The 59171-nt window shown below is 39.7% G+C and overlaps 4 protein-coding genes across 4 annotated transcripts; 3 read left to right on the forward strand and 1 right to left on the reverse strand.

Moving 5' to 3' along the window:
• Window positions 1-2602: 2602 nt before the first annotated feature.
• Window positions 2603-6423, forward strand: LOC144630146 (uncharacterized). Its single transcript, XM_078488436.1, has 2 exons — window positions 2603-3229; window positions 6303-6423. The coding sequence occupies exon 1, from the start codon at window positions 2606-2608 to the stop codon at window positions 3197-3199; it is 594 nt and encodes a 197-aa protein (XP_078344562.1). The 5' UTR covers window positions 2603-2605; the 3' UTR covers window positions 3200-3229; window positions 6303-6423.
• Window positions 6424-22646: 16223 nt separating this feature from the next.
• On the forward strand, window positions 22647-24248 carry LOC144630147 (uncharacterized). Its single transcript, XM_078488437.1, has one exon. The coding sequence runs from the start codon at window positions 22780-22782 to the stop codon at window positions 23404-23406; it is 627 nt and encodes a 208-aa protein (XP_078344563.1). The 5' UTR covers window positions 22647-22779; the 3' UTR covers window positions 23407-24248.
• A 1021-nt stretch (window positions 24249-25269) lies between these two features.
• On the reverse strand, window positions 25270-27576 carry LOC144630069 (small ribosomal subunit protein uS14-like). Its single transcript, XM_078488348.1, has 2 exons — window positions 27469-27576; window positions 25270-25855 (listed from the first exon to the last, which is right to left on the reverse strand). Exons 1-2 carry the CDS (start codon window positions 27563-27565, stop codon window positions 25491-25493), a joined length of 462 nt encoding a protein of 153 aa, XP_078344474.1. The 5' UTR covers window positions 27566-27576; the 3' UTR covers window positions 25270-25490.
• Window positions 27577-27652: 76 nt separating this feature from the next.
• On the forward strand, window positions 27653-51636 carry LOC144630567 (ankyrin repeat and IBR domain-containing protein 1-like). The gene is made up of 25 exons (XM_078488932.1): window positions 27653-28425; window positions 32514-32570; window positions 33097-33222; window positions 34149-34205; window positions 34727-34807; window positions 35070-35109; window positions 35856-35939; window positions 36557-36630; window positions 36979-37073; window positions 37314-37395; window positions 40095-40157; window positions 40426-40598; window positions 40907-41007; window positions 41258-41339; window positions 41994-42042; window positions 43114-43187; window positions 43861-43921; window positions 44504-44590; window positions 45005-45074; window positions 45495-45646; window positions 46498-46688; window positions 46778-46820; window positions 47462-47714; window positions 48862-49128; window positions 50711-51636. The coding sequence occupies exons 1-25, from the start codon at window positions 28042-28044 to the stop codon at window positions 50887-50889; spliced, it is 2925 nt and encodes a 974-aa protein (XP_078345058.1). The 5' UTR covers window positions 27653-28041; the 3' UTR covers window positions 50890-51636.
• Window positions 51637-59171: the final 7535 nt, after the last annotated feature.

Below are 59171 nucleotides of genomic sequence, written 5' to 3' on the forward strand. Positions count from 1 at the left end.
ATGTCCAAAACTATATTCACATATTATACATTACAAATGTTATTTTCAGAAATAACATCCGGAAATGCTGGGTACGTAGTGCAACATAACAGCGCTAAAAACTGATTAACTATACCTTGATATACATTTTTGTTGTTTTTAAGCAAATTCGATATATCGAGGTTTTCGATAAAACGAACATATTTCACCAGTCCCTTGGCACTTCGTTAAATCTAGGTTCCATTGTTAACTAGTTATCACATTCAGTCTCACAAATTGATAGTTACGACCAGTTACCGGTAGGGGCAAACAGTTGGGTTTTTTAACAAATTCATGTTCTATTTACAATATTAATTTATTTTCAGTGTCCACAATTAGCACAGCAGTGCTAGATAAATTGACACTTAAATAGAAGTTAATTTTTATATATATATATATATAATAATATATTTATTTACGAACTGTAGTATGGCCGAAATTTGTTTCGCGTTCCAAAACATTTGAACATCTCCAAGAGTATATATTACTTAGACAACTAGAACGTAGAGAAAGTTATTAAAAAATATCCGCTCCAGAGAGCTGGGATGCTATATATACACACCTCAATAATGTTATAAGTCAGTTTAAAAGAGCATTATTCCGGGCATTTTAATTAATATAAACCTTCTGCTCTGCATAGATAGGAAACGTTTGGAAAATAAAGAATAATATATACGAAAGATTAAATTTGGAAAATGTTTAAAGTCTTTTAAGCCCTGCCATGCCGACACGCACGGAAGGAGTTTAGATTTTGAATTAATTAAAAACACTGAAAATCCAAAGCTGTCAACTGAAAGCTCCCAACTTACATAATTTTTAGTTTGGATTTGTATAATTTTCTATCAAATACTGGACACTCCATGGAATTTTGAAAAAATAAAGACGTCAGAGTTCTATCTAGAGGTGTTCAGGGGTAGAAGCTTCCCCCCCCCAAAACAGCCCAGCTTCCCCCCCAAAAAAATTTGTGATAATTTATACAGTACATAGATAAATCAATATATCATTCAGGTCAGTGTACATGCAGTTGCAATGCTATCTAGAAATTTTCCATCGCTACGAAGATAAGTTAAGAACTGAAACATTGCCGCTGTTTATCTCTTTTATTCACTTCTTTGTAGTGTATAAATAGCGCAATAGGAACTCTTCGTCTCAGCCGAGCTAACATTCAGTGAACATTGTCAAAACCTAATCATGTGATGACCAAAAAACAATATAAAATTACGGTGAAAATATATCAAGGTTGTGTCTCAAAATACACCAGATTGCATCTCAGCACATATCCATTTATATCCGGACCCCCCTAGAAGCTCGTGGCCTTCGGCCACTCGCAACTTCTCCCCCAAACGAAAAATCCTAGATAGAACCCTGGACGTGTTAAATATAATGCAAATTGAACTTGACCAGTGAATTTAGCTTGATAATGCATGTAACTAGATTGAGTCCAAACAAGGTTGGTCCAAATTGGTTTCCCGTTTTAACTAGAAAACGAGAATTCGTCAAATTTTGACTTCTGCTTCCTTTTTTCCGAGAAAACGGAAATGGGAGCAATGTTTTTTTTCCCGTTTTCTCATGGAATGCGTTTCATATTTTAATTTGAACGCATTCTGGAGATTACGTCATTGTTAATACGCACGTATCAGTTACCGCTTCCTGTTAAAATAACTGTCGACAAAATTAATTTATATAAAATTATTTTAATTTATACTATTTTAAAGGGACTGTGTCAAGGCAGAGTTTAGTTTATGTTATTGTGTTTTGCCAAATACTCGCTATGAAGCTTAATGTTTGCAAAGAAATTACATCTATGGATCAAAGTGACAAAACCATCGCTTTATGACAACCACATGTGTCTCCCGGGCGCTAATTTTAAGTTATACTTCAAAATACTCGTCTCAATTTAACAATGCATTGTCTCTTTATTCACTCCTAAATCTCAAAACATACAGTGAATTAAAAGCAATAAAGGCAAAATAACGGTAACGAAGCCAACTATAACCGCTGACTCCGCCGCAGGCTCTCGTCTTTTTCATTCACTCCTCGCAAGATGGCTGACGAAGAGGGCTCTGCGGAGTTAATCCAACCCAATCCTAAGGATCACGTAAGTGACAGTCGTTCACCTTCCTCCGAATCACTGGTTCAGGCTATCGTTGCCGACCAGTCGGTTTTTTCCGCGCTTTCACAAGCGATTTTGTCTGCTATTAAGCAAGACTTACCTAACCACGAGACAGCTCAATCGAAAACTGACAAAGCCGCAGCGCCTGTGGGCCAGTCGGCCGAACACTCCACCGGAGAGTCTATGGACCAAACGGTGAGAGCACATAAGAGGCAACTACCTATCGACGTCATTGTTGTCGATGAAAACAATCCGACGAAACACCCTCGCATTGAAGATGCCTCTGATGACGGTGATTTAGATGGGCTCTTATCACCCAACTCGCGATGGGAGCCAAGCGAAGAACTCGACGCCCTGCTTAGCGTCATACAAAAACCATTACAACGATTCGAGCGCAGATCAATCCTAAAAGAATTTCCCAGACCATCATCTGTGGCGGCCTTCACGCCCAACCTGGATAATTACCTAATATCCATGATTCCAGGAGTAAAGATCCCTGATAACTCTCTGAGAGATATCCAGGACAAAACCCTAGATGTTCTAGGACCTCTTTGTACGTTATATGAAAACTTCACAATGATGTACGAGTCCCTGGATGAAGGAGCAATCACCGTAGAGAAATCCACAGTTATGGGCATGCTCAACTGTGTGAAGAAAGCAGTTATGCTAGTCGGTGATACCTCAGCCCAGATGTCTGCAAAGCGTCGCGAACAGGTGTTAACCAAACTCAACCCAGTCCTATCCTCTCTGGGGAAAGAGGATTTTCCAGACGCTGGCAAACAACTGTTTGGAGATGGTTTTGAGTCTCGACTCAAACTTCGATCAGAAACTGCCAACACAGTACAACAGGCCAAAAAAGCTGGTACTAAACAGTTTTTTCGTGGTACTGCCCCCCGGAGATTCCAAGGGCGATTCCGGGGTGGCAGAGGCCAATATCGGGGACCATACCAAGGTTTCTACCGCCCAGCATCGGGAATGCAGTCACCAACCCCGTCATTCCGGGGCCGAGGCAGATCTCACAACTTCACCCCCCGGGGACAGTTTCAATCAAACCATCAACAACAGTAATCCCGGCTCGACCAAGCCACCTCCCGCCAGGTATGTTCGAAAATATATTGAGTTCCGCCAACCTACCGTTAGCAGGCCGGTTAAAACATTTCTTGCCTGCATGGGAACAGATCACAAGAGACCCATGGGTTCTTCAGGTTGTCATGGGATACCAAATACAGTTTATAGACAACCCTGTCCAGAATCGACCGCCTGCACTAATCCCCAATTCGCAGGCACACCAAATCATAATAGATCAGGAAGTTCAAGAACTTCTATCAAAAGGGGCAGTTCATTATATTCAACCCAGTCCTTACCAAGAGCCAGGGTTCATAAGCTCCCTGTTTGTAGTGCCCAAAAAGGGGGGAGGCCACAGGCCGGTCATAAATCTAAAGCCCCTGAACTGTTTCATCCCATACGAACATTTCAAAATGGAGTCCATTCACATGTTGAAGGATCTTCTAAGAAAAGGGGATTATATGGTAAAGATAGACCTGAAAGATGCATATCTGACAGTTCCAATTTGGAAGAACCACCAGAAATACCTTCGGTTCATGTGGAGGGATTCCCTTCTAGAGTTTGCATGTCTACCCTTTGGCCTAGCAAGTGCTCCGAGAGTATTCACCAAACTACTAAAACCAGTACTTTCGATACTAAGGCAGAGAGGAATTCGACTCATAGCATATCTAGACGATATCCTCCTTATAGCCCCTTCAAAACAACTGGTTCTTCAGCATGCGGCTTCGACCCTAAACCTCCTGGAAGGACTAGGTTTCACGGTGAACTATCTAAAGTCCGTACTGGTACCTTCCCAGCTAATGGAGTTCTTAGGGTCCCTTGTAGATTCAGTCAATCTAAGCCTAAGCCTCCCCAGGGACAAGATAAGGAAGATTCAGTCAAACTGTCAACTGCTATTAGACAACCCAGTAACTTCTGTAAGGGAATTGTCAAAATTCCTGGGCCTCCTATCCTCCTCTATACAGGCAGTCTTTCCAGCACCCCTCCATTATCGCTACCTACAGCAAGCAAAGAATGCAGTGCTGAAAACTCACAGATCATACGAAGCCCCCGTTCTTCTAGACTCGGAGGCCCTTCAGGAGGTACGGTGGTGGAAAGACAACCTGATAGCATGGAATGGGAAAGCCCTATTCCAACAATCAACAGATTTGGTGATAGAGACCGATGCATCACGTCAGGGCTGGGGGGCTTACTGCCAGGGCGTCTCAACGGGAGGCAGATGGGCCCCAGGAGAGACTATATATCACATAAATTGCCTAGAACTCCTAGCGGGTTCGCTAGCTGTGAAATCTTTTACCAAGAACAGGGCAAAAGCTCAGGTACTGCTACTGATGGACAACATTACTGCAGTAACCTACATAAACAAGATGGGGGGAACACACTCCCTTTCCGTGTCCCACCTAGCCAAAGACCTCTGGGATTGGTGTCTCAACCACAACCTGTTAGTGAGGGCTCAATACATTCCTGGAGTACAGAATGTAGAGGCCGACTGAGAATCCAGAGTATTCCTGGATGCCAGCGATTGGAAACTGAATCCAACAGTTTTCGATTGCCTATATCAGATTTGGGGTCCCCTGAACATCGACCTCTTTGCCTCGCGCCTGACATTCCAACTGGACCAGTTTGTGAGCTGGAGACCAGACCCACTAGCAGTACACATAGATGCATTCACACTAGACTGGGCTACATTTCGGGGCTATGCCTTTCCCCCATTTGCTCTGATAGGTCGTTGCCTTCACCAAATACAGAGCCAACAAGTGACACACATGGTACTAATAGCACCAGTCTGGCCAGCACAACCTTGGTATCCCCTTCTCTTGGACCTATGCATAGACTTTCCTCTCCTCTTGCCAGTCCAAGCAGACCTCTTGACCCAGAGGGACAGAACCCACCCTCTCAATCAGTTACAACTAGCTGGGTGGCTTCTGTCAACAGAAGTTATCAAACGACAGAGATTTCTGAACAAAGTAGAGAAATCCTCTTGGCAGCATGGAGAAAAAGCACAACTAGTGCCTACTCCTCTGCATGGACTAAATGGCGTGGCTGGTGTGATCAACGGGTTGATATCAATTCCCTTTCACCATCTCTAACCAATGTCCTGGACTTTTTTGCATCCCAGTTTCAAGAAGGCAAAGAGTACAGAACAATAAATGTTTATCGATCTGCACTCTCTGCGGTGTTACCTTTGATTGATGGTCACAAGGTGGGATCCCATCCGTTAGTTTGCCAAATGTTAAAAGGGGTGTTTCAACTTCGCCCACCCCAACCTCGCTATGCAACAACAGGGCAGGTTTCAGAAGTTGTGCAATACATTTCATCTTTGGGTCCTAACAGTCAACTGTCCACAAAGGTTTTGTCATACAAATTAGTCGGTTTACTTGCTCTTACTGCTCCGGACAGAGCTTCGGGTTTAGCAGCTCGCGACTTACGTTTCAGGTTCTTTTATCCTGAGGGTGTACAATTTAAACTACCAGAGCTAACTAAAACTGTCAGACCTGGTCAAGAGCTCAAAACCTGTTTTCATGCCAGTTTCCCTGAAAATGAACATCTGTGTGTGTGCAAGTGCCTTCAGGAATAGGAGTCCAGAACCCTACAATGGAGGCCAACTGACCTTTCTAAGCCTAATAAGTTGTTTTTGTCTCACATACGCCCACACAAACCAGTTTCCTCTGCTTCACTAGCCAGGTGGATTAGGGAGCTATTACAGCTAGCAGGCATTGACACTACTACCTTTAAGGGTCATTCAATCCGTGGGGCAGTTACCACGGAAGCGGCCAAACAGGGTTTCTCTATTCCAGAAATTCTGCAGTTTGCAGACTGGTCTCAAGAGAGCACCTTTATCAAATTTTACTACAGGCCTCACTTTAACCCTGCCACGGGGAGAGCAATCCTATCAAGTGCCACACAGAATTAATCGGTACAGCTTTGAACATGCATTGTTAAATTGAGACGAGTATTTTGAAGTATAATTGGGGATTATGCAAGGCTGTTTACAGCTGATGTATAATCTAGATTATACGAGAAATAGGAGGCGAGATTTAACAATGCAGCCCCTCCCTTCCCTTCCCTTCATTATGCATTTCATTATTGATTATTTTCTTTACAGGCTATCAAGCGTTGCGTTCATTCAAAAGACGAGAGCCTGCGGCGGAGTCAGCGGTTATAGTTGGCTTCGTTACCGTTATTTTGCCTTTATTGCTTTTAATTCACTGTATGTTTTGAGATTTAGGAGTGAATAAAGAGACAATGCATTGTTAAATCTCGCCTCCTATTTCTCGTATAATCTAGATTATACATCAGCTGTAAACAGCCTTGCATAATCCCCAATTACAAGCAAACGAGATTAACATTGAAAACTATTCAGCCTAACAGTATTTCAAAAATCCATATCGCAATCCGTTTCAATCTTCTTTACGTTGTATTTGCTGTGCTATTGAAATGTTCCTTCACTGTTTTAAATGGTTATTTTTGCTGATTTCCCGGAATTTGGTGGCCATTTACTTCTTTCAATTTTTGTTATCTTTAATTTGTATTGTCAGATCAACTTTAAACGCACAGCTTCAATGAGTATCTAACTCTTTACAGGGCAATACTCGAGGAGGATAGTTATGCCCAAGAAAAATACGAAATTTAACGATCTTTTACGAACAATGACGGCAGAAGGCACAGATTTTGAAATATCCAAGCATAACAGGCGTCGAGTGTAAATTTCGCTTCTTGAGCCCACACTTTTGCCTTTTTTTGTCTTTAAATTCCCCACACTCTTCCAAACAACCTCAGAAAACATTCCCAAAATCAACCGCGGCACTCCGCCGCTGCTCAGCTGGAACGAGTGCTTTAATTGGCTAGACACGGCCAGACGTAAACAATTTTTTTGTGCTTATGCGGTGTTTCGTTTTCACACGAACGCAAGCATAGTAAAAGGAAAAATTTTGATCCTTGTGCTTGTGCTTGCGTTGAGGCCATTTTCACGGTGAAATAAGAGCTGTCATGCTTGCGCTTGTGCTTGCGGCGCTAGTGAAAACTTGCACGCGCGCGTCCCAATGTATTGCATAGTTCCTTAACCTTCTTTATTTTGCCGCGAGCTCAATCTAACAAGAAAATCCGTGTACAAATCTGAAAACTTGTTCGAAGCTGTGTCAAGCAAGTCAAGTGCTCATTAAAATTTACAAGTGTAGTTTAATCAGAGTTTTTAATACGTGAGCGAATCGAAATGGTTTTGAAATTTCCCAAGCGGCACATAATTATTGCAAAAAATAGTTTCGAAAATTTTTGATAATAATTAATTTGAGTAAAATGTTGGAAATTTAAGAGAGCACAATGAAATAGAGTCGTTAAGAAATTTCTGAACCCATATCCGAGTTAAAGTGGTCTTCAGGAAGCACTGTCGGCTTTACAAAGAAAATTTTTAAAACCACCCTGGAATAAAATATCAGCAATTTTTTGAACAGCATTGAATAAAATATCGGAAATTTCTGAAACAACGTGTGATCATGTGTAAATACAGTTTCGAAGATTTCCGATGCCGCATTTAACAGAACATTCAATACAAGACAACAAAAACTAACAGTTAGTCTTTCTTTCTTTACCGCTGTATATACTGCATTAACCACTCTAGTTTCGGAGTTCTAACACTAGTTTTCGAGCTTAAATTCTTTTTATCACGGTCTCGGAGTTGAAAATTTTTTGTAAATTTCGTTGTTAGTTTGGATTTTAGTTTGTCTTTATGAACTAAAATTTTTATCTTTTGAGTCTCAGTATTGACTGCTTAATTTGAAACGTGTGTGTGTGTGTGTTTGTGTCTTGGGGGTCGGGGGGGGGGGGGGGGTCCTCGTACACTTAGCCAAGCGCCACTCCCAGGAGGGAAGCGCATACCCGTACTTATATTTCCCAAACGATCAGACGATCCTGCTTCATGGTGGTTTTTGGGTAGTCTGCTCGTTGTCGGTGGGCAGAAAATGTACGCTCTGAAGTCGCTGATGCCACAGGCTATGCCAAATACAATCCTAACAGCTTGCGGACCTCTCCTAGTAGCGTTTTTGGGAGAGAAGTTTCGTTGAAAGCCATACACCATATTATTTCGCCAAGCACGATCCTGATTAAACGATTTGTAAAACGATCACGTGACTGAATATCTTGATAACCAATTTAATGCTGCGCTAACGATTCTTTCAGCACTGAAATGTGGTAGGGGTAAGGCTGAGCCCTCAAAATTTTATTTGGGGGCTACACCCCCCCCCCCCCCTTGCTCCGCCGCCTATATAAACTTAGACGTTGTGAGAGAGATGAGTGGGCTCTACACTGAATGATTAATATACACCCTATGACATCCTCTCTTGACATTCTTAAGTGGTATCCGGTCAAGTTCACTGACAGACGTAACTATTTTAAAACTGAAACCTGAAAAATGTAATCCTTTTTAGTTGGTACTTTAGTACCAGGGATCAAACACTTACTATAACTATCCGAGAAGGATGGCAGAAAATACTGGAGAAGAACAAGCATCCAGATCGTTCAAGTGTGAGAGAAAACACTTGTTATCCATTCTAACAGTATGTGCGTTCGTCTGCGTTTCCTCTGGCGTAGCTGTTCTAGCTCTGATTTTTGTTTTGTTTTGTCCAACCTGCCGCTCGCCTAACTCACTTTCCGTCTGGATGTATGGCACCGCTGCTGTGTTACTGTTTCTTTTAGCAGTATTGATATTTTTGATAATAGCACGCTACAAACGAAGGCAAAACGACTTAACCAGCAGCTCAACTCCTCAAGATGTCTTCTCTTCGATTCCCGCTGAAGATTCGGAAGACTCTGCCTGTCCGTTGCTGTTGCCGTGTAGTCATGCTCCTCGTCGGTTCTCGTTCGTCGAAGTCTCTTCAATACATTTACCTGATTATTTTACGGCTGTTCAAAGCACGGAGAGTCTTTATTCATCTGATGTTCCCGATATACCGCCACCTTGTTACGAGGAAGTCGTTGAAATGACGATATCAGCTGCTACTGCAAGCGAAGAAGAGACGCATTCTCCAGTACAACTGGGAAATACCGCAGATTCAGGACTGCATAACGCTCATCTCTGTTATCTGTAAGCTAAAGGCATGTTCATCGATACTCCACGAAGACTGACAAAAATGAAAATGACATGAAATTATCACAGGTTTACATTTTTGAAGCGATGTGCTTTTCTCCCCTACTCTTTTGGACTTAATTATGACTGATCAATCACCTTTATAAGTTTTATTTAATTAAGACTGTTACAATCATACTTGTAAGTGTATTGTTGTGACTCTATATTTGCTCAAAAAACCTTATTATTATCATCATGCATGTTATTATGTGTTATTTTGGTCGTCACTCAAAGCTTAGGGTAAAGCATTGCGTTGGGGATTCCGGAGACGCTAAACTGCATAAAAGCGTTTTGTGTTCTTTTGTTTCACTTGGAGAAGATTTGTATCACAAGGCATATAAAAAAGCTTGACTCGTCCCCAGTCGTCTCTCTATCACTAGCGACTTACAGATTTGACTACGAGAACGAGATCGAGTACGGGTACGAGTACGACTTCGGGTACGAGTTCGACACAGTTGTATCCCCGAACTATAACTCTTCCCTGTTGCTGACTTACACATAAATTAACGTTAGGGATAAGATTGGGGTGATAAGTGAGTTATAGAAGGCACACGAATTTGGTTTGAAAACTCGTACTCGTACTCAATCTCGTACTCGTAGTCCAATCTGAAGGTCGCTGTTATTAATATTAACGAGAGAAGCGCGGCTGAGGGGTGCGCGAGGGGTGGTGGGAAGGAGAAAAGGGGAGGGACTCTCTCCTTCCTTATCTTTCTTCCCATCACCCCTCTCGCTCTCTTCGGCCTCGTTTTAATAGTGACAGAGGGACGACTGGGGACGAGTCAGTAAAGAAGACGCTAACCCAATGGCTTCTTTAGTATATTGTTATAAAACACTCCGGTTGTTTGAGAACACACAAATAGTATTTCATACACGTTCCACCACTGGGCTCGTGCTTTGTACATCAGAGCCCCTTTATGGGTAATTTCGAAGAATCGAAGACGCGACGATTACCTATACGAAAAACGAAGAACCTCCAGATTGATGCGAAGATTTAAGCTTCGAGCATGTGGGGTTCGTATAAAAGTAAACTGGAAAAGAAATTAAATGTCATAAATAACATCAAACACTGAAAGAACAGAACAACGTCGGCAACAAATCCAAAAAATCGTAAATTTTCCTTGTTATTGATTCAGCAACTGTTTGCTTTTCATGAATTTAAAACAGTTATTTAAGGAATTTGGGAAGTGAGATATTTTTTTCGGCTGTGAATTAAACGCACGCATTTTAATCCATAAAACGAAAATTTGAAGAGGAAAATGCGTCGAAAACGTAGTCTGCAGGTACCCATAGAGAAGCTCAAATTTCTTTGGTGTGCCCAAATGCCTATCATGTTTAACAGAGTGAGCTACCAATTATTATATAAAACAAATTTGCTCAAAGGAAATGCGAGTTAAGGCAAATTTTGGATCAAGTATTCCAACAAAGTAGTGATTTCACTCTCGTGTGCCCGTCCCAATGTCAAAATTAGCTGATATTCTTGTTTACTGTAAGGTTTAAAGGTTATATTATGTGTGTGTGTTTTTTTCTTCTCAGTGAAGTCTCATAGATTAGAGCTTTTTCAAGGAGACTTCACTGGAGCTAATTCATTAGTCCTCAAATATGGCTCTTTGAATCCATTCTTTTCCAATTCGATGGATTTAACGTTCAATTTGTGGTCTATTTTGGGTTGAAGTGAGCTTCAGAGGAGCGTTAGGGCGAACAGAACATATTCTTGTCCACAATCTGTCTTGATTTAATAAAAGGTGGCTACAGTCTGGCTGTCAAGAAAATTGAATGGGGTTGAGATTTTTTTTTTTTTTTTTTTTTTTTTTAAGGACATGGGAGATTATTTGGCTTACTTTCAGTGGAAATGAAGTGCTTTCAATTTTATACTCATGGCTTTTATCCCTTCTACCTACCTACCCCCCCCCCCTTCCATTTACTTTTGGTTAGTTTACCCAGGCTCCAACTCGCCATATCTACCGAACTTTGAATTCTAATGGCGCGCGCTGACTTGTAGAACAGAGGTGATCTAGTTTTTCATTTTGCTGTCTAAAGGAAGTTTGCCGGAGGACATCATTAAGTCCTATGAAGGTGGAAGTCTAACGATTTGCAAGTTTTGCGTCGGCTGTTATTGTACCTTAGAACAAAGCTTTAACGGGTTGAACTCTTGACTCGGTACAGTTTTGCTAGGTACAAATAGCGTTGCGCTTGCTTTAGACGGCAAAGGTCTTCAGCCACATCAACTAGGACTCGGAACTAGACTTTAGGGCTGATTTGAAGGCGGTCATGGCGATATTCGGCTTGAACTCTTCCTTGGCTGGAGACTTAGAAAAATTCTGTTGTAATGTCCGGGGGTATTGGTTCCCTTTATAACGATTTTTTCCACATCCGGGGTATTACATTGTGAATAAGATGGAAAGGTTGCAAAGAGCACAGCTGATGGTCGAAAGGAAATCACTTCAAACCCTTATGTGAGTAGAATTCTCTTCATTTGATGATTATTTTGCCGTTTGGCTAAGCTAGCAATCAGAGCGGCCTGTGATTCGATAGTCAGCAGCAATTCGATATGCGGGGTTTCCGGCCGTGAATTGACATGAACTATGACCGAATGGTCTCGCTGAGTCATGAATTATTTAGTTATTTTAATCCCGAATTCGTTGAAAATGAAGCGATCGTCGATGTAAAATGCTTACTGATAGTTCATTTTAGACCATGCATGGATTTAGAAAGCTTCAGTCCATCTCTCGCTCCGGCGCTTTAAAAATTTGTTTTCATTTGATGTTATTTCATGTTGTAAACAAGTTAATTAAATTGGTAGAATTCATGATTTGAACAAAATGCCGTAAATGCAGTCTTTTTGGTTCATAAAGAGATTTATTAGAGTAATTTACGTTGAACATGAGCTATAACTAGTCGATTCATTCAAAGCTTCTTGCAAAAATATGTCTTTAGAACTAGAGCTGTGTCAAAATCTTTAGACACCTTTTATTAAATCAAGACAGACATACGATACAACATTGCGCGCAATCTCTGTCGATCTTGTGCAACCTTGATCCCAGGGTCTCCATCCTTTCCCTCTCTTGTCGTTGAGGAGAGGACTGATTTCCTGTTTCCTCAACAAACGGCAGGGGAGGAAAAGGAGTGAAGGCCTGGGATTGAGGTCGGACCTTGAAGAAGTAAAATCGCCCCTGTGCGAAAGAAATTCAACTTGTGTTGCAAGCTCGTCCCCAGAGGCCGCGATCCGTCTGATCTGCGCCAGGGATCGGGACCTCTGATCTGGGCTAATCTGAAAGCCTGCCACAAAAGCGTATGAATCTGATTGCCTGTTGAAAACTTGTTCGTTTCAACACAATCTCCGGCGCAAGCACACAATCGAACCGAAACCAGGATTTCCTCATTTCCTGGTACCTGGTTCCGGTTTTGGATTAGCCAAGAGCCGTTGAGTTTCCCGACCGCTGGTCAAGGGGAACGCAGGCTCTGGAAACGAGATTGCTTGTGTTGACTGTACACTGTTTCCTTTACTCGCAGCCGGCAACCTCCGCCGGTCCTCCGCTGCTTGCATATCACGCTCGCTCGCTCGCTCGCTCGCTCAATGGCTATTTTCGCGTTCGCGCCAAGGAATTTTAGAGCAAAAGATGGACTGCTCGCAGTCTTTTAGATTCTTTAATTCCACTGAGCCAGTTTCAAAAACATAGGCACGCTATGCGTGCAGGAGTTATTTTTTCAATTGATGGGGTGGCTTGGAGTAAGACTGGGTGATTGTCCTGTTGGGATGGTTTGTCATGGGTTGAGCTATTTGGTGGCTCACTGACTACATAGCCCCTTACGACGACTAAAGGCTGGTTCTCATATGATCCCCCCGATCGTTTCTATCGCATCGATCGTTTGCAAATACTGAGACGATCGTAGGCGATCGAAGCGATTGGAAGCGATCGGGGGCTCTCATGACTCTCATATGATCGTCCCGATCGCCTGGTATGAGCAAAGACCTACGAAAAACAATCATTTCAGCCCTAGATCCAACACAGTGGCAGCCTTCAATGAAAGAGCAAACCTCGGGACCTCCTATCTTCTCAGTTATTGCAGGCGAAGAAGGGAAAGAGAAGGTAGAAGGATAGAATACGGGCGATCCAAGCGATCGTAATCGCCCCAATCGCCGCAGACGTTAGCGATCGTCTGTGTAAGTTTCAAAAATTGCTTCTTGGCGCGCATACGACGAAAAATATGTTACAGTAGCAAAATGATTCTGAAAAAAAAATCAGAAAAATCGTTTGTTTCTAGGAAACAAAATTAGCGTCCGCAACAAATATGTAGGCTCAAACGAGGAAACATTTAGGCAAACATTGTTCCTTCGTTTGCAGGGGCCTCAACTGTACAGCTGCCTGATTTGAGGTGCTCGCGAGCACTCCTGACTTATAGGCACGTGAAGCGCGTGCAGACTTAATTCTTTCAAACTCTGGTGTCGCGTCAGTACTTATAACGACCAAGCTGACGGAGGCGGCAGCGTTACTCAGTTTGGGCTCTTTTCCAAAAAATGTTATATTCACATTTGGATTTGCCTTTATTTAGTGTATTCTATTACAACTATTTTGTTGCTAAAAAACACACTATCCTTTTTGTCACTCCCTAAAATTTTAGCCTGTGAATTCCTATGGACACTGAAAGTTTTTTGCTGTTTTACACTGTTCTATATAGCCTCTTGAAATAAAGCTATCTTACGTTCACTTGCAAGTCCTACAGGGAATGGTGAAGTTTTTTAATACTTCTCACTTAGCTTGTTTTTCCGTCCTTCATCCCTAAATTTCAAGTTTCTCTCAAGGTGAAATTTCAAGCGCTGCTAAACTTGTAATAACACTCTCTGTAGCGTTTGTCTTTTCACCATGTTGTATTGAATTTTCTTCTTTCTCGTGAAAACTCTCACCCACAGTATGTGAAAAATGGGCTCTTAGCCACAATTCTATTTTTTCCGAGGATCTTAAAGTCCTGGCTGACAAATCTTGCTTGATATAAGGTGCAAGCCATCCTTGCTGCTGAAGGTTATTCCTTTCTTCGGTTAACGGCCTAGCAGTTCCACTGAAACCTGCTCTTAGCCACAGTTCAACTTTTTCCGAACATCTTAGAGGCTTGTACAGATTATGCTCGATTTTAGTTACTTGCTGAAAACTCTCTGCTGTTTCCGTTGGAAGCATTTCGGTATCACCGACTATTGTGGCTTCGTCCGATGTTTCCAAATTTTGAGGATCGCTCATTGTAAAGCAATCAAGGTCAGTATTATTTTTATATGTTAACCCTGCAAGATATTGCTTTCAAATGTTTTTCTCGTCGAAGAACAAGATGGCGCGTCATTAACGAAAACCGTTACTATTCAAACTACAAGAAGCGATTCGCTACATGTGCGAGCGTAGTAAGTACTTGCGACTTTATAGCGCAAGGTTTGCAGAAGACCTGGCCACGTCTTTTTCGCACTGACGCGTAAAGCAAACAACTTGCAACCAAAATGGCGGCAGTAGCCTGATCAAATCACCAAGAGGAATAAACGGCAGGTCTTCCAGTAAAAATTCTCTCTCAGAGGAGGAAAGTCGAAGAAAAGAAAGATATCGCCGTGTCTGGGTTAAGTACAGACATGAAATGGCTGATGGTTTGGCCGCGCCATTGCGCGCATGAAGACACAAGTTATTGCACGCAATGTTCAAGAAACAGTAAGCAGTTCTAGTTCTGCTACATTGCGTACAAGATCTACAGTTTCGCTATATTGCGTCCTGTGTTAATTACAGTTGGTAAACTCCAGTTGCTAAGCTCTATGAAGAATGTGTCTCCTCTTCGCTTGCAGTATTAGCTGATATTGTCATTTCAACGACTTCGTCGTAACACGGTGGCGGTGTATCGGGAACATCAGACGAATAAAGACTCTCCGTGCTTTGAACAGCCGTGAAATAATCAGGTAAATGTATTGAAGAGACTTCGACAAACGAGAACCGACGAGGAGCATGACTACACGGCAACAGCAACGGACAGGCAGAATCTTCTGAATCTTCTGCGGGAATCGAAGACAAGACATCTTGAGGAGTTGAGCTGCTAGTTAAGTCGTTTTGCCTTCTGTAGCGTGCTATAATTAACAATATTAACACTGCTAAAAGAAACAATAACACAGAAGCAGTGCTATAAATCCTGACGGAAAGTAAGTTAGGTGAGCGGCAGGTTGGACAAAACAAAACAAAAATCAGAGCTATGGCAGCTACACCAGAGGCAACGCAGACGAACGCACATACTGTTAGAACGGATAAATAGTGCCTTCTCTCACACTTGAACGATCTGGAGGTTTGTTGTTCTGTAGTATTTTCTGTCATTTTCTTCAGATAGTTAGTAAGTGCTTGATCCCTGGTACTGAAGTACCAACTAAAAATAATTACACCGGTTTCAGTCTGAAATAATTATTTTCTGTCTAGTTTGTGATTCTGACCGGAAGCTTCTGAGAGAAGTGAAGAGTCGTCGTCTCTTGAGTGTTGTATATTGATCATTCAGCGTAGCGCCCACTCGTTTCTCCTACCACGTCTAAAATAAGAACAAAAAATGGACACAGATTGTTATTTCGGTTCATAAAGACAAACCAAAACAACGCAATTCAAGGAAATGTTTTCAACTACGAGATCATGATGAAAAAAAAAAGAAATTTTGTAATGCGCATATTAAGTGTTTTGTTTTATGACACAGCATTTTAAGGTACAACAAGTACTGGCCCATCACTGAAAACAATTTGCAAATTGGCAAATTGTCAGCGCTTGTCAAGCGTGACACTAGCCTAGATTTCAGGAACTAAGAAGAATGACAATAAACAAGTTACCTTTAGACTACTTGTGCAGCGTGATATAGCGTGGCTGCCCAACTTATTATGACGTCATAGTCTGGCTAACATAACCGCATGGCGGGGTGATATTGGTATTGTCGGTTGTACCAAACAAAGCAGTTATTCTGTTGTTGTTTTTTTTTTTGTTTTATTTTTTTTTACGGCCGGAATTAAGTTATATCCTACCAATGGGTATTTCTGCTACTCCTTTTTTCAGCTTTCCGGTAAATAACTTATTTATTGTCATTCCTCGTCGTTCCTGAAATCTGGGCTTGTGTCACGCTCGACAAGCTCAGACAATTTGCCAACTTGCAAATTGTTTTCAGTGATGCGTCAGTACTTGTTGTACGCTAAAATGCTGTGTCATAAAACAAAAACACTTAATATACACATTACAAAATTTCTTTTTTTTTTTCATCATTGTCTCGTAGTTGAAAAATTTTTCTTTGAATTACGTTGTTTGGGTGTCTTCGGTTTGCCTTTATGAACCGAAATAACAATCTGTGTCCATTCTTTGTTCTTATTTTAGACGTGGTAGGAGAGATGAGTGGCCTCTACGCTGAATGATCAATATACAACACTCAAGAGAGGATGACAAAACACTTTTCTCAGAAGCTTCCGGCAAGGATCACAGACAACACAAAAAATAATTATTTCAAACTGAAACTGCTGTAATCATTTTTAGTTGGTACTTTAGTATCGTGGACCAAGCACTTACTAACTATCCGAAGAAAATGACAGAAAATACTACAGAACAACAAAGCTCCAGATCGTTCAAGAGTGAGATAAGGCAATGTTTTTCCGTTCTAGCAGTATGTGTGTTCGTCTGCGTCGCCTCTTGTGTAGCTATTGTAGCGGTGATTTTTGTTTTGCCTTACTCACTTTCCGTCAGGATTTATGGGACTGCTGCCGTTTTACTGTTTCTTTTAGCAGTGTTGATATTTTTAATAATAGCACGCTATAGACGAAGGCAAAACGACTTAACCAGCAGCTCAACTCCTCAAGATGTCTTATCTTCGATTCCCGCTGAAGATTCGGAAGATTCTGCCTGTCCGTTGCTGTTGCCTTGTAGTCATGTTCCTCGTCGTTTTTCGTTCGTCGAAGTCTCTTCAATACATTTACCTGATTATTTTACGGCTGTTCAAAGCACGGAGAGCCTTTATTCATGTGATATTCCCGATATGCCGCCACCGTGTTACGACGAAGTCGTTGAAATGACGATATCAGCTGCTACTGCAAGCGAAGAGGAGATGCATTCGTCCTGGAGCCTAGCAACTGGAGCTTACCAACTGTAATGAACAGACGATCCAAGTTGCGCGCGAATTGCAGTGCGCTAGCGAAACTGCAGATCTTGTACGCAATGTTGCAGAACTAGAACCGCTTACTGCTTCTTGGACTTGTGTGATCAATGAGCGCAACGGCGTTGTAAAACCATGAGCCACTTCACGTCTTCTACTTAACCCAAACATGGCTAAATATTTCTTTTCTTCGACTTTCCTCCTCTGAGAGAAAAGTTTTTAAAGACCTGCCGTTTATTCCTCTTGGTGATTTGATATGGCTACCGCCGCCATTTTGGATGCGAGTTGTTTCCTTTCCGCGTCGCGCAAAAATGACGTGGCCAGGTCTTCTGCAAACCTTGCGCGAAAAAAGTCGCGAGTAAGCTTCGCTCGCGCATAAGATAGCGAATCGCTTCTTGTAGTTTGAATACTAACGGTTTCCGTTAATAACGCGCCATCTTGTTCTTTGACGAGAAAAACATTTGAAAGCCGTTTCTTGCAGGGTGAACATATAAAAATAATACTGACCTAAACTGCTTTACAATGAGCGATCTTCAGAATTCGGAAACATCTGACGAAGCCACAATAGTCGGTGATACCGAAATGCTTCCAACGGAAACAGCAGAGAGTTTTCAGCAAGTACCTAACATCGAGCATAATCTGTACAAGCCTCTGAGATGTTCGGAAAAAGTTGAACTGTGGCTGAGAGCAGGTTTCAGTGGAACCGCTAGGCCGTTAACCAAAGAAAGGAGAAATCTTCAGCAGCAAGGATGGCTTGCACCTTATATCGAGCAAGATTTGTCAGCCAGGACTTTAAGATCCTCGGAAAAAGTAGAATTGTGGCTAAGAGCCCATTTTTCAGAGACTGCAGGCGAGAGTTTTCACGAGAAGGATGGAAATTCAATTCAACATGGTGAAAAAACAAACGCTACAGAGAGTGTTATTACAAGTTTAGCAGCACTGGAGATTTCGCCTTGAGAGGAACTCGAAATTAAGGGATAAAGGACTGAAAAACCAGCAAAGTGGTCAGGGGTATTAAAAATCTTTACCATTCCCTGTAGGACTTGCAAGTGAACTTAACATAACTTTATTTCAAGAGAATTTATGGAACAGTATAAAACGGCGGTGTCTAAAGGAATTCACAGGCTAATATTTTAGAAGGTAACAAAAAGAATCGTGTTTATTCAGTTTTTTTAACAACAAAATAGTTGTAATCGAATACACTAAATAAAGGCGATTCCGAATGTGAATTTAACATTGTTTTGGAAAAGAGCACAAACTGAGTAACGCTACCGCCTCCGTCAGCTTGGTCGTTAAGGCCCGGTAATACGGGCAACATTTTTTGTTCAACTTGTCTCGCAACATTGTTGCATTGCAAGTTGAACGAGTTGTTGCCCGTATTACTACCGCGCGCTCAACTTGTCTCACAACAAATTTCGATGTTGTAAGTTGCAGCAAAATGTTGCACAAAGTAGAACTGAGTTCTACTTTTTGCAACAATTTTTTTCAACTTGCAACACCGAAATTTGTTGCGAGACAAGTTGAGCGCGCGGTAGTAATACTGGCAACAACTCGTTCAACTTGCAATGCAACAATGTTGCGAGATAAGTTGAACAAAAATGTTGCCCGTATTACCGGGCCTTAAGTCAGGAAAGAGCGCGCGAGCTCCTTAAATCAGGCAGCTATGCAGTGAAGGTTCCGCAAACGAAGGAATAATGTTTGCCTAAATGTTTCCCCATTTGCGCGTACACTTAAAATTTGTCGTGGACGCTAATTTTGTTTCCTAGAAACAAACAATTTTCCTGATTTTTTTTCAGAAACATTTTGCCACTGTAACAAATGTTTCGTCGTTTGCGCGCCAAGGAAGCAATCTTTGAAACTATTTTGCCGCAACAATGTTGCCTTGTCTGTGGGAAAGTAAACAGACTTCTCTCATTTAATTCATCCCTTGCGCGAAAAATGTCTGATGACGTAGCTAGCTCTACACAATCCGTGAAGCGTCTCCGATTGGCTGATATTTGCGTGCGAAAATTCATAAAGGTCGGGACACACTAGGCGACAAGTCGCTGCAACACGTCGCGGCGACAAGTTGCTGCGACATGTCGCCTCGTGTGACATGGTGCATTCGTGCGACAATCTATGTTGCTGCGACAGAATTTTGTCGCTGCGATGTGTCGCACGAATTCAAACCAGTGTGAATTCGTGCGACACATCGCAGCGACAAAATGAGCGATTGTAGCATTGTCGCAGCGTGTGTACACGTCTGCGACAAGTCGCTGCGACAAAATATGAATTAACCAATGAGAGAGCGTCATGTATTTTTGCCACATTGAATTGGAAAACTAGTCACATTCCCACTCTCAAAATTTGCTGTGTGTGCAACGAACAAGCGCTTTGTAACAGCGACTTGTTTTGAAGTAATACACACGGAGCAACTTGTCGCAGAGACCTGTCGCTGCGACTTGTCGCCTAGTGTGTCCCGACCTTAACGCTCCTCTAAGCTCCTCTTTTGGCGCCCGCGCTACTCGCAGCGCGCAGCCCCGCGGCTCGTTGTCAAGGAACTTAAGAGCAAAAGACAAACCTGACAGACTGCTCGCAGTCTGTTCGATTATTTAGTTTGGCTTCACCTAATGTTTCACTGAAACTAAACTAACTCTTCCATCGTCACTTAGTTTGCTTAGCCAATGGTTTTTACCTACCCGAAGTATTAAACCGTTTATAAGGAAACAAAAAGACTATATTTTTAACTTTTTAAATCAGTCTTGCGTTTGTTTTGAAGTCTGTTTCAGTTTGTTTATGTTCAGTGCGGCGTGATACAGCACGCGTGACAGCGCAAATTATTATTGACGTCATAGTTGTTACGTCATAGGCTGGCTTTGCATAACGCATGGTGTGATGATATTGGTATTCTGTGTCATTGTCTGTTTTACAAAACAAAGCGGTTATTCAGCAGAATTAAGTTGTATTATATCACTGGGTATTTTAACTACTTCTACTTTCAGCTTTCCTGTAAATGAATTGTTTATTAAACGATATACATTGTGTCTCGTTGAGAAAATCTGGGCTTTTAAAAGCGTGCGACCATGCAAAAAAATCGAGAAGATTGTCACGCTTGATTTGCAGTTGTTTTGATGCATCACAGTTGTTGTACCCTAAAATGCTGTGTCATAAAACAAAACACTTTAAAATTTGCGCACGATTCATAAACTAAACCTAGCAGGGGCCAGGGTTTGTGGGTATATTAATCACTAGATTTGATACATATAAATAAATACATGTAAGATATTTGAATCTAGGTGGCCATGCATGTCCATTAAAAAACAGCAACAAACAAACAGTAATCTCAACTAAGTAACCTAAAGAACTTGGCCCTTTCATATTGTTTTTTACATTACTGAGGGCCAGGCAATTTGAAACTATGTTACGTTCATTAACTCGGTTATTTTCGAGATTATTTCACCTCACGGAAGTCCTGCGTTTGTTCAATCAAGGAAGTAGTGGGGTGTTTTTGCTTCGATAAACAGATTCCACAACGCAATCCTAGATAGTAGATAAGAGCCTTATTTAAAATTTAGGAGATTATTCATTTATTACATGTAATCGATAGCTTGTTTGTTCTGTCAACTACGTCCAGGAATTTTTAAATCTTTCTTAGAAGATTCTTCCCGAAGTTGAAGATAAAAACTTAATTCCTAGAAGAAAACTCCAGATCTTATGGGTACCCATCTTTTTACACAATCTCCATATTTAAATTTAAACACGTTCTGAGATGAATTTGATTTTTTGATGTAACGGAGATTTCAGAAAAATTTTTCCTGTAGATCTTTTCACACAATCTCCATATTTGAATTTAAACACATACTGAGTTTAATTTTTTTTTTGATGCAATGGAAATTTCGGGAAAAATTTTTAGCACCGAGGTAAACATCAAAAATCTTCTACGGTTTAATACACAGATTTTTCGTAATCCTCGAGAGAATTTTATTCATTAAATGGTTGCAAAATCAAGTCTGTTGTTGGCTATCTCTAAATGTTCCTGTTTCGTGTTATAATTTATTTATCGGTTGGTTTTATTATGGGTTTTTTTTCCTTTCTTAGGTTTACCTGCAATTTAGACTGAGATAATTTTCTAGGTGGCAAAACAGGGCTTGATAATAAATCTTAAACTCAATCTTCGCTTGCCTAATTGAATTTGCCATTAAAAGACATTAAAACACTCCCGAGAATTTCATTTTCCCACACGGAAATACAAATTATTATTCTCATTTTTTTTTTCATTTTTTTTTTTTTATTTTTTTTTTATTTTTTTTTTTTTTTTTTTTGGGGGGGGCCCCTTTTTTTTTTTTTTTATTTTTTTTTTATAACCCTTTTTATAAAATTTTTTTTTTTTTTTTTTAACATTTTAATTGACCTTTAATTCACTGCCAAGGCTGAATCTTTTCTGACAGGAAGTTCTGACTGTCCCTAAAAATCACAGGAAGTGAAGAAAGCACACCTTTAAATACTTATTATAATTACCGCCTGTTTTGAAAGTTTTTAACGATGGGTAGAAAGTTGTTTTTCTAAAAAACGGTAATAAAATGCAAGTTTTACAAGATGTCAGTGAAATGGTATCATTGCGGAATAAATCAATTAAAACAATTAAAATCCAATTGCTAATCCGCAAGTTTTAAAACGTGCACAGCTTGAAACAGTTTTGTACCATGTAGTGGAAATGATCTAACGAAAGACTCACTGGGTCAAACTCATACCACTATCAGTTTATGAAGCCCCAAAACTTCGTTGCGCCTCGAACAAACTGCAGTGTAACTTCATTAATTTTTTTCCCGGAATGTGTAATGTCTTTATTTAGACGAGGAACATTTTCCCTTCGAATGAAACATGTATTAACAAAGCGCAGAGGTTAAACTAAAACAAATGCGCGCTGAGTCGGGGTCATTCAAGCAGACACGAATGTCGGATATTTACACGGGCGGGGAGGGAGGGGGGTGGGGGTGCAAAACATACTCTTGATTTTATTCTTCGACTTTCGTTCTTTTCTGCTCTGATTCTTATTAGAATTGGATAAAATTCCCGGTCTATCTAGAACACCAATTTAAATTTCTTTCCTTTTTAGGAGAAATAAAACATTTGCGTGCCATTTTCTTTGATTACGTTGTACGTGAGGACACGCATGGGTGATTTTACGTCAGTGAAATCAACATAGATTATTTGAATTGACTTCCGGCGATTGCGCTCATTCAGGATTTGTTTGGCATCACGTAAATGTCTTAGGGAATCCAAACTGTGCCAGAAAACTTCTCAAACAAGGAAAAAAACTCTTGTTCACCACAGTCCTGTCCTCTGAGGAGCTTCAATCATGTCAGAGACTACCACGTCTTCCCGATCGAGAGTTTTGAGCGCTCTACGATCGGCAAAATGTAAGAAAGGACTTCACATTGCTGCCATAATTTTCGGATTTGTTTGCATTGGAGGCTGTTTCGTGCTTGCAAGCCTCACGTATATTTTATTTGGAGACTGCGAGGATTGTGAACAGAAATCAGACGATCAAGCTATGGTGAAAGTAATGAGAATTCTAGCGACAGCTTTATTCCTGTTAGGAATCTTGCTAATTGCATTGTCATTATGCTGCAAAGGAACTGAAAACAGTCTCGCACCCCAAGTTGTTGTTTCGAACATTCCCGCGGAGGATTTGGAAAAATCCCCCGCTCCGATACTGGCATATAATCATATTCCTCATAGACAGGCTTTTTCTGAAGACGCTGCGACGGCTTTGCCAGAATTTGCGACTGTTGTTAACAATATAGACGAGATTAGTACTTCTTCAGCGAACGAGGGATTTTGGACAGAAGAAATTGATGGCCCCGTTACGCCGCCACCAACTTACGAAGAAGCGCTTGTTATGCGATGGCCGACTGTTGATGTGAAAGAAAACGGCTCTCAATCTTCATCTGACGAGACAAACTCAATAGACACAGGATTATGAAAAAAAAATCCAAGTTTGATCTAACAACTTGAAGTAAACAGAACAACTGGAACAAAAGACCACAATTAGCATAACAGTGTGAGGTGGCAATACACACTTCAACCTCACGCGACGATTTCCTAAATTCAACGTTCTTCTACAAATCTTTACGTACTTTTGTAAATAGTATATTTAAGTAGTTACAAATTTGATATTAAAAATGTTTCGCGAATTGTTCTTCGTATTTTAAAGTTTGACAGATGTGTCACTCAGTGCGCACGAATATTTTATTTTTTCATACGACAATTAGTGATATTGCATGGCATATATCACGCTCGTGTTATTTTATGTTTTGATAAAAAATGTTATATTTTATAAGCTTATTTGTGATGTGATCATAAAAAAGCGAAATTAAACCCAATATGGGGTAAAATTTTGTAAATGAAATTAGGGGTTTGGAAACGCAACCCTAATCCAAGGAGTTTGAAATGTAAAATCACTAGAAAATTTTAGAAACCCAGTTATTATAATTTCTTTTAATGCCTGGAAGCCATGGCAGAAATTTACACATGCTCAAACCCTCTAAGGGAGAAATAATGATGGAACACAAGAGTGGAATTTGTTTTGCATATTCATGTAAATTAAAAGCCAACTTGTGAGGCTCTTACCAGCTTGGATTATTTGAAAACAATTGATTCGGCAAGCTTTGAGCTTATTTTGAGCTAAGTGTATGGCCACTAGAATTGTTGTTGATTTACATTTTCTTTTACACATTTACTGCAACACAGAGTTTATAATTTCAGAAAGTAAAATTTCATTATTTAATTATGACAAGGAAGCCAATTAAAATCAACATAGATAACTATTGGCTAAAAGAAGTGTCTCATCTGCTAGTGACATATTAACACTTCTGTTAGCAGCCCCATTCCCAGGGTGTCTTCTACTAGCCTCCCCCTAAAATCTCTCCCTCCCACTCTGGGGGCAGGGGGGGAGGAGATCGGGATAGGGTGATTTGTTAGTTTGTCCTTTGTTATGGGTTTAATTTCCAGCCTGCTTGACAGACATCTGAGATATGACCCTTAAGATTACATATTAAATAGAGACATGTACTCCGCAGAGATCTGTGTGGTTCTCTAATTGGCTATGGCACACCCCCCCCCCCCGAATTCAAATTTTCATGTGTCTGCAAAAGCCAATTCCACATACTAGAGGCAACTCAAGGCTACAAATCAGTATGGAATATGTCAGCTTAAATCATAAACACATTGCAAGCAGGAAGAGAATTGAGCACATGACAAGAGATACGTACTGTTTACTAGGGCTACTGACATCAGAGACTCACAGGGTGGGGGGGGGGGGGGGGGGGGGGGGGGGGGGGGGGGGGGGGGGGGCGGGATCCCATACAAAAGGAAATGGGAATGCTTGTTGTCTTACTTAGGGAGGTAAATTACTCCTAGGTGAGACTATGAGCACCCATGTTTTTTTTTTCATATTCATTTTTATTCATATTTATTCATTTTTTTTTCATATTTAAGCTGACATTAGAGAAGTGTCCCCTCTCCCTCCTGGGTTGAGAAAGTAGAAGGCGGTGAACAGTTTTTCTTTTGTTTTGCATTCTTTGACATTCAGCAATCTTGCAATACCATATTTTTTTTTATTAACACCAGGTCTCCAATTTATACTGGTTTCTCAGCTGGGTGGAGTTGTAAAAAGTCCCTTAATAAGCATTTCTTTGAGGTATAAAAAGCTGTAGCTTTACTAGCAAGAAATGTGACTGTCAAAATTGATGTATAAATCCCTTGCTTGATAACTGAGCTCAAATAAACTGTAAGAGTCATATAAATGCTGGCCCACCAGGCCAACTTTAAATAGACACCGGGGGGGATTAATAAATTGTGAAAATACGGTACATGATTTGTTGCATGACAGTTGGATGTTCACTGAGATATCTTTGATTGACAAAAGTTTATTGCAAACTGTGCAGATAGAGGTTTTACTTCAAAGGTCGCATAGCAATGAAAATAAGGGTAACCCATTTGAAGATGTAAAAACTCCATTTGACAAGTTCCACACATTCCTACAGTAAAGTTCCTCATCACTGTTTTTTACCATGTCGCCTTTTGCATACCCGGAATCAAACCTTTATCAGCATAATAACGGAACATCATTCTTGAAATGCGATATCTTCCAACAAGGCCTCGCCCTCTGTCAGTCAGAACACAGCGATTACGCACACGTGTAATTGAGCTGTCCCTTGGTAAGTTTTCCAAATCCTCGGCAGCCTTCTTACGCACAGCTGAAGGTAGAATGTCATTTCTCTTTAAATATCTCAAGTTGGTACGTTCCATTTCATGTTGTTCATATAATGCCCTTCGTTTCATATCTCTTTTCCCCCATTTCTTCAGGTAATGACGTTTCAGATAAAATTTTTCCATAGGTGTTGAGGTCTGAAATGATCTTGTCCACAGACCTTCACATAGAAAATGAAAATAAGCAACATTGTCAAAGCATTTCTTTGCTGGGATATAAGCGATAATCTGGCTACACTAAAAAGATTCTGTAACCATAGGGGAACTCCCATACAAAATTAAAGGGGCTAGGATGCTTATTGTCTTGTTTAGGGGCGTAAATTGGGCTGTTTTAGAAAATGCGCAGCCCCTCCCATGGACAGTTTTGTTGGTTTAAGGTAATTCCCCAGTTTTGCATTGCACATCCCTACTGCGCATAAATATATCACACGTGATAAGCGTGCATGCATTAAAAAATGGTGGCTTTTTCTTCACGGCTGGACCTTGCTAGGGAGGTAAATCGTCCCTTTTCTTGAAAACAAGTATGGCGACCTATCGTTATTTCTGTTGTTTTGAAATGAGTGAGGTAACTTTCTTTCTGTAGAATAAATATGGAATTCCCTTGTGACTACTGGCAAAGTACACATTTCTACGGAAAACTTATTTTTCAAACATTAGAACTGAGCAGTTTTCGTTTTACAGAATGAACTTGATCGCTACACCCAAAATCTGAGAAAAATTAATAGAAATTAATATTTTTCGCACAGACTAAGCCGCAGAAAAAAAGCTGCCATTTTACGTGCATGCTAATTACGCGTAAAATTTTGCGCAGTAAGGATGCACAATGCAATACAGGACTATGACCATAAAAAAATTTTGGCTCTCCTCCCCCAAGAACTTCCAGTGACCTTCCTTAGGGTGGGTATGAATATTTCCTGGAAATATACATACAGATCCTGCGGGGGGTGGGGGGGGTACAAACTGAACACTTGGGTGGGAGGGTGCGAGACGCTTCCTGAAACCTTTACCCTATATCAGACCAAAATATTCGATTTACTTACTTGCTTATCCTCATCGAGCCCAAGAGAACTCCTGAGGCCAGGAAATATACTATTTATCCTACCCTATTTCAGACCTTGCTTGCGTTTATCAAAAGTCCAGAAAACTTCTCAGCACAAAAAAATTTCGGGGCTCTTTTTTGGCGCATTTTCCAGTTCCGAAAAGTGTTTCTCAAAGTGCCCAATCTCGCCCAAATTTTGGGGGGATCTTTTTGGGATTTGTGATGCGAGCAGCAGGGCAAGCTATAATCTTCCAGCCTGTGATTGGTTCAAAAATTACAATCCTTACACCACCCCTCTGAGACTAAAGAAAACTGAAACAGTGTGACATGAATTTATTATAGCTTTTACACTGTACTGAAACAATTATCTCTACCGCCCTGCCCTCTAATAAAGCTATAGTGGCCTACTGTTAGGTATCTATTGATCAGATCACCTCCAATGAATAAATCCCTTCAAGTATTCACTTATAAGCGCAGTGTTCTTTTGGAGAACATAATTTCATGTAAATGTTTCACTTCACCATACTGGAAAGTTCGTATTTGATACGCCGAAGTTTTACGCCAAATCCCTATGAAATACGCCAAAATTGGCGTAAGATTATCGAGCTCCACGCCGAAGATCTTCGGCGTAACATACATGTTTTCGCAGACTGGTCACTTCACACCCAGGGTTAAAACAACAACGCAGAAGAATTTCTAATCTTCCTTTATGATCCCTGATATGCATTCACTTACTTGGAAGAAGAGCCGATGAAAATAATCCAGGAAAACTGTTAAATCTGCCACCAAAATTTACAAAACGATTACTGACTTGACGAAGCCACGCCGCCATTTTGGTTGAAATTGATTGAAAGCGAGGCTGTATTGCAGATTCTTTTGGAGCCAGCGGCTATCTTCTGGAAAAAAGAGAAACAGAAGTTTTTCCAAAACAAAAGGGTTCCTTGATTTTCTGTTCGTGAATTGTTAAGTTGTTGTGACTGAATTATCGCTATTTGTCGACAATAGGACGTCAAGAAAGAGAAAGGAATACTTCTTTGACAACGAAGGCGTACGGCTGAGGGATGTGAGGAAAATGAAAGCACATGGTCGGACGATTCGTTCTTTGCATCCGCCGGTGACTCCATTATGGCTTTTACGCGTACCGTGATCTGAAAGGTTTCGTTTGGATAACCCTTCCAAGGTCTTCATGCCCAAGAGAAACCAGCAAGACTTTTGGATATTAGAAACAGTTTTATTTTTGTTTTAATTTATTTTGTGTTAATTTTACTGCGTGGCGATCACTTAAACGCTTGATTTTAATTCATATCAATGGGAAGCTCGACTTCGAAGTTCCGTAAAGCACTCCAACGTGGGGAAGGAGTCGAAGCTATGCACATTTACCTCAAAAACCCTGACATTAAGAGAAATCTTGATCCGAACTGCAGCTTTGGAGTGAATCATGGCCACAACACGGCGCTTCATTACGCATCATTGCATGCCATGAAAGCTTTTGTACGCGAATTCCTGGAGGAGAAAGCAAACCCCAATATACAAAACGCAGTTGGCCAAAATGCTTTACACTGTATTTGTTCGACATACCGAGGCAGTGAGACATCGGTTGACAAAACCAGAGCTGAGTGCTTGTCGAATCTTTTGGGATGGAATTCAAGCCTTCAAGACGAAACGGCAATTGAGATAGATGCTCGGGATGAGGTAGGGATATTAGAACTTTAAATTCTAACTTATAAATACGTTAACGCGACTTCCGTTGAGGTTAAGAGCTACCAGCTGCAATCATTAACATGAAACAACCCTCTGTTATAATTTTGAATCTTCAATTCTTTTTCCTTCATTTTTTCATTAAACTAAAGAACCTTGTTATTCATTTCCTTTCTTGTTTTCAGCTGAAACCCTGAAACAAATTTATTAGAAGGCGCGAATGCAATATCACTTTATAAACAGATGAGCTCTGATAAATTACAGTTAGCTTTTCTGTTCAGGATAATTTGCTAGCCCGCTGGGCTACGGATCGCTGGGCTAGAGATCTTTTATGATAATAACTTTAATTCTCTAAAACAGGAGGTATTTCTCTGAGTAAATATCGTGACAGCTTAAATGAATGGAAACTTAAGCGTACAGGTGTCGAAAATGTTAATTAATGCGAACTGAAAGATTCAAAAAAGTTTTCTTTTCCAACCAAAAGTGAAAGATACTGTTCTCACGTAAATATAAAGCCATTTAAGAAAGCTTAAGATCTCTTGCTAGTTCTCTGTGTCATTGGGTACATGCCTTGCCACGAAAGCTTTTAAGACGGTGAATTAGTAATTGTTTTAAAATGAGACACTATATTTCCTCGGCGATGGTAATTATGTCATAAATAATGATACCAAATAAAGAACTCATTAAAATGATGGATACGGTAAATTATTGAACAGTATGCAAAAAACTTTTTGTTTGACAAATAATCTGCAACTGCTTCAATGTTCCAATTCTTATTTAAAATATTTGATCTTCCAAAGAGCAGAAAATGTTGTCTGGAAAAATTAAAGCTTGTCTGTTTTATAAACTTTAAACTTTGGTCTGTTTCTTTAAGTTCACTTTAAAGTCAAGTCATTGATACAAAAGTTTAAATAGTAGAAATTAATATACAAAAATTACAAGTTTTGAAAATTTCCAAAAACAAAACTATTAAAAACAAAGCTACCAAAAATATTATGATTAGTAAAGGATATCACAAAGAGTGTAATGTCTTGTTAGTCAAAACAGCATCTTTATCTATTCTACATGCTAACATATTGATGAAAGTTTATATTTAGTGGATTTTAGCATCCCGCAACTATTACAGGGTTTAGTTTTTAGTTGGAGGTACCAAGTGACTGAAAACAACAAAATAATATTTCAAGAAATGTTTTTTTAAAATTATAACTGATGTCACAAAGGACGTGAAAAACTCAATGCTAGACTGTAATATGGCGGCCTTTTACAGACAAAATAACGAATGACCATACATCGATGTTATGTTGCATACATCGATGTTGTGTGAACTAAAAGATGTTTGATACAACTAAAAGATGTTCGATACAACTAAAAGATGTTCGATACAACTAAAAGATGTTCGCTACAACTAAAAGATACAAGGTATTTGATACAACTAAAAGATGTTTGTTACAACTAAAAGATATTCGATCCAACTAAAAGATGTTTGTTTCAAATAAAAGATGAGGAAGCGGAAATGAATTTTGAAAACAGGAAGTGATATTTTACCCAGGTTCCCTGCGATCCAACGCACATACAAAATGGCTTCTGGTGGAGCTGCGAGATGGGGGCCAGATACAGAAAGGTTTTTTTATTTTATTTTAACAGGCTAATAACAAGTGCACAGCAACAACGAAACACCAAAGCCACTCAATTCGATTCTTGGAAGTTCTTCATTCGTAGACAGGACGAATATGAATGAACATACACACAGGAAACTTAATCACTTCTAGATATCCTAGGCAAGCTATGAAGTCACTTCGAGAGAATCGCCAAAAAATCCGAAGGGGATCTTGATTTGTTCGAGAAGTCGGTTACTTACCCTGCTTCTCTATGTAATGTTTCCAACTGCTATTGGATGGTCTTCAAACTTCATCGTTCCTTGTTACCAATACAATAGACTGACTAAGTAACCGACTCCTCAAATGGATCAAGATTCCTTTTGGATTCTTCGGCGATTCTCTCGAAGTGACTTCAGTGGTAGCTCGCCTGGGATACCTAGTAGCTGGTGTAAGTACCCGATTAAGCAAGCTTCCTGTGCGTATGACTCTTCTATTCTTACAGTTAGAACATTTAAAGTTCTTTCCTATTCGTCCAATCTACAAATGAAGAACACTGAAGAATCGAATTGAGTGGCTGCACTTGTTATTAGCCTGCTTAAATCCAAAAAACCCTTTCTGTATCTAGTGTATCACTTCCTGTTTTCAAAATTCATTTCCGCTTCCTCATCTTTTATTTGAAACAAACATCTTTTAGTTGTAACAAACATCTTTTAGTTGTATTAAATACCTTGTATCTTTTAGTTGTATCGAACATCTTTTAGTTGTATCAAACATCTTTTAGTTCACACAACATCGATGCATGCAACATAACATTGATGTATGGTCATTCGTTATTTTGTCCATAAAAGGCCGCCATACTGTAATGTTATTGTTTTTACATGGTATTGTCTTTATTCATGACTTAGGCCCTGTCCACATTAACCTGGGTAAATTTGAAAACGGAGAAATTTGAAAATGCCGTATAAATTGTTTTCCATCCACGTTAACCCGGGTAAATTTGAAAACAATACGCTTCATCGCACACAGAGTTACAACGCATACACAGAGCCCATTTCGCCCGTTTCGCCCTCCACACTACACCACCTTTGCCGGCGTTTTCAAATTTACCCACTTTGGAGAGCATTTTTTAAAAGTACCGTTTTTGGTGACCGAAAACGCCATTTCAGTGTGAACGGTTGGCCTATCCGTGTGAAAAAAGATGCATTTTCAAATTTGTGCAGGTCAGTGTGGACAGGGCCTCAGTTTACATGTATATAGTTCAAGCTATTATGTTGAAAAAGCAGCATTCTTTTTACAGCCTAAGAAAACAGGCATCCCTAGCTTGTTACATGTATATATACGTATTCCATTCTTCATAAGAAACATGCATCAGATTTGAGGCAAAACATTCTGCAACCCTCCAAGTTCATTTTTTCCTTAGTGGCCATTTGGCCACCGACTGCTCAGGTTTGGTCGCCAGTGAAAAATTGTAGTCGCTAAATTAAGTTCACGCTTTCAATCCTTCTTCTCAATTTTAGTCGCCAGGCTGGCGACTTTGGTTCCAATTTAGTCACCAGCTCCAAAATTTTAGTCGCCATGGCGACTAAAATGGTCTTAACTTGGAGGGTTGTTCTTTACTGAACTGTTAGAGGTGGTGTGGCTTAGTGGTTAGAGTGTTGATTGCTGGATAAATCAATCTGGGTTTTAGTACTATCTGGAATTAAATTCTTGAAAATATCCATAACCCTCCTATCAAAGGTTTCTTCGTTTGAACCCCCCTTCCCCCCTCCCACCCCTCCAGAAATTCCAGTTTACCTTCTTTCTTTCCTTCCATCCTCCTTCCTGCTTCCACTACCCCTTCCTCCTCTCCCACCAAGTACCGTAAAATTCCAGTTATAAGCCCTCCCGCTTATAGGCCCCCCCAGTTATAGGCCCATTTATCTGGAAACAAAAAAATCCATCCGATTATAAGCGCGCCCCCTCCCCCCCGGATATAAGGCCCCTCCGCCAGATGACAGTACTGACCAGGGCTAAATGTTGCTTTATTATTTTATTCTGCATTTCTAACTTAAAAACATATTTCCATCAACACTCCTGTGGCCCGTTTCGGAACGGTTTTTTTTTTTATTCTGCTTATAAGCCCTCCCGGATATAAGCCCCTCCACTTATAAGCCCACCCCAAAACCCTTATGAAGTTGTATAAGCCCAGGGCTTATAACCGAAATTTTACGGTATTTTGGTTTAGTGGACTGGATTCCAGATTGAGCAGTCTGGGTTCGAGCCCTTGCTAGGATCACTGCATTGTGTTCTTGAACAAAACATTTAGTTGTGCATGTGTTTCTCTTCTCCCTGGTGTATAAATGGGTAGAAGCAAATGTTTCGCTATTAACTAGCATCCCATATCTACGAAGGAGTAGAAATACTCCTAGTCCCTTAAAACTACAGATAATGGGAAAGTGCTGGTCTGATTAAACTGGATTTAACCTGGATGTTTGCTCTTTTTAGGCTGGAAACACTCCCCTTCACTATGCTGCTAGCTCTGGACTATATCAATGTGTTCAAGTATGTAGTTAGATTGCAAGCATTCTCTTTTTTACTAGATACACATGTAAATAGTGAGGCTAGGGAAAATTAAAAAAAAAGAAATCACATCAAGATTGAGGGTTTAGTATCAAGTTCTTTTGTTTTATCCCCCCACGGCTTGGATCTTAGTTGAAATTTAAATTTATCTAAATTGGCTTATAGGTTGAAAGGGGCACATACCAAGCTACAGGATGAAAAGAGAAATGATATCCCCCCTGAATCAATGACAAATTTGCAGTAAATCCAAAATGGGCCATTTTTTTCATCATTGAAATGAGGGCAGTTCAATTGTCCAAGATTATAACATATCGCGTAGTAGCGAGAGTGCTCGCCTCCAACCAATGTGGCCTGGGTTCGAGTAATGAACCCTGCATTATATGTAGGTTACGTTTGTTGTTGGTTCTGGGTTCTCTGACCTTTGTTTGGCAGATTTTCCATAGTGAGAGGTTATTTATTTGCAGTCTGATATGAAATCATTTTCACTGACATGTTCTCTTTCTTAAAGCTGTTGGTTGGCAATGGAGCATCACTTTATGAAGAAAACAAAGATGGGGAAACTGCCTGTGATTGCGCAATAAAAAGGGGATTCAACACCATTGCTTCTTTTCTGGAGTCACGGATGGTTTTCTCTGTAAGTATATCAATATCAGACTATGTGCAACTGTAGCTGGCTTTATTGCAAAGCTGTGTGCTCACCACAGCATGTAACAATTTGTATCAGTCAATGTAGTTAGAAGGTTGCTTTATTAAAGTAGGCCGTTAGAGTAGCCCACATTACTTACTGTAATAACACAAGGAGCAACATGAGTAAACGAACAAGTGTTTACTTTCAAATCTACGTTGTAAGTGACAACGAACTAAGATCACAGAATACTAAGTAGCTAAGTAGTGTCCCAAGGGAATGCATATACATGCACATAATTTTATTATAACACCCTCCCTTTGATAAATGGAAAAGAAAAGAAACAAAATACGCTTTGCTCTAAACAACTAACAAGTGTACAAGCTGACAAATACATAATATGACTTAGGCATGCATTCTAGAGATAAGTACTCGAGCCTAAAGATCACTCGTTAGAAATTTCTAGAACAGTCGTTGGCAAAAACAGTCCATGGCTTTGTAAGCACATAGTCATCTTAGTGCTTTGGTGGCTTAGTCATCTAAGTGCTTAGGTGGCGCCGTTGGCAAAAACAGTCTATGGCTTTGTAAACACATAGTCATCTAAGTGCTTAGGTGACGCCGTTGGCGCATGGTTAGCCTTAGCACTGGCTTGGGAGACGCAACAGTTGGGGAGCCTTCTGGCTGAATCGGAGACGCATTGCCTGAACTTGACGCTTACTTATCCTCATCGGGCCCATGAGGACTCTTGAGGCCAGTAGAGTAGCCCACATTAACCAAACTGAATTCCTTCTTCAATCAGGAAGATCGATTTTGAAAATGTGGGCTAGTACATGTAGATTTACAAAGTTGCTAGCCAGTGAAGTAATCTCTAGCTATTAATTTTCATTCATATTAAATTTCTTGTGAAAAAAGGCCAACTCCTTTTTTCTTGACAGGAAACTCCAAGTGCCAATGCATTTGAGGAGCCAGTTTTTATCAACAAAGATGACCAGGTAAATATGAACAAATCATTGTCATCCACAGAAGGAAAAAGTTAAAACCATCTTGTAAAGCAAGATGAACAGTACCACATGAAAGTACTACGGGGGGTAAATAGCTTTCATTTGAATGGTCACATACTAGGGTTTTATCCACAGAATGAAAAAAAGTTAGAAACACCTTGTACAGCAAGATGAACTGTACCTCATGCAAGTACTTCTCAATAGCTTTCATTTGATATCATTTGAATGATTACATACTGTTTGGGTTTTTTCCAAAGACATTAATTAAAACTGCTGTGAAACTCTCTGGAAAGTTTAAAGCCTAGGAATATTGCAATTGTATTGTCAGTAATTTTAGTGGAACATCTGTAAACTAGCTATTCTAAGCTAAGCATGTTTCCCACTTTAAATAAAGTATTGTATTGTATTGTATTGTATTGTATTGTATTGTAATGAAAACATTGACAGCGGATTGATCAGCAAAAATGACTGAATCATGTGATTTTTCCTAAATCTTGTTGTGTGTTTTTTAGAAGCAGTACCGGGGTCTATGTGCTCAGGATCTTCAAGAAGCAAAGGACTTGATGCTTGTAGAAACTGCTGATATGCTCAGGGTAAATAAGTTAAAATTCATAATTAGATTATTAGAATTGCATGTACAGGTAGCAGCCCTCACAAAGTCTCACATAAATGGCTCATTAACAACAACAGAACAAACAACGATGACAAAAAGAACAATGCCCATATCCCCCAAAACAATAGCAACTTCCACACTACAGGACCAGTAGAATTACACTTCTGGATTGGTGGTCTACAAAAATAAGTAGTCATATAATTTCTTTACACTTAATTAAGATTTCACTTGTTTTGGTGTAGGTTCCATTGTTTACTGCTGAAGGTCTGCTTCGAAATCATGGTTAGTTAATCCATAAATTGTATTACATGTAATAACAGTATTGACATTTTCATTTTAATGGTAGATGGTACTATAGCGGTAGAACATGCCCAATTTGTTAATATTTTAGACAGTGTTTAAAATTTTGTGAATTCGAAGTGATTTGCGGTGCAAACCAGAACACCCTGTAACCATCCCAAATTCGCATAAAGAATGCTACCTACATATGTATTGCCTTTATCGATCTTGAAACTGTAATTCCAACAGTGGTGGCTTTTTGGATAAATAAATTATTGAAAGGATAAGAAAAAGGTGATGAAAGTTTGAAAGCAATAGAATTAATTCACTAATGGTTAGTGCACTGGACTCTGGATCAAGTGGTTCAGGTTTGCACCCTGGCTGGGGTCACTGTGTTGTGTTCTTGGGCAAGACACTTTACTCTCACAGTGCCGCTCTCCACCCAGGGGTATAAATGGGTACTGGCTTTGGTCTTGTTTTTTGAAATTTACTGCTGGGGGTAACCCTGTGATGGAATAGCATCCCATCCAGAGGGAGTAGAAATTCTTATTGCTTCATGCTACTGAAACTGGGATAAGCTCCAACCTGATGGGCCACTAGGCTCGAACACGGACCTAATCTACAAGCAAATGGATGCGGTGATCATTATTTATAATTGCTATTCAAAAAGCGTTACGTTTCCCTTTACGTAAAACAGTCGAACAATGCAATGATCAGTCAGTGACTGCCCCTGTTTCTCATCACTGCAGAGTGGTCTAAGGAAGCTCTGATTGAAGCGTGGATGGCAGACCCTGTTGCCGCTTGTGAAAAGGCTGGAGTCACTCTTCCAGAGAGTGAGTACATAAAATTAATTAATTTATGATTTTATTTTGAGTCCTGTCAGAGTGCTAGTAATCCGAGAATTTTCGATACTGACAGAGCAAACAGTTGTTGTAGTGTCATGTAATATGTATGTGTGGGGTTTTTTTTTGGATGCGGATAGTAGGGAATGGGACAGGGGTTAAAAATGAAAGAGTTTAGAAAATAATGCTAGATTTTGGACTTAAGAAATGATTACAGTACGCTTATTGACATAAGGACCGCAGTCAGCACTTGACAGTTTTTGGAAAAGAAGTTTCTCTTAGCTTTAGCCACCAAGTAACCGGTACACCCTGGAGAAAATTAAATTGGCAACAGTTTTGGTCAGTCACTTTTGTTATGTTACCAGTAACTATAAGATACATTTGGGTGGTCTAAAGTATAAATTGTTGACCAACTTCAGGATTTGAACTCAATGCTATTTGAGTGGATGGTTTGGTTGCTTTGTAACAAAGGTTTAATGAGGGGTACTGAACTTGGTTAATCTGCCTTTGTGGAGTGAGGACAAAGCTACATCACTGCCCAAACTTTGTAAGCACTTAAAATTATATTAGGCTTGAATTTGCTAATGCTTGTGATTTTATTGAACTAGATCATGTGACAGGCAATTCAGAGCTAGAAGAGAAAACCCAACAACTTTCAATGAAAAGCAATTTTAAAACATCTGTAAGTATTGCCTGGTCATGTGTTGACAAATTGATCAACCAATTTTTGTTTCATTTTAAAGTGAGTTGTATTCTCTTTATGGGTTGTGCAGTGGCCTAATGGTTAGTGCGCTGGACTCTAGATCAAGCAGTACGGGTTAAAATTTTGTTGAGTTCAGTCTGCAAGTTGATAAAGACCAAACTGAAGTTTCATTTTAAAGTGAGTTTTATTCTCTTTATGGGTTGTGCGGTGGCCTAATGGTTAGTGCGCTGGACTCTAGATCAAGCAGTACGGGTTAAAATTTTGTTGAGTTCAGTCTGCAAGTTGATAAAGACCAAACTGAAGTTGAGGTAATTGTTCCATTTACAGGAAGTTTGTTCCATCTGTGAGGATAGAATAGTCTATGAAGATGTTCCACTTTCTCTCTCTTGTGGCCATGAATTCTGCCGTTCTTGCTGGGAGGGGTAAGCATATGAAGCTACTATTATTTTGGTATTAAACTGTTTATTGTTGACTGCACTCTGACTTACCATTTCAACTGATGTGTTGTCTGTTATGTTACAGTTTTTGGAATGTGACAGTTGTCTGTTGTGTGACAGGCATTTGAATGTGATAGTTGTCCATTGTGTGACAGTGATTTGAATGTGACAGTTGTCTGTTTTGTGACAGTTATTTGAATGTGACAGTTGTCTGTTGTGTGACAGGTATTTGAATGTGAAGATCAAGGAAGGGAAGGCACACAGCATTCAGTGTCCTGCATATGATTGCAGTGCTCTTGTACCTGTGGTGAGTGAACACTAAAGTACAGTTAAACCACTGCTAATGGACACCTCCCATAGGCAGACACCTCCTGTAAACAGACACTTGGTCATGGTCTCAGCCACATGCAACCAGTACATTTTTATCCTTTCATATGTAAACACCTCCCCCAGGGTCACTTTTTTGGTCCCAGGGGTTTTTAAATTAAAGACTGGTGCCCTGATTTTATACAACTCTGCAAGCCATTTTGCGTGAGCCTATTACTGGGGGAGCTCATATCCAAGAGGGGTGGGGGTAAGGGGCTTATTGTGGCACAAAATTAAAGAATGTTTTTAAATGAGCCGACATAAAACGACTTGAAGATTATGATGAGCAAGTTTCACTTTTAAAAGTCACTCTGATTCAAAGTTTTGATCTGCAAACTAACTGATTGCCTGTTTCAGCAGGAGGGCATTTTGCGTGCACATGCGTCGATAAGGGCTAGTGCGCACGACAGAGAAGTTTTGCTATCGATTGTTTACATATTTTCCACAATTTATGGCCTAATTTCTAGCTCAAAATAAAACGTGTTTTAAGTTTTATTTGCAGTATACGATACTAAGAGTCCTTGCTTTATCTTCTGACAACAACAAGCATAGTTTGGTGTCGGCGTGCCGTTTATCTGATCGACTTTGGCTATGTGTATTTATAAACATTGCGCGTGGACAAAATGGCGACCGAATGTCGAGAACCTAAATACCTTGCCCATGTTTTTAATAGCCGGAAGATCTAAACGGACAAAGCGCTACGGCTACTTAGTACTAAAATATAAAACAGCAGTTTTAACTATACGATGTTATAATCAAGTATCCCGGGTTTGAGCGAGTGGTCATGATTTTGTTCAGATTTGTCATAAAACTGCAATTTAATCGTTCTCACGATGCGAAAATCTCGAAATCTTGTCTTGATCTCCAGCGTCTACCGATGATATATGGAGCCTGAAGTACTTGAACTATCGTCTAATGCTGCGAAGGTAGCGTTAAAAAATGGTCAATTGTGGTAATTTTTAGCTTTCTTTAACGTACGTTCTCGCTGGTTTATTCTAACAGAGAAACTATCGTTTGTGATTATTTCCTTAAACTTGAGCATTGGTCAAAATAGCTTCACTTTTCGATGATACCACAATTATTCCGTTGAACAAGAAAAGAATTACTGCGATCGGTCTTAATTTTAAAGTTTTATGGTAATTCTTTGCTGGTAGACTATTTGTTTACATTTTACTATGTTAATTAGTACATTTTTGGCTCCTTTATCAAAATCTAGCCTTTATCACCAGTCAAAAAATAGCATGAAACGAACAAGCGATACCGTAATGATTTGATTTAGCGCCCTCCTTCCAATAAGCGCCCCCTTTCGAATAAGCGCCCCCCTTCGAATGTGTTTTTGTCAATAAGCGCCCCTATTCCAATAAGCGCCCCCATTCTAATATGCGCCCCCACTATTATAAGTGCCCATATTCTAATAAGCGCCCTATTGTCCTATTCGCTGTACCCTACATGTATATATTTACTGCTAAAATGTACAATTCGTTTAAAAGTAACTGAACTTTTAACAATTTGTTACTGTTACAGCTTCTGTTATTGTAAGTTATTTTAATATTTATTAAATTTTTGTTTTGAACATTTGGTTGTTTTTCAAAAAATTAAATAAGCGCCCTATCCCGAATAAGCGCCCTGTCTCGAATAAGCGCCCTCCCTTGAGGTGCCAAAAGTAAATAAGCGCCCCGGGCGCTAAATCGAATCATTACGGTATATATATTTTTCAGAAACGTTCTAATAACTGCTGTATAAAATGTATTAAGAAATAATTTTTAACTATAAACAATGTTATTTTCAATTTTTCATTCAACGTTTATTTCTTTAAGATTGATGTTCATTCTGTTATAACGACTGTTTCACTTCTGTGTCGCCTAAATGTGTTTTAAAGAACTGCAGTTCTTGTTCCAAGAAACCCTGTTTGCCAGTCGAGGGCAAGTTGGTTTTGCTTTAGAGTCATCAGTGAGCTGCATTATCATGTGCAGAACACCCAAACATGTCTTTCCGCTCAGGGAAAACCCTTTTCTTTGGTGGCTGTCCCTTTAGGCAAAAAATCTCCCGACAAGCTATAATATTGCTTGCACTCTGCCTGTATTACAGCAATTGATTTGATGTGAAGTTTTGATCCTACTATATCACACTCCAGCACACGGCCAGATAAAATTAATGTTTTCCTCTTTTTACGGCCTGTTTGATTTTTATCGGTGAAGGCTTTCCTACCTGTCTCACATATTTTCCCATTATTTGCAACAACGATCCCGAAGCAGGCCAGAAAATCTGCTTTATAAGACCCTTGCCACACACAAAACACTTTTTCTTAGCGAAATTAACGTCTATATTAAATTATGTGACGATAAACAATACAAAAAACAAAGTTTGAATCTTCCGCGCATTTTTATTCCCAAGATCACGCGGTCTTTGTACAGCGGTTGCACGCATGCGCACGCAAAATGCCCTCCTGCTGCCTGTTTCTAGATGTAAAAACAATGTTATGTGACAATGTTAGTCAATATGGAAATGATTATAACCCAGGAAGGGTTGGGAAGGGGGTTAATAACCAGAATCCTTTTTTATTAACAGACAGAGGGGCCTATAACCAGGGAAGCTTACAACTTGCATTTCACGGTATATGTTTGGTCTTTGTTTTTCCAGGAAACTATTGAAAGCCTTGTCTCAAGAGAAATGGCAAGAAGGTACCTTCAGTTTGACATCAAGGTGAGATGCTGCATGAATTACTGGTACACATTTAATTTGGGAACATCTTCAAGTGGCCTAGCAAGTCTAAAAAAACTTTGGTTATCAATCATTCTTCACTTGACCTTTTTGCTTTTTTCTAGTACTGGTTATATTAAAGGTTTATCTTCCATTTGCCCTGATTTCCACCCCTGGTTCACCAAGGATGTTTGGGGTTGAAAATCATCTTTTACAATCAGTAGCATTACAACAATTCTATTTGTTTTATAATGAAATACTTTCTCTTCAGGCCTTTGTAGAGAGTAACCCTACTCTGAAATGGTGTCCTTCCCCTGGGTGTGGTCAAGCGGTGAGGTTACCATCAAGTATGTTGCCCTCACTGAATGTTGCTGTTGAAGCAAGTTCTTCAGAGGAAACTGAACCTATGATTGTTGACTGTGGCAAGGGTCACTTCTTCTGTTGGTAGGTCAATGCTATCTGCAGCTCATTAGGTAACAGTTTACATTAACTAATAAGCGTTTTATTATCAAAATTTTTAATACTATGAAAAGGAAAATGTCTTGTTCGGAAACACAACACAATGACGCCAGCCAAGACTCAAACCTAGACCACTCAATCCTTAGTCCGGTGCACTGACGATTATGTCACCATTATGGCAACCTGACAAGATGCTTGGAGTAGGCTGTGATGGACCAAAATTGCAGCCTAACTGAAAGAACATGCCAAAACTTGATCGGAAGAAAATCATTTCATATTCCTTTTATCTCCAGGCATTGTCTTAATGAAGCTCATGCTCCTTGTGCATGTCAACTGTGGAGTAAGTGGCTGAAGAAAATTGCAGAAATGATGCCAAAGATACCTACAACAGAAGGTAATCCCAGTACCTAAAAAGAGTTTCAGTACATAAAAGACGAAGGATAACGCAAATAGGTTCATTGTGCCCAATAATTAAGAACTTGGTAAATAAACTGTAATATTTTGGTATAAGCTATACCATCATCAGACTACGAAAATTTACATACAAGGTTGGTCATTGTGTCATGTTTCACAGTACCAACCTTGTATGTTTTTTTTTTTAGTCTGGTGAGGGAACATTTTGAACTTAGATACTCTTTTTACAGATATTTCTGAGTGTCCTGAAACAGAAGTAGTCGCCAATACGCTGTGGCTGGTGACAAACTCTAAATCATGTCCCAACTGCAAGTGAGTCATCTATGCTAAAATTATGTGTATTGTGTGACCACTGGGCTTGAGCAGTGACAGCAGTCCATGTTGTGTGACACATAGTAACACTGTTATAACAGGGTTGTGCAAACTTATTCCTCTCCCCCAGGCAAGGGGACTCCCAAATGAAAGGGGCAGGATGGCTTGTGAAAAATTTTGAAAAGTACCCCTCAAAGAGACCAAGCTGGGCATGCCTCAAGCGTTTTTTGAACCCTAAAAGATACCAAAATATGAAAAGAAGGATTATTATATTTCTTTTTTTTTCTTTGTGTGCAACCCTAAACGAGGCCTTGATGGCTAAAATAATTGGGGTTTTGCCCTGAATACCCTAAGTGAGACCAAAAATCCGAAATTTACACCCCTGAGCCTCCTCGCTCTTTCATATGGGAGTTGCCTCCCGCTGCCCTGATATTTTTTACTGCATGTCTAGAATGATGTGATAGCCCAGTAAACACAATATACTACATCCGGTATTCCTACATTGTTCTGTACCGCTGTGCACTGCATATTTAGAGAATTAATGAAATAATTTTATGGAAGTTTTAAATAAAATGAGATAATGATTTTGGAGATGATATTTCGGTTTAGTAGCGTTTTATGAGAAACAATACATTTTACCATCTTACCTCTTAGATCACCCATTCAGAAGAATGAAGGCTGTAACCATATGAAATGTACAAAGGTATTTATTTTATCGATTATCCTTCTCTGATACATTTTTTTACCATAAACCAGGTTGGCAAGGAACAAACTCGGGGCTTTGCCCCTCGCCAACTCTCAGCCGATAGAAACTGGCACTTTCTGCCTGATTGTTAAATGGGTGGATGGCATGAGTACCAAGTCATACATCACCTACGACTTTACTTAATGTATTGACGGAAGTGATTAAGAGGAAATCCGCCAGGACTTCGAGTAGTTATTGGACAAAATTATGTACCAAAACTATTTACACCTGATTGCAAGCTTTTGTGTTACTGCTTCAAATATCTTATCGAAAGAAATCTTTTCTAACAACACCAAACATCGAAAACAAATTTCGAAGTTCCACTGAATTCCCATGAATCGCTCAAAAGATGTGAGCTTTTGCCCATAGCTTGTGAACTTTGAATATCATTTTCTCAGAATCTGATAAGAAATTGTTGTACCAGAATTATTTCCACCTTATTGCAAACTTTTTTGTTACTGCTTCAAATATCTTATCAAAAGAAATCTTTTCTAACAACACCAAACATCGAAAACAAATTTCGAAGTTCCGCTGAATTCCACTGAATCGCTTAAGACGAATTTACAAAATGGCTACACGTGAGATTTTGCCTATACCTTGTGAACTTTGAAATTCATTTTCTCAGACTCTGATAAGAAATTGTTATTGGTGTTATCACCCCGGATAATTACTTACATCTTTACCTTTTATTAAGGGTAGGAAATAACGCAATAGGATTTAAATTATTCTGGTACTTTATTTTTGTCCAACTTTAATAAATATTACTCGACTTCCTAGTGGATTCCGTCTTAACTAGCTTGGTATACAAGTTACTAAAGTAGATCAAGCAAGTAAAGTTAATATGTTATGTCAACAGGCGATGTATGACTGTGTAAAAATGTCATTCACCCACGAATCAGGTGAATTCCACCTTATGTTCCACTGGGAATGGACAAAAATGATGAGAATGATGATGAGCAGAAAGCATACTAATTGGTAATGATTTAATGGTTGAAGATTGATAATCATGTTGTTATTTTGTCTCTTCAGTGTAAACACGAGTTCTGCTGGGTTTGTTTAGAACAATGGAAAAAACACAGTTCAGCTACAGGAGGTTATTTTAGGTTGGTACAGTAGGCTTACAAGTGCCTTATTTGCAAGGCAGGACTGCCCCACGAGGGGGTACAACATGCACACACATAAGACCATGCTATCTTAGACATGTCGTTTAATGTGTCAGGACCTTTAAAGACACTTTTTCCTTGCACTTTATGAGCATTCAGTTAACCCTTTGCAAGCACAAAGAAATCAACTTTGTTCGTCTTGTGTGATTTTTCCGGAGAGGGTAGTGTAGAGAAAAGAACTGTTGTTGGTGACTAACGTTTTGGCAACCTGATGGAGAAAACTCAGGGCTCGAAAAAAAGTGTCGTTCAGTCGTCCGGGACAAGTATATTTTCCTGCTGGGCAAGTAACTTTTCATTCTCATTTTTCCGATGTGCAAGGGACCAGGCAAGTCTTTTGCCGACTAAATCGTGAAAAATGTAAACTAAGACAAGCATGTAACTGCTGGGGCAAGAAAAAGTTGAGAGCTTCTTGTTCGAAGGAGGGCAAGCTGGAATACAAGTCTTCTTCGAGCCCTGAAACTGATTGGCTAGTTTCACTGCGATGTTATTGGTTGTTACAACCCGTGTAAAGTTCGTAAATAGTAATACGGTCAGGTGTTGTCAGTAAATGAAAGTCACTTAAAAGAAACGATTTTTTAGTAAGCTCAAAATATAAAATGCTTTTCATTTGCAGATGTAATCGATTTGAGATTGTACAAAAAGTCGAATCAGAGTCAGTCAAGTTAGTAACAGAGGTAATAATTCCCTTTCCTCAAGCTTTCTTAAATAGTTTCCTTGTGCAACTTGTCATCTTGTCATAACCTCTTTACTGGCCTGGTTCAAGAGTAGTTCTTTGAAAGCTGATTAACACTCAAATGGGATTAAGTTATCTGTGAAATAGTCCGTAGTTTAGCGCGAATTCATTGGGGGAAACAAAAATAATCTGGAGCGAGCAAGGAAATTACAAGAGCTGAAAATATTCCCAGTTCAAGTATCATGCATCAACACTTTGAGAGAAAACAGAGGGAAAACAGGCTGTTTTACAGTCTATTTCTTTTGTGTTTTTTGTGTTTATTTTAACTGCAGTTTGAGATTTGTGAAATGCCCGAATAAATACTGTTGAAGCCCCCCCCCCCCCCAGTCTCTCTCTCCCTCTTTTGTATAAAGCCTCCCGCTGGAAGCTAAGATTTTGTAATAAGCCCCCGCGCTTTCCTAGAGGGTTGAAAAGAGTGGTAGAAGGGGGGGGCGGGGGGGGGGGGGGGGCCCCTTTTTTTTAAAAAAATAAACGACAGTTATTTATGAATAAGAATGTTACAGTTCAAGGTTTTGTTCAACAGGCAAGTACAAGGAATGATCAAATCACGGAATTAAATTGTTTTCTACATTACTACTCTCGCTTCAAGAATCACGAAAACAGTTACAAGGTAAAATTACAACATGTACCTTTACTATAGAGGGGCTTGAATGGGGTAAAATAGGAACTTTTGATTTGCCTATTTTTTACTTGGGAAACGGGATTCAGTCACTGGGCCTGGGAATCACAAACAAAAACATGGATGGTAGTGGATCTGGGATTTGGGCAAAAAGTAGGCTGGGAAGTGCAATTTGGGCCAAATTTGGGGCTGAAAAATGGTATTTAACACACCCCCACCCTCCTCCCACGAAAACAATACTTATAATAAATAAATAAAATGCTAGATGAGGAGAAAACAAGTATGGAGGAGTTTTGCTGAAACTCAGAGATCACAAATGAAAGATAACGAAAGGCGACGTCAGTCATTAATATAACTTTAGATATCTAACCTAAAATCTAAATGAACGGCGACTTTTTCTTCTAGTTTGAGGAACCTTTATTAAGTACAGCAAAAGATAAAATGACGGCACTGGCTTTGGCGGCCATGGAAACAGGTCAGTTTTGGTTGACAACAGTTTACAGCACTTCCATCCCTCATACTTTGATAGGTAGAAATATTTATCAGTTACCGCTTCAAAAATGATATCAAACAAATGCCCAATCATTGGTAAACACATTTTGGTTATTTTATTAACGTCACTGGAAAGCAGAACCTGTTAAAAACTTCTTTAATTTTAGCCCTATATGCTTATATCTCAAAAACGAGTTCGGTGAACCCCGTGAGAGCGAGTCACGATTGGTTTAATTTTGGTTTTCACATCTGATTGTATGACAAAGTGGTGGTAAATTTTTTTAAACCAGTCACTAAGCGTATTAATGCAAAACTAAAGCAAACGCGAATAGCTTTCGTCTTGCGAGTGAAAACCGCTCTAATTCTGTTTAATTGGTAAACCAATATTATTTTTTGTTTGCAGCTGCAACATCAGCTGAAAATGCTGACACAGCATTTATCGAGGATGCGGTGCATGAGTTGCTCAATGCAAGAAGAGTTCTTAGGGCTTCATATGCTTACGGTTATTATCTCACTGGTAACAAGGACAAAAAAGCCATCTTTGAGTCAATGCAGGTAAGTTTTTGTTTTGGATATGGTCAAGTTAGCCCTCGGACATACATGCAAATTCTTCCCCCTCCTCCGTGGTACAAGGAGGGATAAACCCCCCTAAAGTTTTCCTTTTATTAATACGCAGCGAAATTATTTTGCAATGAGTAGAAAGCCCTTTGCTTACTCAGCAAGATTGCATATTTTTGTTGGCTGTGACGTAATATGTCGTCATATGATCCGCCATCTTGGATTTCACTATTTTCTTATATAAAAGTAAAAAAAATAATGGAAATTGATACAAAATAAAGCCAGAATGCAAATGGAATGTTAAAATAAAAAAATGGAAAAAAAAAAAAAATGGAAAGAAAATTTTTTAAACCTGCTTGTAACACCTGGTTGACATATCAAAATTTTCGCAAGGAATGAGTGAACAGGTTCTGTGTAACAGCTACTGAAAGTTTCAGCACCATAGAGTAAATCCCCTCTTCAAAATTAGCGAAAAAACTTTGACGGGTTTGGGGGGGCTGGGATGGCATCTACTCCTTCACTTTTATATCTGAGGGTTAAAATAAAAACGTTACACTTAGAAAGGTTTGTTTGTGCAATCGTGCGTCCAGATAAAAACCAGGAGTGAAAGCTGTTTACTTCTCAAGTAACCAATCAGATTTCATGAATTGATCCATCTGGTCGGCGGGCTGAGCAGAAAAAAATAACATCATACTGACCAGTGTATAAATGGTAACAAGACGCTGTAGGAACGAGATAACGAGATCAATGCTGATCATTCATTTCAGTGTGCAAAATTTTAACTTAACGTGCAAAACAAAGCAAACTGATTTGATTTATTTGTGTGTATAAATGTCTCTTCTCTGTAGACTGAAGTAGAGGAAGCGACAGAGACCTTATCACAGATGGTGGCTCGACCTTACTTAAGAACACCACGTGCACAAATCATCCAAACCACACAGCTTCTTCACAGGAAACGACAAGACTTCTTGCTGGCTCTGACTCGAGGCCTCATCCCCGACGACGACGAGCCACAAGAACCCAGAAGCTTTGTGTCCAGGTAGAGATTTCTTTAAAGTTGCATTCAGCTTTTGTGCTTAATATTATTACAGTAACTATGAAGCTCTAAAATGTCTCTTTGTAATACAGGTTACGTCTTCTCTCACCATCAGGCGTTAGCCAAGACAGTGAGGTGAGAGAGCTATTATACTCCGACTCATTTTGCGCAGAGCTAGTCAAGTTAGCCTGCGAATAGGATCTCTTGTGGGATATACCACACCACACCATACCATACCTTATTATTCCACTGTTGCGCCTTTTTACCATATAAGGGCAAAAGAACGCGCAAAATATTCAACAATTATTTCACGAGCGCGCGTTGAATATGAGATGGTAGATAGCCAACGAGGAGCGTAGCGTGGTGTTGGCTATAACGATCTCATATCCAACAAGCGCGAGTGGAATAATTGTTTTACTAAAAACGCCCAAAGAATTGCAATATTTGAGCTCCCCAGCTGTTTTTTGTTGACGCTTATCGGCTTCCAAATTTGTGCCAATGGTATATGAGCTCATATAGCATTGCAAGTTAACCAATCAAAACGCAAGAATTGCAATATACCATTGCTAGTTTTTAATGATTTATATTTAACCATCGAATAAGGTGTATATATCACACCACACCACACCACACCACACCGGACTTTATTGGTATTCCCCTGGTTGGGCTTTTTAGTGACAGTATTTTTTAAAAAAGTTAAAAATTCATGCAATTAAAATACAATAGTTTACAAAACTGTCAGTACATGCTTATTGCTGTTTATCACGCTGTTTTAGTCCGACGAGGATGAAGATAACTACGACGAAGTCCGCTGCAGGATTGAACAGTCGATTATAAAAGAGCGTCTTTCTCGCTTGGCGGCGTTTGGTTCCCCCGACTCACCCCCTGTCAGTAGTGATGCGGTGGAAGACCAAGCGGCTGCTAAGGAGAAGATCAGTTGTGAGGCTATTCACAAAAGATTCAACCTCACTGCCTGTTACCTGTGCAAAAATGGAAATGGGAAAGACAAGAGAGAGGAGAAAAAGAAACGTAATTATTGTTCTTCGTGCATCTTACTGTTAAAGTAATACCGTAAAATTCGGTTATAAGCGAAAACCCCCCCGGATATAAGCCCCCCTCTGCTGGATGACAGTACTGAACAGGGCTAAATGTTAATTTATCGTGACTGTTCAACTTAAAAACGTATTTCGATCAACGCTGTCGTGGCGCGTTTCGAACCATTTTTTGCATCCGCGTGTAAGCTCCCCCCAGATAAAAGCCCCTCCGTTTATAAGCCCACCTAAAACCCCTAACGAAGTTGTATAAGCCCAGGGCTTATAACCAGAATTTTTCGGTATCCTTAATGATTGCTATATGAAACAGTTTTCACTTGAGTGTTGAAAAAAGTACATTCGCGTTTGCTTTGGTTTTGTATTGCTGCGCTTAGTGAAGAAAACCAAAACCAATCGTGACTCGCTCGCACGCGTTTTTCCGCGCTTCGTGCTGGCTACATATATTTGCTTCGAGTCTTGATTGGTTCACTCCATTGTCTATGCCCTTTGTGATTGGCCAGAGTGATTTTTTTGGTTTTAGTTTTACGTCACTCAAATGAAAGCTGCTCTATTTTATTTCGTATAATTATAGTTTAAGCTCTTTTTGCGACCACTCTAGGCGACTACGTAGCTCTCCTCGACTTCCTCAGCCGACGGCCAGCGCCTCAAAACCTCATATAATGTATTCTCGGTAAAACTTTGAAATTAAATGCTCCAGTTAGGGACCAATCCCGAAAACGACCCCAAATCACATTTGGAATTTTCGAGCAGGGCTTTTTCTTTGTTTTTAAGCCCTCGTAAACGAGCATCTGTGGGAAAATGATTTTAGTTATTCAGCTCTGCATTAAAATATGCGATACTCCACCTAAACTTGAATACAAATAAATTTTAATCTGTCTGTTATGGGGTAACAGAAGCTTATACCGTTGTATCAGAATACTGTGTTCTAAATCTCTCCGGTATGTTGGCGCGCCTCGCTTGAATTTTTTCTCGCCGTTTGATTTTTTTTTTCTCGTTTTGCTCAAGGCGACCTCTGCGGAGAAGAGAGGGCATACCAGAAAACAACACTGAGGGTACAAACGGGCTCATTTTCTCATTGAATCTTTTTTCTTTTCTTTCCTTTTTTCTTTTTTACAAACATTTAGGACGTCACCGCCGTAGCCAGCCAGCTGAGATAGACGAAGAACTTGATGTTGATTTCATGAGAGCGATCCAGTTGTCGTTGCTACAACACAGCACACCAGCCAATCAGAGGAGCCGTCAATCAAGTTCATCCAGCAGCTCGGCGAGTTCCAACCGAGATCAAGCACAAGGGGTGCAGACACCGCAAGACTTGTCGGTCTTCTCCGTCGTCGATGGCGCTTCTCTTCAAAAAGCTATCGAGCTGTCACTACAAGACTCTGCTGTAGGAGGTAATGGTTGTTTTTAAAACTACCTCTTGCAGTAAAATAAACAGTACGACATGAAAGTACTGCTCAGTAGCTTTCATTTGAATGGTCACACGTTTGGGTTTCATCCACAGACCTAAAAGTTAGAATTACCTTGTACAGCATAATATACAGTACTACGTAAACTTACTCCTCAATGGCTTTCATCTGATTGAATGGTCACAACTAGGGTTTTACATCCACAGACGTAAAAGCTAGAACCACCTTCCACAACATAAACAGTACCACACGAAAGTACTGCTTTCATCTGAATGGTCACACATTAGGTTTTCTCCACCTTCGTGTAGTTTAGAACCACCTTGTACAGCATAATAAACAGTACCACATGAAGGTACTGCTCAATAGCTTTCATCTGAATGATCACACACTAGGCTTTCATCCACAAACTTAAAAGTAAGAACCACCTTGTACAGCATAATAAACAGTACCACATGAAAGTACTCCTCGATAGCTTTCATTTGAATGGTCACACACTAGAGTTTCACCCACAGACTTAAAAGTAAAAACCACCTTAAACAGCATAATAAACAGTACCACGTGAAAGTATTGCTTAATAGCTTTCATTTGAATGGTCACACACTAGGGTTTCATCCACAGACTTAAAAGTTAAAACCACCTTAAGGTGGCCCGAAGCTATTTATTTACGTGATGGTTGCATTTTTGAATCGCGCTTTTTGGCAGGAAGGATTTCACCGATTTCTTCGAATTTTTGCGTCCTGAATGAACAATGTTCGAATTTACAGAATATGGCATTCGTTTTTCAGTCAGAATAAAATCTTTTCAAACCTAGTTTTTACCAAAAATGTCCATAATTTTAAAACCCGATGACAGATTCCTCCCAAACTTTAGCAAATAAGCCTCAGAGCTCTCTAGTTTTGTATCAGGAAGTTTCATGACAATCCTGACCATGCAACTCGCTGCACAAAATGCTTGTCAAATTTTATCTAAAAATGCTTCGCCAATGTATTATGTCAACTGACGCACAAACAGCGGGACAGTGCAGCCTGACTATCTGTGAAATCGGTGAAATCTTTCCTGCAAAAAAGCGCGATTCAAAAATGCAACCATCACGTAAATAAATAGGTTCGGGCCACCTTAAACAGCATAATAAACAGTACTACACGAAAGTACAGCTCAGTAACTTTAATTTGATGAATGGTCACACATTGAAGTTTCATCACAGACTTAAAACATGTTTAAAGTTAGAACCACCTTGTACAGCACAATAAACAGTACCACATGAAAGTACTGCTCAATAGCTTTCATTTGAATGGCCACACACTAGGGTTTCATCCGCAGCCTTAAGATAGAACCACTTTGTACAGCATAATAAACAGTACCACGTGAAAGTACTGCTCAATGGCTTTCATGTAAATAGTCACACACTAGGGTTTCATCCACAGACTTGAAAGTTAGCAGTACCACATGAAAGTACTCCTCAATGGCTTTCATTTGAATGGTCACACACTAGGGTTTCGTCGACAGACTAGAAAGTTAGAACCACGATAATTTTCTTAAGTTTAACTTGTATATTCTCCTGTTTCAGAAGTATCCTCGTCTCCAGATGATGATCTTAAAAAAGCCATCAAGCTATCACTGCAGGACAGTGGTCTCCCGCCAGCGGGAAATGATGGCAGCGGACACACAGACAGTTCATCACAAAGCCATCAATCAAAACGTCAACAAGATAGTGACAGTGACAGTGAATGTGACTACTGTTTTTAGCCTAATTAAGGGGGGATAGGGGTTGGGGGGGGGGGGCTGATCCTCCCGCTTCCCGTACCTTTTACACCCGGGTCCCGCCCCTTTGTGCTATTTCTATTGCAAAATATTACATAATGTTGCGAAATTTGTCTCAAATTCTACCCGTACCCATAGGGAATTCCGCTCCCCACCCTCTCTTCTCCCACCTCCCACCCCACCCCCCCCCCCCCGCCATTTTCCCGGGCTCCCGTCCCCCCTCTACCCCTCACAATCAAATGGAAGAATTTTAGACTGGGAACGTTTTGTACAAAATGATACATAATTTAAAATCATAAATTTATTGCAATGAAGAAAATAACCAAGTTTTATTCTTAAGTTAAGCGTGCCATACCGGTGCACAATAAAAAGTGGCGTTATTGTATTTAGCTTGTAGGAACAAGTAGTAGTTATTTGTGTAGTATTATTGTTGTGCAAATTCTGTACAATTTCTTTGTCAGTAAATACAACAGTTTGTAGTTAATAGGGTAGTACTTTAGTAATATCGTGTAAAGAATTTAATAGCTGTTTGAAATTAAGCCAGTCCTAAATTTGCAATTCAATGGCGCACGAATTTGAAATTGAATTCTAATAAAGATTTATATACAAAAGTCAAAATAATGACTGTCAAATATCCATTCGCAGTTTTAAAAAATTCTTAGTTTGTAAAAATTCTGACTAGCTATTACAACTGGTGCTATGTTCAGAGTTTAAGTGAATAAAATTAATTGACATTTATCTTTGTCCTGTTTCTTTAGCAGTGAAGATGATGTTTTGTACTTGAATAGCAATCAAGTAAGCCATCAACCCTAAATTGTCAAAATACCCCCACCCCACCCCCGTCGCGCCATCTAATAAATCCCTTATTTATGTATGAATAGGGAATTTGATGGTCTTAATGAATAATGTATGTATTGCTAGATGTTATCTTTGCCACCCGACGACAGGCTATATTTCCGTACGACAAAAGTGGAGCATAGGCACTATTAATTTAGTCCTTCAGTTTAAATTCACTTTGCTATGATCCGTCAGTCCTCAACAGGCGCGCTGGGGAGGGGGTGGGGACGCACTCGTTACACGCCACTTCCTCCCTACGGACCTCGGTTATGCCAAGCGTGAATGACAACTGGGGTAACATCACGCTAATATTTGTGTTGCTTGGACTCCTCACGCAATCTTTCTCCCTTACGACCGGTGTCCGTGGCTTGTTGCTTGAATATATATGGCTTCTAAAACATTGTCGGTACTTGCTGTATACTTATAAAGTAACTAAGAGTCTTTAGAATGCTGCCTATTGTGTTCATAATTATTACAGGCCTCTTCGACCCCGGTTGCCAAATAGTAAATTTCCACGATGTTTCCTTTTACACATGTTTCGCTCACACTTTCAGCAACGTGTAATTGTCTGATAAAACGTAAACAAACGGCTAGAATTTTTTCTAGAACCCCTGGAATGCCCGCATACCTTAGGCTCACAATACCGACTGTTTATTTTAATTTTATTTTTAGACATGACTTACTTTTTCCTGTTTCGTTTAATATCTAAGGGATTTTTCCCTTTAGCCAGCTTTCAGTTTCGACACTGCCCATCTCATTTGCAAACAGATTGCAGTCGCAAAGGCAACGACTCGTTTCGTTTACTCATAAACCTCTATCGATCGACCAGTGTCTACAGTTTTTGTTCACTATTCAAGGTACAGTATCTATAAATTGTTTTTCTTTGTAGTATACTTTGTCAGTGGAACATTTTCCGTCCGATTCGCACGCTTATTTTCGAGTATTCCTGAAGCTTTCACTTACGATAATGGTCAGCTCGTTTCCCTGACATTAATAACTCTTCCCGAAGTACAAATGAGTTTTGCTTTGTTGTTTATTTTTCTTCCGTCGGAATTAGGAAGCGAACACAGTCGATCTACAGGGCAAAATCGGTTAAACTTGTGACGAAACGCGCTGAACACTGACCGTGGGTCCGCGGTTAGGCTTTTGTACATTATGCTAGCATTTTTCGAGCATTTTAGTGAGGCAAAAGCATTGAGCATTATTTGAGCATTTTAGTGGCATATTCCCGGAAAATTATTTTTTTTCCGAGAAAATTAAAAAGAAATTAATTTTTTTCAGAGAAAATGAAGACTAAAACTGAAAATTCAACAACAAATAACTTTCTAGAGATAGTCACCTACTTTCTTAATTTAGCTTCGTAGGTGATTTCGTGGATTATGTTTTTTTGGCTGTATTTATGAACTTGTATACGTTCTTGTTGTTACTTGCAACACTTGAACGTTTTTGTAAGTGTTAACAGTTAACACCATGTTAAAAACTTAATTTTAAAAAATTAATTAAAAAAATGTTTGTATAATGAGCATTATCCGAGCATTTTAGTGACTTTTTTGGGGGAGACCGAGCATTTTAGTGAGAAAAATGGAGCATTAAGGTGGAGCATTTTAGTGGGGAAACAAAAGCATAATGTACAAAAGCCTATCCGCGGTGGTGCGTTTAAACCTGGCCTTTAAAGTCAAAGTTTTCATGGGGAAAATTTTCAAGTTTCTTTTTCTTTATTTTCTCAATATGGAGTGTAAACGTTCTCTGGTAACTTACTGTTTTAAGGCAGGTTACAGAAAGCCCGCGGAAAGTGCTGATTTTTATACACAATTACACATTCGAAGGTTACATGCTCTGAGTCCAATTGTATATATGTAGCCATTTTGATGCAGTCAACACGCAACAGCTTTCAGTCTGTGAATCAGCGAATCACAACTGATGATGTGAATTAAATCGTGTATGAGTTACGGATGAATGTAATCTGGAAATTTCTAATGGCAGTCTGATAAATTTTGCAGGTATTCCGACATTGAATCCTTGGCTAGCAGTCGTCACAAGATGGTCCTGGTTGAGGAGTTTGCTGAGTCACACGAGTTTCAAAGCGAGCAGTTAAACCTTCTCAAGTTTGCTTACATTGTATTTAACGAATTTCCCAAGGCCTTACGTGAAGCTTTCAGGTCCATGTGGGACAAAAAGTATGGAAATCTACCCGGTTACCGACTTTGGGACGACTCAACTGCTGTGAGAAATTTGTTTCTTGGTACAGAGGGTGGCAAAACCTCTGTACCCACAAACCTTGCTTTCGGTGAGTGGGACTGCACCGCGTTGTTCAAGGCAACTATCTATGCGCGTTCCTTCGCCCTAAATAGGAAAAGTCGACACTTCAAGACACTAAGTGATTTGTACGTGAGTCCTCGTAAACTTACTCCTGGAAACTTCCATGCATGCGTAAAAAGCGCAAATGGAAACGACGACGAAACGTTTGCATTGGCGATTGATCAGCTTCGCCTTTTAAGAAATGCGCTTTGTCACTCGAGCAGATCTGAGCTTGACAGAGCAACATTTGAACGTTATTTTAAATACGCCAAAGAAGCGTTTAACGCTCTTGAAGTCACCACAGTTGCTATTGATTACGTTCAAAGTTTGCCAGAATCAGACTTGGCGCGCGGAACATCGCGGGTTTGGAGCCAGATCTCTTTCGCTTTTTTTTTTTGTTTGTTTTGCACCCGCGCTTATATAACCCCAGTTTAGCACGCGTAGGCCAATATAGGTGGTCTGAATATCGCCTCTTAACCAATCACAACGTGCGCAGAAAATATCCGACCACATGATGGGGGATATGACGTACATTACAATTACTTTTAAACATGTGATTGGTCGAGAGCATTCAGTCAATATACAATAGCATGTGAACTTGACATGATAACCCAATATCTGCAGCAGATATTGGGTTATCATGTCGAGTTCAAAGTCCGCCTAGTTTCAAGCCCCTCGTCCGTGTAGTGCTGTCAAACTTTTGAAAATATGGCTGAGCGATTCGCCTCCGTTTCCGAAGAGGAATTGAAAGTTTTGATCGAGAACAAAGATTCTAAAACACCAAGAGAACAACAAAGACAAGTGTAAAATTTCTGAATGATTATTTGAGGGAGAAGAACCTGGAGGAACCACATGTAATATATATATAATATATATATATATAATAAAACAATTATTGAATTCGGTTTTCGCATGATATCGTCAATAATTGTTTTATTATACGTTTTCAAACAATTTGCAAACGAAGACTTTTGTCTGATGCAAAATGGCTTTAATTCAAAATGTGCACTTACATGTGGTTCCTCCAGGGAAGGCTTCGGCAGATAACAAAGACCTCGGTTTTGATAATTCACGATATCATGCTCAACCTCATCCAATAATTGCTTAATGGCTTCAATTCCGGCCCTTGAGATTCCGCTGGTGCGCCATTTCTCCTTCATTATAGTGCTGTTTTGGAGTCGAACAACGGGGACGTTTGAAGAAACAACTCCAGAATGCTGTTGTAAAAATGACAATCTAAGGTATATAAGCTGATAAGCTCAAAAGCTTCGGCATTTTTTTCACAGACCACATTTGTAAATAGTTTTTCTCTTTTGATCGTTTTATTCAACAACCCAGTACCCAGGGCCTCTCTCCTTTTTCTCCCTTGTCGAAAAAACGAGAAAAGGAGAGAGGCCCTGGGTACAAGGTTGAACGACGGTTGAACTGGGAACATCGCGCATTTTAGAGCGAGGCATATTTTTCTCGTACCCAGATCTCTTTCGCTCCCCCCCCCCCCCTTTCACTTTGAAGGGTACTTAATTCCAGAAGGGCTCAGTGTTTTGAAAATGACGATCTATTAAGGAACATGAGCTGATAAGCCCAAAAGCTTTGGCATTTTTTCACAGACAACATTTGTAGTTAGTTTTTCTCTTTGAATCATTTTATTCAAATTTAACCGGCGTAATGCTTGGCAAAAGTAAACTGTAGACGAAGAAAGTCGCTTCGACTCGGCACTGGCAAACAATTTGACAACAATCTGCATCTTTCTGAGGCATTTGAAGGAAAATTTTTGTTTAGAAATGACCAAACTCTGCCAGTGCAGATACCATATTAATTTTAATAAATTGAAATAACTTAATATAAGCTTAAGCTCAAAACAATCATATTTTGTGATTATGCTGAGTAGCTTACGTGCATTTTGGTAATTACAGACAATGCACTTATTCTTTGATGTTTTTGATGGCTGTCAGAAGATTGTTTCAGATCTGACTTCCTTTAATAGAGATTCCAACCCTTTTTGAAGGAAAATAGGGAGCATTTTTAGCGCTGAAGGTGCGAGCCTCTAGGGGTGTTCCACTGGGAAATTTTGCAAATTTAGGTTCTCTCAAGTGACGTCTCAAGTGCCATTTCCGACATTTTGACATTATTTCTGAGTTATTTTATAAGGTCTTTATTCTTTTCACAAACATTTTTGGTGCTAATTTCTTAATTTAAGACTTAATTTATGAAACGTTATTGGAAACATTTTATTGAAGTATCTGTACATAAATAATGCCATTTTTTCTATATATTAATTCATCGAAAGGAAGAGTGGATAATATTTGGAAAGAGAGAAAGTGTGTTCTTTAGAAGTCAGAAGATATCATCTTTACTTATATCTCAAAATTTAAGATCACAAAGCACTTTAAATGTCATGATTAATAGAAAAATATTTGATATCTTTATACATATAGAGCACTGTCATGTTTAGCCACAAAGCTCTTCATGGTGAATAAGTGGATAATTTCCCTTCCAAAACTAGATGGTCTAATCAGCTCCATTGAAACCATAAGTATTTCACAGATGTCTAAAAAATAACCCAGTTCTTGCAAATGTTATTATTAAAGTACTTTGTGATCCCATCAAAATGTGACAAGGCCCTTTGTGACAAAATCAGCTTTGTTCCAATTCTCAAAACCTATTAGCATTGGCTAGCCCAAGGCATAAATCATCTACATCAGCATCCTCGGAGACCCAGGGGCAGTTAGTGGGGGCGGGGGAAAGTCTATACGAACGAAAAAAAAAATCGGCGAAGAAAAGTCAAGAACGAATTTTCGTTCTTGACTTTTCTTCGCCGATTTTTTTTTTCGTTCGTATAGACTTTCCCCCGCCCCCACTAACTGCCCCTGGGTCTCCGAGGATGCTGCATCAGCTGAATGAAGTGAATAAGGTTGGGGCAGTAATAAAAAAGTAGGACACTGGGGAATGAGAAATGGGTTATTCCACAACCTTGCCCCTCTCATACCCCCCCCCCCTGCAAGGGGTGACAAGATTTTTTGACCCCCTCCTTACTTATGATTTGTCATTTTTGTTATTTCAAAACAATTAAAAAAAAGAAGCAGAATTGCCGGGTCAGCCTTAAATATTTTTTTTTGAGATTTGTCACTTTTTTGGTTTTGCTTTTAAATCCTATTAGAAAACACCTTGTTAGAAAGCGCGTGCTCAAAGCCGTACTTCTATAACTCAGTAGAAACACAGAACTAGCACGAGCTGTTGATGTAATGATGGCACAAGCCACTACACGCTGTTGTACGACAGCTCTGACAATGAGATTGCAGTGTTTGCATTAGTAAACTAGTAGAATTCTTAATAAATTATATCATTAAATTGTAAATATAGTAGTAGTGAATTATGAGTTTCTCCAAGACTGCTATATCTTTATACATATAGAACCTAAAATTCTTATCGACAACATCTACGTCCGTTTTGGAAACTCAGTTTTCCGACAAGTTATTGGTATACCAATGGGCACTAACAGTGCGCCTTTATTGGCGGATCTGTTTCTTCACACTTTCGAGTACGATTTCATGCTCAAAACTATGAAGCAGGACATGCCAAAGGCCGTCGCATTCAGCAACACCTTTCGTTATATCGACGATTTATTCAGCGTTAATAACGAGAATTTCGGCCCTTCTATCAGCGATATCTACCCGTCGGAACTGGAACTGAAGGATACTACACTATCATCAACAGAAGTGTGTTATCTCGACACAAAAATCAGTCACGGAGAAAGCAACACACCCTTCCGTATCAGCGTCTACGACAAGAGAGATGACTTTACATTTCGGATTGTAAATTTTCCTCATATGGACAGCAACATTCCAGCCAATCCGGCCTATGGTGTTTATATATCTCAATTGGTGAGATATGCCAGGATCTGCACATCCAAAATGGACTTCAAACAGAGACTCCGATGTCTTTCTTCACGACTTCTTCAGCAAGGCTTCAAATCAGCATTGCTTCTTAAATCGTTTAATAAATTCTTAAAACGCCACGGCGCATTAATTGAAAAATATGGCGCTTCGATAAGAGAGTTAAGATCGGCAGTTCATCGTTAAAAACCATAGAAGTATCCTTTGCTTGTTGGTAGTTTTTATATCTTTTTAATAATCCTAGTTTCTCTGTTCACGCACTGTTTCATCTCACTATTATGTAGGTGCGCGCGCTAGTCTTGTGCTCGTGATATCATGCGCGCGCTTTGCTTAATTTATTTGACGTGTGCGCTTAGTTCGTAATTTAACGGTTTACATTTATTTACGTTATTTTCCTTATTATTATTTTGTCTTGTCTGTAACTGTGCTCACATCGTGGGTGGCTCCTCCTAAAATGTTCTGCAATTGGTATAGGATTTAATGGAACCGAAACCAATTGTGGAATTGCACGCATTTTAGGCATCCTACTGATGAACGGTTACGGCAATTAGATATTTTCAGGAGCGTCATTACGTTCATGGTCTGTCCCCTTGGAATATAGTCTATATAAAGCATTCAGAAAAAGACTAAGGGAGCGGTCATTAATTACCGGGGGGGGGAGGGCCGGTAAATTTTTGAAGAAGTTAGCTCAAAAATTGTGACCCTCTCCCAAATTGGAGCCCAGAAATATGCAACCCGCCTCAAATCGGAGACCAAAAAACTGTGCCCCCCCCCCCCCCCTCTGTCCTTTGAATAGCACATAAAAGAATAAACACAGCAAGGTGAAAACCATTGAAAGTAGTTCACTAGTTCTTAGGGAAATTGTGTGCCCTCAAGAGGGGTCTGGGGGCATACTCCTCCAGGAAGTTTCAATTTATAATCCTCTTAGATCACTTTTCTGCAATTCTGAGTAGCAATATGATGGCCCTTTTTTAGGAAAGCTACTTAGATTTCTGTTTTAACTTTTTCAGCTGTTCGAGCTATTCGAAGCAGGTAAGACAGAAAAAATAGCAAAATAGCGTGTTTCTTAGGCGATTATTGATAACGTGTCATGATACAAATAGATATAATCAAAATGGGTTGTTTGAATCAAAATAATATCATGCGAGAAATAATCGTTTCAGTGTGAGTTTGCAACTGATTGTGCAAGTCTCACGCTCAATGCACGAGGCTTGAGAAGTCTGAACCAAACAGCTGTTG

Source organism: Oculina patagonica, chromosome 11 (assembly GCF_052425735.1).
Source record: "Oculina patagonica isolate OP01 chromosome 11, crgOcupat, whole genome shotgun sequence".
Classification (NCBI taxonomy): domain Eukaryota; kingdom Metazoa; phylum Cnidaria; class Anthozoa; order Scleractinia; family Oculinidae; genus Oculina; species Oculina patagonica.

Excerpts from the sequence above, each read along its gene's own strand:
- LOC144630146 (XM_078488436.1), top strand. The coding sequence starts at position 2,606 with ATGATTCCAGGAGTAAAGATCCCTGATAACTCTCTGAGAGATATCCAG.
- LOC144630147 (XM_078488437.1), top strand. The coding sequence starts at position 22,780 with ATGTCAGAGACTACCACGTCTTCCCGATCGAGAGTTTTGAGCGCTCTA.
- LOC144630069 (XM_078488348.1), bottom strand. The coding sequence starts at position 27,565 with ATGGCGGCGTGGCTTCGTCAAGTCAGTAATCGTTTTGTAAATTTTGGT. Across the intron at positions 25,856-27,468 it reads TTCATCGGCTCTTCTTCCAA|GTCTGTGGACAAGATCATTT; the intron begins GTAAGTGAATGC and ends TTCTATGTGAAG.
- LOC144630567 (XM_078488932.1), top strand. The coding sequence starts at position 28,042 with ATGGGAAGCTCGACTTCGAAGTTCCGTAAAGCACTCCAACGTGGGGAA. Across the intron at positions 32,571-33,096 it reads GACTATATCAATGTGTTCAA|CTGTTGGTTGGCAATGGAGC; the intron begins GTATGTAGTTAG and ends TCTTTCTTAAAG. Across the intron at positions 45,075-45,494 it reads TTTGGCGGCCATGGAAACAG|CTGCAACATCAGCTGAAAAT; the intron begins GTCAGTTTTGGT and ends TTTTGTTTGCAG.